This window comes from Lepidochelys kempii, chromosome 13 (genome assembly GCF_965140285.1).
Source record: "Lepidochelys kempii isolate rLepKem1 chromosome 13, rLepKem1.hap1, whole genome shotgun sequence".
In the NCBI taxonomy this organism is placed as follows: Eukaryota; Metazoa; Chordata; order Testudines; family Cheloniidae; genus Lepidochelys; species Lepidochelys kempii.
Genome location: NC_136392.1, coordinates 28,215,672 through 28,286,899, shown reverse-complemented (window position 1 = coordinate 28,286,899; position 71,228 = coordinate 28,215,672). Strand labels below are relative to the sequence as shown.

At 50.1% G+C, this 71,228-nt stretch overlaps 1 protein-coding gene and 1 non-coding gene across 2 annotated transcripts; one reads left to right on the top strand and one right to left on the bottom strand.

Annotated features, from left to right (window-relative positions):
* Positions 1-37,610: 37,610 nt before the first annotated feature.
* Positions 37,611-37,682, top strand: TRNAW-CCA (transfer RNA tryptophan (anticodon CCA)). Its single transcript has one exon. It is a non-coding gene; the product is annotated as a tRNA-Trp (tRNA).
* A 2,672-nt stretch (positions 37,683-40,354) lies between these two features.
* On the bottom strand, positions 40,355-60,546 carry E2F1 (E2F transcription factor 1). The gene is made up of 7 exons (XM_073309902.1): positions 59,739-60,546; positions 53,805-53,895; positions 52,401-52,620; positions 50,098-50,250; positions 48,114-48,228; positions 47,423-47,627; positions 40,355-44,554 (listed from the first exon to the last, which is right to left on the bottom strand). The coding sequence occupies exons 1-7, from the start codon at positions 59,967-59,969 to the stop codon at positions 44,304-44,306; spliced, it is 1,266 nt and encodes a 421-aa protein (XP_073166003.1). The 5' UTR covers positions 59,970-60,546; the 3' UTR covers positions 40,355-44,303.
* Between the last annotated feature and the right edge of the window lie 10,682 nt (positions 60,547-71,228).

The window sequence follows — 71,228 nt, the reverse complement described above, 5'->3', positions numbered from 1 at the left end:
AGTTTTCTTTCCTATTTCCTTTTGTACAGAAAATGCTTGCAGGTTGTTTAGCTCCAGCAGACTGAGCAGGACCAGGCTTTACAGAGCTGTCATGACAGAAAAAGGAAAGGCAAAAGAACAGTAGGTCTAAAACAAACAAACGAGTCTATAAGTTCTATGAACAAGTGGGGCTGTTTTAATGTGGTTTGACACACAGTACTCTAATTCAAGCATTAGAAAACACCCTGGGATCGATTTAGAACGAAACATTATCCACCGGAAAAGGAGACTTGATTCCTTTTATTATTGACATCAGCACTGCTGCATCACCTCTCAAGTACAGGGAACTCAGTTGTAAAACTTCTATTGGAGTTAAAGCAAAAATAGATCAGCAGTCAGCTAAATTCTCCCTGGCAGCTTGAGTGTTTAATTTATAGAAGGAGCTTGAGGGGAAAGCCATTCTCTCTTACAAGCTGTGTTTATAACAATACAAGTTACTTGTTCTCCCATAAAAGTCTTTACATGAATCATTGTATGACCTGTGTCCTGTTCCCCCTGCAGTGGGAGGGACACACATTTTTAAATAAAGCTCCCCCCTGTATGCTAGGAATAGTCAGTATTTGCATACACTGCGATGACACATATCGGTCAACCTCAAATGCAATGTCATGTACCTACAGCACCTAATTTTACCATAAATTGACAATGTTACCCACTTTTCCCATGAAACTATATATGCACCATTATTCTCAAAAATCAGCAAGAATATGTACATTACCAAAATATTCTACTGTCAGTTGATGTAAGTTTCACTTAAAAACATACTTAGATATCAAAATAACAAAAATATATTGTGCTAAAAATCTAGGGGCTAGAGTTAAGGTGGCTGTGTTGTGATGAAAGATGCATTTCTTTGTACTTCATAGATTGTGCTGAGAATTTATCTGGGCTGTGTAAACTTTCTGATGCTCTTAACTATTTGTTTCTTTTCTTTCAAGTGTTGGGCTTTTGTAAATGATGTGACAGGTATGCAGTCTTGTCATAAATTGTTTTACGAATTCATGAAGGGTGTTATTATAGGGTGTGGGGAGGCAATATGAAAATTGTAATATCAAATTCTTTGTCCTTAAATTTACATTGATGAGGGCTGCAGAGTCTAGCCAGTGGGGTGGTCCTTATTTAGGTTTCTAATTGTCATGAGTTCAAATCCCCTTCAAGCTGTCTGGGGGAGGGGTTTTTCCCCCCCTCCTGGTCCACGTAAAGTATTTGATCAAATTCTTTATTCATGAACCACATGTTATTGGCTCCTGGTTTTCTCTTCCAAAGAAGATCACACATCCTCATACACTATTTTATTTTTTTCAGATCAGATTTCCTGTTCCCACCGGAGAATTCAGAGAGACAGAGTGGGTGCTTGCAAAAGCTCAAAAAAATCCTGTTACCCAAGGGATACAGAAGGGTGCATTTGGAAGAATTCCAAGTCCTGTGAATGCTGTAACTGGGTTTGGACTGTAGTTCTCTCTCCTTCTAACGGGGCTATTTGGGTGATCCTTGTTAGCACCCAAATACATTCACCAGGAGATTTAATTTCTGCAAAGTGTGCATCCCCCATCTCTCTCTCTCACACAATTTTTTCTCTCAAGAAATCTGGTTTAAAAGGTGAATTTTACATTGTAAATTTCCATCTCGAAGGATCCCAAGGCACTTCACAGATGCTATCCAGAAAACATTGCTGAAATGCAGCTACAATAAAAGGTTTTCCAAGCCACAATGTGCCTGGTACAGGAAGTGCACCCTAAGCATGCAAAGAGAGGTCAGGGCATTCTCTAAGTGTGATCTGGGTTCACAAGCACAGCATGCACCAGTACCCTGCATTGCCTGTGAAATGCACCTAATACAGGGGTGGGCAAATGATGGCCCGTGGGCCGGATCCGGCCCCTCAGGGCTTTGGATCTGGCTTACGGGATTGCCACCCCCGTGGTGCCATGGGCCGCGCGCCGGGAAGCGGCCAGCACCACATCCCTGCGGCCCCTAGGGGAGGGGGGGCAGAGGGCTCTGCACACCGCCCTTGCTATCATGTTACATGGAAGAACAGTTTATGTAGGAGTGTGTACTTCTCCATAGGGGAGGATTATCACAGCTTCTCCAGGAGTGAAACACCATGTGGGGTGCTTACACCTGGGACTGCAAACACCTCCAGAGAGGCACCACCCCAGGGTGGTTCACCTATCCTAGTTCCAACTGGGTTTTCCAGAGACTAACAGTCCCTCCCCCCTCCAAAAAAAAAAAAAAAAAAAAAAGAGTGGTGGGGTGCAGCTCTGGATAGAAAAAGGCTGAGTTTAAACCAGGCCTTCTTTCAGCTCCAGCAAACAGATGAACTTTTGTCCAAGGGGCTCCAATCCTGCCAAAGGATTGAGAGGAGTTTGGCCTACTAGGGCTCCCTAGACGGATGTTGACTCCTGGTATGTTTAGTGGGTGTTTAAATGGGTTTATTGTTTTCGTATGTTTTCTCTGTGAGGCTTTTACCTTATGGATAAAGGTGCTTGCTTAGAAAGATCTGGTGGTTCCTTGTAACTGCGAGCGATACACTGTGCCTAGCCCTAGGAGAGAAAGCAACATGCAAGCACTGGCTGTTAGGGGTGCTGGCTTGCTGGGGATACCACAGTGTAAGGCAGGCAGCTGGGCAGCCTTAAATGCCCCCAGTCAAAAGGGAGTGGGACAAGGGTCCCTGCCCAGAGATAGGTGATGGCAGGAGTCCTGAGATCTGACCAGGCACCCCTGGACAGGGGGATTCAGGTGCAGCTACCCAGAAACTGTGCCAGCCCCCTTGTTAGTAACCCCAGCAGAAAGGCCAAGATGATGGAGGTGGTCTCTGCAGGTAGGGCTAAGGCAGATTGAGGAGACAGCTTAGTGAAGCTTGTGCACTGCTTGGATAGCTGCTGGATCTCATTACCCAGGGCTGCCAGGCTGGTATCTTCCACCAGCACTAAACTCATTAAAAGAGAGTAACCTCCATTTTATCCAGCACATCAACTGCACACAACAGAGCCCAGCCAGTTTGCTTGGGGCCCAGATGTAATTACAAAGAGCGTGATAAAAATGGGATTCAAGGAACTTACTCTGAAGAACCCTGTTATCATGCTGGGAGGTAAGAGGACTCCTTATAAGTAACTGAATAAGGAGAATGGAGCAGGCAGCAAAGGCAAGAGGAGAAGAAACAGGCTGAATTCTGCTCTGGGTTTCCCAAGCAAGGGTGGAACATCTCATGCTGTTTCTAATGAAAAGGGTTTTCTCTTTACCCCATGTCATGAACTGTGGGCTCACTGCTGTTTCCCTCCCTCCCCCTGTCTTTCCCCACCCTCCTCTTCTCAGGAAAGGAGTTACATTCTCCACTGTGTCACCAGGTACTGCATTGCTCTAACCCAGTGTTGAAGGGACAACTCCTCACCAAACAAGGCTTATAGGAAGGGGCAGGTCTTCAAAAAGCAGGACAGACCCAGGATGACTTGGAGGAAGTTTGAAATGAGGTGGGCTCCATTGCTTTAACACAAAGTGTTGCCTCTCCCTTCAGCTCCTAGAGTCAGCATTTCTATGGTCACCTCTGTAATAAGCAATGCAGGGCTTGCTTGGGCAGGAGAGGACTAGGGGTCTGAAATAAGCGCTGCACCTTGGAATGAAGAACAGCTGAGTGGCTGCGGCACAGAGGTCCCTTGGTGCCAACTGGCAAAATGTTCGCTGCTCTTTGCCGTCTCAGTTTCGCCTGGTTCCCCCTGGGATGGAGCTTGCTCAGTCGCTCTGTGGGGATGACGCAAGCACAATCTAGTCGGCACTAGGAGCTGCGAGGGGCACTGGTGGAGGAAGAGATGGTGCAGGTGCACAGGGGCCCATGCAACTTAGAAGGCCCAGGAGGCTCAAAAGTTTGTATCATTAAGGCAGCAGGTTTGTCATGGCGTGAAAACAAAGTCATGGATAGCATGATTTCCCACCCCCCCTCCCTTTGTCCGTGACTTTTTTTCTATGTCCGTGACTAGAGTGGCTCCTCCCTGTCAGGTTCAGAGGGAGGCCACCATAGCAGTCAAGTCTCTCACTCTGGCCCTCTAGGTCGGCAGAGTAACTCAGTCTACAGCCGTGGCCTTTTGGCTGGGCAGATGGCCATTAACAGTCCACAGCTGCTGGCCCTCTGGGCACAGCAGCTCAGTAAGCACTCTGTAGCTTCAGCCTAGGCGGGAGCAGACAGCAGTTACCATCTAGAGCCCTGGCCCTCTGGGCAGTGCAAGGAGCAGTCTTTAGCCCATGCCTCCTGGCTAGGACAGACTACAGTGACAGTCTAGGGTTTGACCCACTGGGCAGGGCGGGGCAGGGCTGCAGGCTACAGCCTTCAGGCTGGATCTGACAGCAAACACAGTCAGGACCCACAGCCTTCTGGTTCGGGCAGAGCAGGGAGCTGGCTTTAGCCTAAGCCTCCTGGCTAAGGCAGCCGGCAAACAGCCTGGGGTCTTAGCCTTCTGGCTGGGGCAAGTCAAAAACACGGCACAGGCCTCTGGCCAAGGGGAAGTAGGCCACCTCCCCGGGGTTGGGGTTGGCAGAAGGAGTAGGGGGACCCAGGCCCACACTACTTCACCAGGTCCCTGCCCGGGGCCTCAACAGTGGCAGATGATTCCACCACTGGATCAGCAGGGACCCCACCAAAACACACTGATCTGGTCTCCAACTAATGTCTAGTTTCCCTGGGCTACTTCCTTCCACAGTCTGGGTGTAGGGTTCCATGGTCCAAGGGTCCTGTCTCCTCAGGGTACATGGCTGATGGCAGTCCTGGCACCTCCTCTCCATGGCCTGTCTCCTCTGGGGGCAGGGTCCTGCACAGCAGTTTGGGCTGCAGACACCACCACCTTCCCTAGCTGCCACCTAAGTGAGCTAAACGCCCTGCCTTTTATACTGCCTGTCCCATCCCCATGCTTCTAGCGCAGGGGGCAGGGCTTGGCTCCGCCCACTAGGGGGGCATGTAGTGGTTCTTCCCCGTCAGGTTCAGAGGGAGGCCACTCTACCTCACTAAGGTGACTCACCTGGTAGTGACAGCTCCAGCAGCTCCTGTGTCCATGGGGCTGGGCACGGCGCCCTGCTCTGGGCATTGCCATTTGGCACATGGGGTTCCAGCACCTGTCAGGTGGCCTTGCTCTCCAACCTTCCCACGGGCCCTCCCCTCCACACTGGGCCAGGATTAGGCTTGCAGTGCCAGGTGGGGTAGAATGCTGCTGTGGGTGGTGCTGCATGGAGGCGCCCCATAATAAAAACCTGCACTGGGACCCCTCTTTCTGTTCCTCCAACCCCATGGAGCATGCTCAGTAAGGATGGAATCCTCAGTGAGTTTAGCTGTGAATCCCTAGCAAGTCTCTACTGAGCATGTGCAAACTGCAATCTTCCAAAGGCATACAACTTGGGCAGATTTTCACAGGGACAGCAAAAGGTACATCCCTGACACGAAGGCCACCTCCCTGCCAAATTTCAAGTCCCTTCTCCAAAGCCACCGAGCACTAAAGCGGCTCAAAGAAAAGGGCATCTGCATTTTTGCACCCGAGGTAAAGCAGCATATTTTTCCCTCACCTTGATCTGGGCAACAGCAGAACTATTTCTGCTGAAATTTTCCAAAAGAGTTCAGGCCGAGGCAGACACCCAGCATGGAAGAAGTATCTGCATGCAGTGAGCAGTGTAGAAATAAGATCTCTGCTGACTGGGTGTAGCAACACCGTGCCATAGGGATGCTGTAACAATGTGGGGGGGTTTGTCCCAGATTCAGATGATCTGTCCTTGTCTCCAGCTGCATCCTGTGCTACCCCCAGAAGTGCTCTCTGCTGCTCTAACAGAACCTCCCGATCCTGCACCCGGCATAATCAACACAAAAAATTGTCCATCTCTCCCCCACCACTTAGCAAAGGTTTAATAGCAGAGGCTGAAGTGAGATCTCTTGTGCCCCGAGCTTTACAAACTACAGTACATTTATTAGCAGACTAAGATAGGGCCATAAATAATTAAACCAAAGTAACAGGGGAGATGATAAATAAGCAAAGCACCTCTTTGTGATGTACTCTCCTTGCTTTCCCATTCATTCATGAAGAGACTGCGCTCCACAGCAGAGTTCTGCTTACCTAGGTGCTTACACTGCCCATATCACCAGAAGATCTAATGCAGTGGTTCTCAAGCTTGTGTACTGATGACCCCTTTCACACAGCAAGCCTCTGAATGCGTCCCCCCTAATAAATTAAAATCACTTGTTTATATATTTAACACCATTATCAATGCTGGAGGCAAAGTGGGGTTTGGGGTGGAGGCTGACATTTTGTGACCCCCCCCATGTAATAACCTGACAACCCCCTGAGGGGTCCCTACTCCCAGTTTGAGAGCCCCAATCTAGCGCCTCACAGAACTGAGCCTCACAGCATACCGATGAGGCTCAGAAGTGTTACTGTGCCCACTTTACAAGTGGGGAAACAGACTCATGGGGGGCTAGTGACTCACCTATGAGTCTGGCAGAGCCAGGGAAAGAAGATAGCCATCCTGGATGCAGTACTTGTGCCTTAACCTTCAGGTCACCCTTGCTCTTTACTGCATCTGACTCCTGGTGCCCAGTAAGTCTCAGTGGTTTTCAGTGCAATCATTCACTGTGTTCTTTCTCCTGCAGCCTTTGTTTATGCAGAGCACAGGTGTTTTGAGCAATAAATGATAGAAAATTGCTCTTCACCTTCAGTGCCTGAAGCCCCGTGAACAAAGCAGGAGCATTTCCCAAGCTGACTTTTTTTCAGTTTCCATTTTTACCACAATTGCTGAGCCCCAGAAGGATTCTTGTAAAGTACTGTTTAGTCCTGACCTCCGGAAACAGCACAGGTCATCTTAACAAATGTAATGCCATATTTGGCAGATTCAGCAGGTTCTCTGATCTCTCCTCACTCAGGCTCCAATGGAGCTATTCAATTTATACATGGGTGCAAAGATTTAGATGAAAGAAGAGCCATTATCACATCACTCCAGTGGCTGAGAGCTGTTGGGGTGGGGGGTTTTGGTCTTTGCCAAACAAGCATCCTGCAGACTTGCATGGAGAATAAAGGCTTAACCCTCCCCTTGCCTATGGCTCCAGCATGCAGCCCAGCTTACCTTTGTTGGGGAAAACCAGCCCTGCATCTGCCTTGAGCCTGTCACAGAAACAAAGGTGTGGCCAGGGAGGGGGAAGTAACTTAGGACTCCACTCTTCTGGAGGCAATGTGCCCCCCCTTGCAGGTTAGAGAAGCCATGAGGCTGCCCTGACTTGTGCCCTGTCTGCAACAGGCCCCCTTTGGGCCTATAATGGGGTGGCACCCACCTCTCGCAAGCACCCCCTGGTTGAGTGCATATGCCTGCACTCCCTCAGTTCCAGGTGACCTGTCAGTGGAGTCTCAGGCCGGTTCTCAGCGACTCAACCCTCTAGCCAAGTCACACATACAGTCTAGATGTGAAACAGACCACACCCCTTCCAGGATTTATGGTACACCAGCAGCCTATCCTAGTACCCCTCTTGGTATCTCTGTGGTCATCCCCAGGCTCAGTCTTTAAATAGCCCCAGCTCTGGTATGGGGCCATACTCCCAGAGCTTCTGCCCTGGAGACACTGTCTTCCTGCAGCCCACCATGGACTCAGTCCTTACTCAGTCCCAACTGCCAGCCAGGAGTTCCTTCTTACTTCCCCAGTTCATGCCAGCAACTGATTGGCCCATGGTCCATCCAGCCAGGAACACAATCCTCACTCCCCCAGCTGCAGGCAGGTAGCAACTAGGTGACTTTAGCCCTGCTGCGTCTTTTATGTGAGTCTGCTGGGCCCTGATTGGCTGCTCTTTGCAGCCTCTCTGATTGCCTGCATCCCCACAACCACTCTAGGCCACTTGGAGGTCTTCTCTTCTGCTCCTCTCTGGGATGGGATGTGGTAGGACCCTGAGGCCTCCAGCGGGAGCCTCTGGGCCTAGTCCACCCTACCACAGAGCCACTATGTTTTGGGGAACAGCCAAGGCATACGAGCCCCCCAGCCTCCACAGGCCTGACTGTGCTGGGGGCTGCTACTGGGGGCTGCGTCTGTGCCAGCTGGGGAGTCTTCCTGCACTGGGGGCACCCTGGGATGGGGTGGGGGGGTCTAAGTTCCCTCTAAGCTGCGAGGCTGTGTGGCCATACAGCAGGCTATAAAGGGCCACGCAGGCGTGCAGCCACGGGGGCCTGGAGAGGAGAGAGGGAGGGGGTGGGCAGGGAGGGGAGCAAGTTGGGGTGTGCAGGGCTGCCACAGGGAGAGGCGCCTCAGCCCTGGAGCTGCTGCCAGCAGGGAACGGCACCTCTCCCCTGGAGCTGCTGCCAGTATAGTGGCAGAAACTGCAACTGGCAGGTTTTCCCACTAGTAGCAGTTACCGCCATGTAAGGATGGCCTTCTTTGCTTACCCAGCAGAATTTGGTACCCTAGTGGTCCAGCGGTAGCAAATTCTGAGGGATGGGGGCTCTGGTGCTGCTAATGGCAGGGAGAGGTGCCTCTCCCCCGACCCCAGCCCTGGGGCTGCTGCGGTGAGAGAAGGCTGGGGGAGTCCTCTCTCCCGGCCGCAGCCCCGAGGCAGCCTGCACCTCAAACCCCTCATCCACGGACCCGCACCCCCAGCCAGAGCCACCCCCCCCGCACCCCAAGCTCAACCCTCTGCCCTAGCCCTGAACCCCCTCTCGCACTCCAAACCTCTCATCCCCAGCCCCACCCCAGAGCCCGCACCCCCAGCCAGAGCCCTCATCCCCCTGCATCCCAACCCTCTGCCCCAGCCCTGAGTCCCCTCCCACACTCCGAACCCCTCAGCCCCCCCCCCCCCGCCACACACCACCTCCATATTGATGCATATAACAAAATTCATTTGGCACATGGATGTAAAAAATGAGAGGGAACATTGGTGGGGATGGCCCCCCTGGCTGCTTTGGGACGATTTAGTGCCCACCCTGCTAGCTGAAGAGATCTGAATGTACCAACAGCGTTCCCAGCACTGCACATACGGCACGACAGCCACTGTAAGCTCGGGGGGCAGACGAATACGACCGGAATATGCTGGGAAACAGGTTTCGAAGGGAACGTTGCTTCTGCCAGTAATGAGTCTGAGGCCAGAGTCACCAGCTGAATCAGAGCATGGGAACTATAGCTCACAGCCCTCAACTCCCAGGGCGTTGGCTCGAGGCTCCTAGCACCAGGCGGAACCAGAGAAAACTTCCATAACAGCCCCAAACCCTGGCCTGAGTTTGGGGCCTTTCCAGGGCATCTGGGCCTGGCTTCCAGTGAAACAAAGACTGAATGCTCCTTGCCCAGCGATTCATCAGGAGCAGGATGCTAGCTGCCTCCTGCCTCTGGGATCTTCAAGGGGTGCCTGGCTGGCCCACTTTCCTCACCCACCCCACATCTTTGGGGTGAAGGATGCAACGTATGAACAGCCATACTGGGTTGGACCAAAGGTCCATCTGGCCCGCATCCTGTCTTCCAACAGTGGCCAGTACCAGGTGCCCCAGAGGGAATGAGCAGAGCAGGTAATCATCAAGTGATCCATCCCCTGTCGCCCATTAGCTTCTGGCAAACAGAGACTAGGGACACCATCCCTGCCCAGACTGGTTAATAGCCATTGATGGACCTATCCTCCATTAACTTATCTAGTTCTTTTTTGAAACCTCTTATAGTTTTGGCCTTCACAACATCCTCTGGCAAAGAGTTCCACAGGTTGACTGTGCGTTGTGTGAAAAAATACTTCCTTTTGTTTGTTTTAAACCTGCTGCCTATTAATTTCATTGGGTGACCCCTAGTTCTTGCGTTATGAGAAGGAGTAAATAATACTTTCAAGTAGGCTCATTGCTTCAAATGCCCAAGGCATTTTTCGGGGAGCAGCCAGCCTGCCCACCACTGATGCAGGAGCAGCTGGGAAGGAAATGCGACTGCTGGTGGCTGTTCTCCTTTGCTTCAGCCTCAGGGCTGGTGCACTCCAGTCTGCCCAGTGCAGCGAGGGAGACCGGCTCTGGGGATCGCCACTTGAGGAAAACCAGTCATGCCCCATGGCCGACTTGCAGAGCCAGGGCAGCCCCATGCACCTGGGACATATGGTTAGGTGCTTGCCTGGGGCAGGGGGTGGGTTCAGCAGCTGGAAAGGTGTAGAAAGTCACTTGCTGTGGGTGGGTGTAGGAGGGGAGGGAAGGGCAGGGCAGGGTATGCACTGCTAGGGAAGCTGGATTTTTCTTATAAACTGGAGACGCATCACTTGGAAGTAACAGAGGAGAAGGACCTCAGAGTATTGGTTGATCACAGGATGACTATGAGCCACCAATGTGATATGGCTGTGAAAAAAGCTAATGCGGTCTTGGGATGCATCAGGCGAGGTATTTCCAGTAGGGATAAGGAGGTGTTAGTACCATTATACAAGGCACTGGTGAGACCTCACCTGGAATACTGTGTGCAGTTCTGGTCTCCCATGTTTAAGAAGGATGAATTCAAACTGGAATAGGTACAGAGAAGGGCTACCAGGATGATCTGAGGAATGGAAAACCTGTCTTATGAAAGGAGACTCCAGGAGCTTGGCTTGTTTAGCCTAACCAAAAGAAGGCTGAGGGGAGATATGATTGCTCTCTGTAAATATATCAGAGGGATAAATACCAGAGAGGGAGAGGAATTATTTACGCTCAGTACCAATGTAGGCACAAGAACAAATGGATATAAACTGGCCACCAGGAAGTTTAGACTTGAAATTAGATGAAGGTTTCTAACTATCAGAGGAGTGAAGTTCTGGAACAACCTTCCAAGGGGAGAAGTGGAGGCAAAAGACATATCTGGCTTCAAGACTAAGCTTGATAAGTTTATGGAGGGGATGGTATGATGGGATAGCCTAATTTTGGCAATTAATTGATCTTTGACTATTAGTGGTAAATATGCCCAATGGCCTGTGATGGGATGTTAAATGGGGAGGGATCTGAGTTACTACAGAGAATTCTTTCCTGGGTGTCTGGTTGGTGAGTCTTGCCCACGTGCTCAGGGTTCAGCTGATCGCCATATTTGGGGTCGGGAAGGAATTTTCCTCCAGGGCAGATTGGCAGAGGCCCTGGGGTTTTTTCACCTTCCACTGCAGTGTGGGGCACGGGTCACTTGCTGGAGGATTCTCTGCACCTTGAACTCTTTAAACCATGAGTTGAGGACTTCAATAGTTCAGACATAGGTTAGGGGTTTGTTACAGGAGTGGGTGGGTGAGATTCTGTGGCCTGTGTTGTGCAGGAGGTCAGACTAGACGATCATAATGGTCCCTTCTGACCTTAGGGTCTGTGAGTCTATGAGACTCGGCAGCTAGGCAGGGGTGCAGGAGGGTTTGTCAGCCAGGAGGGGTGCTGAGGCAAGGAGGTCTGTGAGAGGTTCTTGGCTGGGAGGTGGGACAGGCCAGGTTGCTGCTGGGAGGGGCAGGTTAGGGGCATTGCAGAGCTGGGGTGGGGTTCTTGGAGCTATGGAAAGAACATTAAGCAGGTTGGGGGTGCTGCTTCCAGGGACGGGGTCAAGGATAGTCCTCTCCAGCTTTGGAAGGGTTACGCTTTGCTGAGGCTCAGCCAGCTGAAGAGCTTGGAAAGTATTTTCTTTTTAAAAACTTCACGTGACGCAAGCGTTTGCCCCTTCTGCTAAGTGTGTGGAGCGGAGCAGGCTCTGACTGCCGGCGGGAAGCAGGATCTCAGCGCTACCCTGGCTGCCGGCTAGCGGAGGCTGGCCCTGTGGGAGCCTCGGCGGCTTTGTTGGAGCAGTGGCACAGAGCTAATCAAAAAAGCGGAGATCATTTCACCTCCTTGTTCCCACAAAGCCCTTGATTTGCTCTTTCCCTGCCTGCGGAAGCCCACAAGGCTGAGCAGCATCAAGAACTTGGGCTCAGCCATTGAACCTGCTGTTCGCAAGGCGGGGGAACACCCAGGCCAGCATGGAGCCACTTCTCCACCTCCACCCCCGAGGACGAAAGGGGTCCCTGCAGCTCCCTGGCCACGGCTGCTGGTCTGACCCTCCGCAGATAGAATCATAGAATCATAGATAGAATCATAGAATATCAGGGTTGGAAGGGACCTCAGGAGATCATCTAGTCCAACCCCCTACTCAAAGCAGGACCCAATTAAATCATAGCTCTCTGATTGATCCAAATGTAGCTTCTATTGCTGGACAAAGATCTACTACTGTTGTAGCAGATGCCTGGATGGCATTGTTTAATGACCAAAGTGGTTTCAACAGTAGATTTACAAGAGAGAGAATGGCAATAGTCTTCTCTGAACGTAGTAGCAAAAGTAATCCACCAGCCTCACTACTTAGATCCATCCCATCTTGGTAGATACTTTCCAAAGCCAGTAATAATGGCTGGAGTAATTTTAAGACAACAGCCTGCCTGCTAGCACTGCAGGGAGGGCTGGTGAGCCATGGCACACCCCGTTGCATGCGACTGGTGCTGCTGGCTGCGGCCGCACCTGCCACCTGCTGACACGCGCTGGGCAAAGGGAGGCCAGAGGCACCAAAGGTTGTCCCGATCGTGGAAGGGGGCAGGTGGGCCTTGGTGTCAGGGACCTGCCCTCGTTCTGGCTGCAACGAGCTACCTCCTGCAATGCCAGTGCTGGGGCAACTGCTCGGACACGACTCCTTTGCCCTAGGAAAAATAAATGAATTCCCTGGGCACCACTCCCCCTCCCGGCTGCAATTCGTTCTCTCCTTTTGGGGAATGTACAGCTCCTGAACTACAGCCCTGCAGGCAGAGGTGCCCTGTCTGTGCCTAGAGCAGGGCCTGCACAACCAGCACGGCCTTGCCAATGTGAACCTGCCCCAGGGTGGGCAGGCAGAGAGGGCAGTGCAGTCATCACACTCCATTCTGCCCTTGGCCGTTCTGCTCAGCTGCCAACAGGGGGTCAATTAGCTCCAGCTGTCGGGGGCGTTAATGATGCACCCACTAGGAACTGGACGGAGGCTGACATATCAACCCACCTAGGCAACCCAACAGCCATCCTAGGATCATAGATCTGGAGGGCTGGAAGGGACCTCGAGACGAGAAGTCAAGAGGCGTCTAAGCCATGGAGCTGTTATAGCACAATGCTCGGGGATCTTGCTCAGCTAGAGGATCTAGCTTTATACTTGAAAACACAGTTCAGCCTTACCAGTAGCAAGGCATTCAGCTGAGCTGCACGGAACATGTGGTGGGCAGGGAGCTGGGCTACCATCTAGAGGATGATCCTGTGTCTAAGAATCTAAACTAGGACATAGAGACATGGGCTCCATTTCCTGCTTGGCCGCAGATTTCTGGTGTGACATGGCCTGAGTCACTCCCTGGCCCTGTTGCCAATCTTTGAGATGAGGGAAATAGAACAGCAACAATGCCGTGTGCGACCCTCTAGCGCGCAATAATATCTGGCTCTGCAGGGTGGTGCCAGGGCGGGAAGTGCAGAAGCAACATGCACAGTCCGGTGGGGCAGGGAGCTGTCTGTGTGTTGCATTCGGGTGACCCTCTGTAGCTGACCCAGGAGTGGCACTGAACTTGAACAGCCTCTGGGAGAAGTCACCCGCAGGCTCCTGTAACCAGAAGGAGGTTTGCTGTGATCTGGAGCCTTTGAGCAGAAGGAAAGGTGGGCAGGGGAGGGAAATGATGCTTAGCACAGTCTGCGGGGGCTCAGAAGGCAGAGCTCCAATGTATTACTATTCTCTCCTCGGGGTTTTCTAGCCCTTTGTCCTCTCCAGTTTCCCCAGAAGAATAGTGCAGAGTAAACATGCACCTCTGAACTATTCGGGACTGCATTGCCCCCTAGGCGCCAGCGGAGATATGCTCAGACCAGAGTTCCTTGGAGTCAGCAATGATGTGACTAATCGAGCTTGCCACAGCACATACAGGGGACCTTGTCACTTAGACTCGTTTAGGAGATAGCGCTCCCTCGGTGACATTCAGACAGTGGCTTGAACAGATTGTTTTCTTTGCTGGTTGAAAAGAGGACAGAGCTGGGACTACACTTCAGCCTGGTTCCTCTGCTTCCTTGGCCTCCCAAGCGCTAAGCAAAGCTTAGATTGGTGAGCAGTTCCGGCAGCAGCCATGCAGAGAGCATCAATCTCTAGCTCTGACCAGTACTGGAGTAAAGGGAAAGGTCCTTCCTTTCGAGCACTTGCGACCTTGGCATCAGTGCACACAGCTTGGAGCAGAGCTGGCATGCACCCTGCCTTTCTGTTGCCCCCTTAGGACCCTGGCACATCTTACAAGCTAGGTGAGTGTCCGCCCTGGTCCGTGCTCTTCCCTCAGAGTCCGCGCAGCGTTACAGGGAGCTGTGCTGCTGGAGCTGCTCTCGCTCATGTGAGGTGTAAAACTGAGACCCTGACCATTGAAGAGCCCACTGCACTTTTAGCAAGAGAAAGGATCTGAGCCCTGGGGTGCAGGCAGACTTCCAGTTCACTGGTTGCTGTTACAGTCAGCATTTGCCTATAGATGCCCCTACCTTGTTTCCTACCCTCAGTCCAGAGAAACACTGTGCTATCTTAAACACCTCTGCATGGTAATTGTTAGTAAAAGCTGGTGATTTTATGATGACCCTACTCCTAATTATCTCCTCTAGTGTCAATGAGATTTGCTATTCTTCTTCACTTCCTGTGCTAAACGATTGCACAGTTTTGCTGCGTGCTCTTAAACAGCCACTTGGGTTTCCTCCCCAGAAGTGGCTGCATTCCAGAGTGGCAGGGAAGCATCTTCCATGTCTACAGAACCAGCTCTTTAGCCAGTGTAAATAGGCCTAGGTCTGTGGACTTCAGCGGAGCTGTGCTGATTGGCATGAAGGGAGGGTCTGGCCCAAGCCTGGGAAGTGCTTTGGGTTCCTTTGGGATATGCAGCACCCGTCCCTGTAGTGGAGTTTAGATCCGAACTCTCTGAGTGTCCTGGTGAGACCCAGAACCTCCCTTTGTTCAGCCTGTAAGCTTTGTCTGCCCCTATCAACACTGCAGCATCTTGGAGCTCTGTTGCCTGGTTCGCTGGGAGTCCAGATGGACTGGGGTTTTTAGCTGTTTGTCAACTTCCAGTGGAACCTGCTCCAGCCAGATGAATCAGAAGTGACAATGTGTCCTGCAGCTCCCCAGCCCGAATTTTGGCAAGGATCCTGCTGTCTGAGTTAATTAACAGAACAGGTCTGCAACTACAGCAGTGCTTTGCTTGATTGCCTTGTTTAAGCAGAACGGAAATAATTGCTCCATGCACTTGTAATCAGAGACTCCCAAGCTCATCCTCTATGTGCTGAAGGATGCATAAAAGGTGTCACTCGGAGCCTGGGTAGAGCTCAAGTTGTACAGACGTGGGGACTGGATGGCTCAGGGGATTGGCAGGCGGGGACACAGCCTATTAACCTGTAGCTCCTGATCAGACTTAGCACTTGAACTGTTCAGCAGTGCACAGACTTAATTAATTTCCCCAACACCTGCATTGCTCATCTCTTGAAGTCCCGGAGAGCTTATGCTTAACAAGTCCCTTATTTTTATTTCAACATTACTGAGCACAGCAACCAGAGCCTGCAGCCAACCCAGCCTGCTCTGCCCCCTGCAGTCCAGCACCTGCCTTCCGAAAATGGAGCATGACCTTTGATGTCTGCAGCCACATCCCATCTGCTCACACATCAACAGCAGCTGCTCCACACAAGGCCCTCAGATGGTCTCAGCATAAGTTTCATCATCATCGTGATGGTTTTAGAAATGGAGAACCAGATAAGGGCACCTGCATGAGATGTATCAGTCCCAGGCATGTTCGATTCCTGCTTCCCTGGTCACCATCCTGGGCTGTGGTGCTCCTCAGACCTGTCTGTCTGAATGCAGTGCAACAGTGCTGCCATCTAAATGCTGCTCATTAGCCCACCTGGAACGAACTGATGGGCCTCAGTCCAGTTCCCAGCGACAAGTGTCCACACCACAAAGGCCACCATCACAACTGGCACTAACTTGAACCCCAGTTTGCAGCGGAGAAGCCAAGAACAGGTTAAGTCCTAGGCAAGGCACCTAAATATGGTCCTTTGGGAGCAGTACTGATGCACCTTGGCATGCATGACAGGGCAGAGGGGCAGCATCTCCCATTGTTCTCACCTAGGCTGTCCCTGTAGCTAGATCAAGGACATTGTTTTCCAGGGCTGTCAATCTGGCTCCTTTCATCAGGCTGCTGTTCTCTTTCAATGAGAATGAATAAATGATGATGCCCGGTAGCCCGCCAAAGCTCAGTGCTAGGTGAGCAGACAATGAGCGGGCGCTGTCTACAGAGGAGCATCGGAGGTGGAATTCAAATGAATTTCTAACTACGACAGTTTGGAGCGTAAACCTTTCTACCAAAGGTGAAATTCAGACTCTGACCCTTTTAAAAGCATGAGACCCAAGTCTTTTAATGCAAAGATGAACTAACTAGTCCATGTGGCTCTCTTCCTGGTGGGTCGGAGACCCTGCCTTTGCATGGTCCCTGTCGGACCAGACCAAGAGGCAGCAAAGCAAGCCCAGGGGTAGTTCAGCCCTTGCTAAAATGTGGTGGTTTAAGTCCTCAGTAATACTTTCCTGTGCCTTTTACTTGTAGGTCGTGGGTTCAAATCTGGCCCAGATGAGTAGTAACCACCATCTGGGGACTTGGTGGTGTCTTCTATGAACTGAGTTGGTGGATTCAGTTCTGGTGTCAACAGTTTAAGAAGGATGTTGATAAATTGGAGCGGGTTCAGAGAAGAGCCATGAGAATGATAATCTAAAGGATTAGAAAACATGCCTCATAGTGAGAGATCCAGGGAGCTCAATCTATTTCGTTTAACAAAGAGAAGGTTAGGGGGTGACCTGAACAGTCTTTAAATACCCACACGAGGAATAGAAATTTGATAATAGAGAGCTCTTCAGCCTAGCAGAGAAATGCGTAACAAGCTCCAATGGCTGGAAGTTGAAACTAGACACATTCAGGATAAAAATAAGGTGCAAATATTTAACAGTGAGGGTAATTAATCATTGGAACCACTTACCAAGGATCGTGGTGGATTGTCCATCATAGTAAACATTTAATCAGGATCTGATGTTTTTCTAGCTGAAATGGGAATTAATTCAGGGATGCCATATAGCCTGCACTATACAGAAGGTCCAACCAGATGATCACAGTGGTCCCTTCTGGCCTTAGACTCTAAGAGTCCCCCCAGATAGCAGCCACATCACGGTGACCTTGCTGGTAATCTTAGCTGAGAGGCCAAGGGCTGGGTGGGCCATGGAGACTCAGTTTCCCGCTGCTCCTCGGGGCAGACCCTCCCCATCAGGACCGAGGAGTGTGGGCGGGGTTCCTGTTTTATATGTTAAACAGGGACTCCAGTCGCCAGGACTGCCCCTCCCCCAGCTCTCCTGGACAGGCAGTAACCTTCCCTTTCTTTTTCCTCCTGTCTCTGCATGGCTTCCTGCTTGTTATTCTTTAAATAGGCTGATGAATATTTCACGCCTAACTCTGTTATATAAGCCTCCTGGTAATGCTCTGGGATTTATGTCTAATTGGAGCCCTAATTTTTAGCCTGCTGTATAAGGCCATTACACAGCCCAGCAGCCTCACGAGGGCTCTGCTAGGGGGCAGAGACACAAGCGCTCTCCAAAGGCCCACGTGAGCGAGTCAGGGCAGCAGGGTGAGTACCTGCCCTGTCAGCTGGGGTGGGACTGTGGTGCTGCAGGGAGAAAAATGGCTGGAAGTAATTCAGTGATTCTGGATCCACCTGGGGGGGGGTGAGGGGGGCGGAATCAGGTTCTTCAGCACACCTCTGGACATCCCATCAGCAACACATGCAGGAGCCACAGAAGGGGAATTCCACGGAGGTGCCCCAGGTTTCATGATGGCCTCCCTGCTTCTTGCGGCAAGGGAGAGAGGTGGGGACCAGGGGCAGAGACAGGCTGTCTTAGTGATTAGAAGACATGAAAGGTGACTGAAGAGTGGTTTCAGAACTCCTGTCTCCTTCCACCCTGCAGGACCCTGAAGCGTGTGCAGACTCTATGAATAGGATCACTTCTGTTACTGAAATGCAGCCACCTCAGGGGTGGAAATGCCATAGCTATTCTATACACACAACAAAAAGGACCAGAATCTCAGCTGATGTAAATCACTGTTGCTCCGTTGACCTCAATGGTGCTCTGCTGATTCTCCCTTGCTATGGATCTGGCTTAAGATTTTTAGGTGAGGAAAAGGAGAGAAGCTTTTCCAATCAGTTCAGGGTGATAAAGAGCCACTTTGTGAATAGTCAGGTTAGAACTTGGCCAGGCCACTGGGACCAAGTCCCCTGTCCCAGCAAAAGATTCCATGGGGTTAGGTACAACCCCAAGTTGTTAGCGTTGCATTGTTCATACGCAAGGAGCTGTGCTGTATTTTTCAGTCTGAACGACTTCAGTGTTAGAGTAAGAGAAAATGTAGTCTCCACGAGGGAGAGAGCAAAGTGTCTGTGTCTCCTCTATAACATTCTGCATCTACTCTGCCTCTCAAATGGCAGCTATCCCTGCAGAGAGCAGTACACAGAGCACAAATTAATGACAATCACATACACCATCATCAGGGCCACAGTTTTGTCTTCCATCTCTGAAAGGGTGATGGCTCCTCCATAAGTTTCCCCAGGCGCCCCTCTGGTATAATTGAGTGGCCCTGTGCGTGCGATGCTGCTTTCTAGAAAGGACAAGTTTGACTTGCAGGGAAGATAAAAGATATACTATTGCTTCTAGCAAAAGGCAGCTCCCAGTCAAAGAAGCCTCTTGTTTGGAGCAAAAGGGCCTGCCTTTGAATGCACAGGTGTGTAAGTCTGGTGTTTACTCACTACAGTCATTGAGTTTGCAGCACAGGAAACTACACTAGAAACCTAGCTCAGCATTGAATCTGTGGGCTGAGACTTGGCAATGCCTTACTGCAGTGCCTCAGCTTTGCATTTAGAGGACTCCCTCTGAAACACAGACCAAGCCCAAACTTGCTTAGCTTACGAGAGCTTCTAAGATCACAGCCAACGTGGAACGGCTGCAGGTGCTGGCAGCACCCTCCATTCCGCTTCTTAACACCGCCAGCCTTCCAAGCTCTCTTCCCTGTGCTACACCAGCCCTGTCTTAGCCTTGCAGCTTAACAGCAGGAGCTCCCCAGTCCTCGAGTCCCTTTGAATTGTTCCCTTGTGATATCCGGCCCCGATACGGCCTGCTCACAGAAATCCCAGAGCCTCTGTCCCCAAAGGAGCTGTATGCCCCAGTTTTAACTTAAACCACAGCTCCTGTAAACCACACAGCACTTGTGAGCAAGTATAATAAAACAAAAGAAGGTTTATTTGAGAAAGAATGGAGATCCAGCTAGAAACAAGAGAGAGTGGTGGGAACAGATGGGTACAATACAAACCAAAATCATAAAACACCAACTAGGGCCTGCACTTACTAATAGTTCCCTTTCCTAGCTAATGAAGTAGGTTTTGTCTCCAAAGTTCAGTCTGTTGCAGAGCTGGCTGTCTGCCTGGGAACCAAGATCCAAACATTCATGAAACACCTCTGCTTAATAAGATGTCTCCTCAGTGAATGGATGCAGAGGGTCTTTCCCCACCCTGCCATATACTGAATCAGTCTTTTGGCTTTATTCCAAGCCATGGCAGTCCCCTTGCTGTTATAATGGTCCTTGGTACCTCCAAGTGGTTGTTTGTCTTTGATGGTTTTCCATCGACTTTGTTGGTGTTGCAGAAATGGACAATGGAGCAATGCATTATATAATGGGCTAGCCAGGGAGGGGTGTCAACTCCCTCCAGCTTGAATGGGCCATCACCACAACATACGATTCCCTGGTGACTCAGTTTCCCTCCAGTTCCAGTTAAATTATTCCTTAAATATCACCTGTACACCCATTTCACAACGGTTATGGGTATTGTTAAGTTACAGCCTTTCAGCAATGACCCTTATGGATACATACCACAAAAGTGATGTATTGGGTGCAGTGAGTGTGTCAAGTTTGAAACAGGAGTTAGCTCCTGTGCCCTCGATGACTCCCCTGCTGGACCCAGGCAACGCAGAGGAGGAAGCTGCCTGATTGAAATGCAAAGGGGACAAGAGACAGACCCCGGGAGAAGCAGGGGGAGAAGGGTGTCAATGCATGGATGAGACAATGGTGTAGGGGGAGGTTTTATTAGGAACCGGGGAGCCTTTTGGGACAGGAGGAGCCTGTACAAGGGATGGGCTCCACCCAAACCAAAATGGAACCAGACTGTTAGCATGTAAAATTAAAAAGGTTGAAGAGGATTTTTTTAAACTAAGGGCTGGGGGAAAGCTGACAGGTGTGGAGGAGCACACGGTTCAGGCGGAGACATTTCTTAGGGATGAATTTATTAAAGGAGGAACTCCAGATCCTAGTAAAGAAGTCAGTAAAGTACAGGTAGGAGCTTGTGAGGAACAGCCAAACATAAATGTTAAATATAGCACATGAAGGCAAGCCACTGAATATTGACAAAATGTACAAGTGCTTATATACAACTGCTAGAAGTCTAAAAATTAAGATGGGTGAATTTGAGTGCCTGGTATTAAATGAGGCTATTGATATAATAGGCATCATGGAAACATGGTGGAATGAGGATAATCAAAGGGACACCATAATACCAGGGTACAAAATATACAGGAATGACAGAGGAGTGGGAGTGGCACTATATAGAATCATAGAACTGGAAGGGATCTCGCTTGACCAATAAGTGTATAGCAGTAAGGACATACTACCAACCACCTGACCAGGATGGTAACAGTGAATGTGAAATACTCAGAGAGATAAGAGAAGCTACAAAGGCAGAAAACACAACAGTAATGGGGGATTTCAAATACCCTCATATTAACTAGGAACATGTCGTCTCACGAAGGGATGCAGAGATAAAATTTCGAGATACTATAAATGACTGCTTCTTTGAGAAGCTAGTCCCGGAACCTACAAGGGGGGAGGCAATTCTTGATTTAGTCCTAAGTGAAACACAGAATCTGGTCCAAGAGGTGAATATAGCCAAACCAGTTGATAATAGCAGCCATAATATAATTAAATGTAATATTCCTTGTAGGGGAAAAATGGCAAAGAAACCCACCACAGTAGCATTTAACTTCAAAAAGAGGAACTATCCAAAAATGAGAAAGCCAGTTAAACAGAAATTAAAAGGAATGGTCAAAAGGATGAAATGCCTGCAAACTGCATGGAGACTATTTAAAAACACCGTAATAGAGACTCAAATCAAATATATATCCCAAATTTAAAAAAAATTAAACAGTCAGAGGGAAAAAAACGCCACCATAGCTAAACAGGAGACTAAAAGAGGCAGCTCCTAATGAGGAAAATAGAAAGAAGCATAAACTCTGGCAAGTCAAGTGTAAAAGTATAATTAGGCAGGCCAAGCAAGAAATTGAGCAATTAGCTAAAGACACAAAAGCTAACATTTTTTTAAGTACATCAGAAGCAGGAAACCTGCCAAACAATCAATGGGGCCACTGGATGATCGAGGTGCTAAAGGAGCACTCAAGGAAGACAATGCCATTGTGGAGAAGTTAAATGAATTCTCTGCATTGGTCTTCACTACAGAAGATGTGGGGGAGATCCTCACACTCAAGTCATTCTTTTTAGGTGACAAATCTGAGGAACTTGTCCCAGATTGAGATGTCAGTAGAGGAGGTTTTGGATCTAACAGACAAACAGTAATAAGTCAGCAGGACTAGATAGGATTAACCCAGGAATTCTGACAGAACTCAAATATGAAATTGCAGAACTACTAACTGTACTATGTAACTTATCACTTAAATCAGCCTCTGTACCAGATGACTGAAGGATAGCTAGTGTAACTTTGATTTTTTTATATAGGAACCAGAGAGGATCCCGGCAATTACAGGCCGGTAAGCCTAACTTCAGTACCAGGCAAACTGGTTGAAGCTATAGTAAACAGAATTATCAGACACGTAGATAAACATAATACATTTGGGAAGAGTTAACATGACTTTTGTAAAGGAAAATCGTGCCTCACCAATCTATTAAATTATCTGAGGGTGTCAACAAGCGTGTGGACAAGGGTGATCCAGTGGACATATTGTACTTGGACTTTCAGAAAGCCTTCAACCAGATCTCTCACCAAAGCTCTTAAGCAAACTAAACAGTCATGGGTAAGAGCAAATGTCCTTTCATGGATTAGTAACTGGTTAAAAGATAAGAAACAAAGGATAGGAATAAATGGTCAGTTTTCACAATGGAGAGAGGTTAATCACCAGGTTCCTCAAGGATCTGTACTGGGACCAGAGCTGTTCAACATCTTCGTAAATGATCTGGAAAAGGAAGTATACAGTGAAGGGGTAAAATTTGCAAATGATACAAAATTACTCAAAATACTTAAGTGCAAAGCTGACTGTGAAGAGTTACAAAGGGATTTTTATAAAACGGGGTGACTGGGCAACAAAATGGTAGATGAAATTCAGCATTGATGAGTGCCCAGTAATGCACACTGAAAAAAATAGTCCCAACTACACATATATAACGATGGGTTCTAAGTTAGCTGTTACCACTCAAGAAAGAGATCTCGGAGACACTGTGGATAGTTCTCTGAAAACTTCAACTCAATACGCAGTAGTGGTCAAAAACGCTGACACAATGTTAGAAACTACTAGGAAAGGGCTAGAAAACAAAACTGAAAGTACATAGTGGAACTGGAAAAAGTTCAGAGAAGGGCAACAAAGATGATCAAGGGCATGGAATGGCTTCCGTACGAGGAGAGACTAGAAACACTAGGGCTTTTCAGCTTAGGAAAGAGATGACTAAGAGGGATGTGACAGAGGTCTATAAACTCATGAATGGTGTGGAAAAAGTGAATAGAGAAATGTTACTTACCTCTTTACACAACACAAGCACTAGGGGTCATCCAATTAAATTAATTAACACCAGGTTTAAAACAAACATAAGGAAGTACTTCTCCGCACAACCCACAGCCAACCTGTGGAACTCAATGACAGGGGATGTTGTGAAGGCCAAATGTATAACTGGGTTCAAAACATAATTAGATAATTTCATGGAGGATAGATCCATCAATGGCTATTAGTCAAGATGGTCAGGGTCACAACCTCATATTTCAGGTGACCCTAACCTTCCAACTGCCAGAAGCTGGGACTGGATGACAGGGGATGGATCACTCAAAATTGCTCTGGTCTATTCATTTTCTCTGAAGCACCTAGCACTGGCCACTGTCAGAGACAGGATACTGGGCTAGATGGACCATTGGTCTTCTCCCAGTTTTTATGTTCTTATGCTCCTACTGGGAGAAGTAGCCTGGTGGTGGGATACTGGATCTGGAATCTGGATGGGGGGTCAGGAAAAAGAAAAGAGGAGTTGGGGTAGGAGAAGACTGCGACTGGCTGAGTAAGGTGACTAGGACTGGGATCCAGTGGTGTAGGGATTGGGAGATAGATCTGATGAGGAGGTGGGGTGCAGGGGGAGAACGAGGACTGATTGGCTAAAGAGACTGTGCCAAGGATTCAAATGGATGAGGACCTTGGGGTGGGAGTCTGGGACTGGGAGCCAATGGGGATGGGGAATGTGGAGGGTGGCAGCAGATGAAGGCTGGGGTTGGGAGACAGGCAGATCAGATCAGGAACCAGGACAAAGGGAACTGGGACTGGGTGGGAAAGGGACTGGGACTTGGATGAGAAGCCTGAGGAGTGGAGACTGGGACAGGCTAGGTGAAGAGCATGGGCCGGGAACCTGCAGGGTGAGAATGGTGGATACACAGGGTACTGTAGCCCAGGAGGGTCCAGTCTAAGAGTCAGGGGATTGTGAAATTCCACCCCAGGATAGGTGAAAGCACGAGGCCTGACTGCAGAGGGGGAGCACTCAGAGAGACCAGAAATAGGACAGAGGTGCCGCTCGCCCTGTAGCCCATGCTGACATTTCCTACCTTTTGAGTCCTTGACTTCACAACCTTCGTAATGTTCTTTTAATGGACCTTTGTGTGTGCAAGTGTAATTATGATGTCACAGATCAACAGCAGCCACTTAAAGATCATTCCGACCCAGTAGAAAATCCCACGATTTCATCCCTTCTGTATGGCTGCAGCAGGACACACCTGGAGAGTCAAATCAAGAACAATCTCCTGATAGATGACAGACATATTAGCAACTACATCATGTGTGGGAGCCCCTGAGCTGGGCAACTCACTCTACTGATTGATCCTTAACAAGTGATTGATGATCTGCCCTTAGGTTAAAACCCTACAGGGTAAATCCTAACTCCAGCACCTGGCCTGAGCAGCTGGGCTGGGTGCTGACCAGATGCATGGGAGATGGAGAAAGAATTCTTTCTCAGGCTGTGGAGCAGCTCCATGAAGGTGACTGCATCCCAGTGGCTGGAGTAGCCTCCCCAGCTCAAGCTCAGGGGTGCAAGCTCCGAGTGGCACTTACCTCAAGCAGCTCCCGGAAGCAGCAGCATGTCCCTTCTCCGGATCCTGTGAACAGGCGCAGCCAGGTGGCTCTGCACGCTGCCTCATCCGCAGGCACCGCCCCTGCAGTTCCCATTGGAGCGCTGGAGGGAGCCATTGGAGCACGTAGGAACTGGAGCAGGGCCATGCCACAGCTTCTGGGAGCCACATGGTGCAGCTCCTGACCCTGCGCCCTGGCTGGAGCACCGGAGTGGGGCCATGCCACGGCTTTCAGGAGCCATGTCGTGCGGCCCTCAACCCTGTGCCCCGGCTGAAGCACCGGAGCAGGGCCATGCTGTGGCTTCCAGGAGCCGCGTAGTATGGCCCCCCGACCCTGCGCCTCAGCTGGAGAGCCGGAGCGGAGCAAGCCCCAGACCCCACTCCCCAGCAGGAGCTCGCGGGCCGGCTTAAAACGGCTTGCAGGCCGCATCCGGCTTGCAGGCCGTAGTTTGCCCACCCCTGGGATAACAGAAGAGTGGGCAGTACCAGCAACAGGAGACAGAGACAGTTGGGGAGCTGGCCTGGAGGGAGAGTCAGTTAACATGTGTGAGAAGAACAGGGTCCTTCCTGACTAATTTTCAGCATCGATAACATCCTGGCCCTCTCCTCCAGGAGCTGTTGCCCAGCGCCTTGTGTTTGTCCTAGTTCAGTAGTTCTCAACTAAGGGTCTGTGGTGAGCCAGTTTCAGGGGGTCCATGAGGCCCAGCACCCTACAAGGCAGAAGCCCCGAGCTCCAGAGCCCCACAGGGCTAAAGCCCCAAGCCTCCCGCAAGCACAGTGGCTGAAGCCCGGAGTGACACCTCCCACCGCACTTGGGCCCTGGAGTTTTTATAGCATGTGGGGGGGGGGGCTCAGAAAGAAAAAGCTTGAGAACCCCAACCTAGAGTATGAGCTCCCCAGGGCAGGGAAGATCTAAAGCACCTGGTAAACACATGGCAGCACCACAGAAGTGACTCTGAATGAGAAGAGCACCATCAGGGACGTGGAGCTGCCGAGGACAGGAACCAGGCTGGACCACAAGCTCCAGCAGAACCCAAGAGCAGCTGGGGGCACACACAGAAAGACAGACAGAGGGAGGCACCTGGGCAGATCTGTACCAGACCAGGGCCCGGCTACTTTCTCGCTGCACAGCGGGCGTGAAGGGCTGCAATCACCATGTGTTAAATAGAAGCATGAAGGAAGCTGCTGTCCCCGCTCCTCCCTCTCTGTCAGAGCTGCAGCTGCGTGGGAAGCAGGAAGGAACAGAGCCCTGTATATTCATCCACTGACTAGGTTGTTCTCCCCAGTGGTAACTAGTGAATTCTGAGGAGTTGTGAACAGATGCAGGGGGCAACACTCCTCCTTGGTGTGGGGATAAGCCATGAACACCACAGCAGGAGAGACCCAGGTACCCACCCTTGTTAGGGACATGACTCCGACTTGTCCACAGAGATCGGCTCTGCAAAATGCTGGTATTCCGGTAGCACCTAGGGACCGCCACTGCGCTCGGAGCCCCATTGTGCTCTGTGCTCCAGAAAGACGTGGAAACAATCCCTGCGCTAATGAGCTCACTATGGAAAGAGACAAGAAACAGAGGTGCAATCATCTCCATGGTCACACAGCATCTGCTTTAGACCCCAACCCCATCTCCTCTGCCCATGACCCTACCCACTAGACCACACAGCCACTCCTACATAGCAGTATAGTGGTTTGGGTCCTATGTAATCAGGACTATTTCCACCCTCTTTATTTTTCCTCTCTCATTATTAATGGAAAAAAGCTAATCTAAGAAAGCGTTCCAGGGATCTTTATCTCAAGCCTTGAATTAGCCATCTCTAGCTGTACATTGCCAAGGGACCTGATTAGCCGCTGCCAGCTTTCAGACAACACAGATCTCTAGCTCCCCAAAGCCAGGCTCTGGAAGGGGTTTTCACCCTCTGCAAATGGATAGGAAAACGGATGTAGATTAGATCACAGCATGAGCCCAAATGTAATTAAAAACGAGAGGGCTAATCTTAGTGTGGGGGTGACTCCACAGACTTCAGGGAGTTTACGCCAGGGATGCATTTGGCCCCAAAGGCATGCTAGAAATACATGTAAAAGCTGGGCAGAGCTGGGACCTTTTGGACTGGCACCAGCATAACTGAGCTGCGTTTCCTTTGAGGTCTAAGTGGTTTCTGCTCTCAAGCAGCTGAGTTCTAATCAGAGCATTTATCACCACCTCATACAGAAGGTTGCCAGTGCTAACCCCTGTGGCGTGCACGGCTATCACTGCAGGTCATTCCCATAGGCATCATTAAGGGCCTGATGCAAACCCATGGATGGCAGCAAGAGGACACCTGATCCCTACATCGGGAGCTTGAGCAGACCCTGTGTTATCATGATCAATAAGCAATTGCTACATGGGATGCCAGAACAGCCCCCTAGAGCCCACCTTGGGCAGCAGCTCAGGCCTGGCGCTTCAGCTGAAGGGAAGACTCCCCTAACACACCCAGCCAGTGGCCCGCTGCTGCAGATGGAGGAAGGGAAATATCTCCTTGGGACCCCTCTAGACATCAACTGTTGCCCCCAAGCATGAGATTGCTGACTGCCCTTATCTCTTAGCATTTGAAACTACAGGCAGGATCAGTCATCCAGTCATTTCTTCACTAGCAGGGTCAGTGCCGCCAATGCCTAGAGCTCCGCCTCACTCAGGGCTGGTAGCGGTGTGTCATGGTTACTGCTCACGATGGCGCCAGGTGGTGGGAAGTGCCTGCTGACTCGGATCCATGGCTCCAAGGCCAGAAGGGACCATGTGACCATCTAGTCTGACTCCCTGTAGAACAAAGGCCAGAGACCTGCCCCAGATAGTCCCTAAAGCTTTTAGAACAATATCCCATTTTGAGCAAAAAATGGTCAGCACTGGAGAATCCCCCAGGCCCTTTGGTGCCGTGTTCCAATCGAGGAGCGATAGCAGCTCGAATCTGCACCCCAGAGGATCAGTGCCCTAGCCCCAGGGGGGAGGCATGGTCCAGTAGTTAAGATGCTTTCTGGGAAGCCACAAGACCTGTGTTCAATTTCCTGCTTTGCTACTGGCTTCCTCTTGCCTTAGGCAGGTCTCTTGGGGCTAGGCTCACAAAGGGGACTTAAGCACAGCAATGCCTCACTTCTTGGCACCCTGCTGCCCAGTGGGATTCACAGCCAGAGCTAGGTATCCAGCTTCCCTGTATAAAGCCTGGAGAGCATTAGGTGCCTAAGAATGGGATTCACAAAGGCTGCCTATGGTAGCGGATAAGAAATGCCAAGGAGAGGGGAGGGGCTTTGTCTGATTCGGAGCAGCATCATAGGGTGGAGATGGGCTTGCAGCCCCACAGGTAACAAGATCTGCTCACCTCCCAGGTGGGAAAATATTTTAGTCACATGACCAGAAAGATACGTGTCTCCCTTAGGCCGGGCCTGGGGTATGCAAAAGAGTGAGGGTGCCAGGCTGGACAGATGCTGGGGAAGCCGCAGCGGGATGCAGAATGCAAAAGGCTCCTGCAGGGAAGACCTGATGCACCAGGAAGTTGCACCAGCTAGGAAGGGCTGGGAGCGGCCTTCTAAAGCAGGGAATTGATTTGAACTGTGCAGATTTTATTTTGGGACTTTAAGTTATGTTCTGAGCTTTCATGTTAATCAACCCGGATGCTACAGAGGGCATTTAAACAGGTGAGGGGAAACTGCGGACAGGCTACTGCGGTGCAGAGCCACACCAGGCCACGAGGGAGCGCTCAGGAGGCAGTGACCTGGTTACACTCAAGGACTTGAACCCAGGTTTCCATTCCCCCAGATAGCAGGCCATTGGTCTGATTTGAAGCCGGAGCGTCCTGTTTGTGTGTGGTTTGTCCCCTGCCTGGTACCGATATAAAACCAGACATGGTTTTGTCCTGTCTCATGCACGGAGGATTCTGGTTTGGAGACTGCACCACTCCAGCATGGGTGGGGTCACGCAGGAGGGGGCAGGGACAACTGAGGGGAGGTTGTCCTGCATTCTGGGGGTGTGTCCGTGGCCACCCTACTCCAGAAGAGTGCCCAAACCACTGGGCTACTGGCTAGATTAAGTGGGGTGGGGCAGGGTCTCTCAGTCTCTCCTCTGATGCTGTTTGACTTCTGTCTCAGTGCTCCAAGGTAGAGAGGCCAGAGCACACGGCTCAGGGTTGGCTTGCACATTCGTGGACAGGAATCCCTTGACATCCCTGGCTGCCTGTGAAAGGGGGGATACTGTAGCAGGCAGGGAAAGGCTTCAGCCCAGATGGCAGGTTAGGCCAAAGCCTTCACGTTGTAAGGCCCCAAATCTGTCACCTTCAAGAAGCAACGCTCCTGTTCTTACACACATGCTACTGATCAAGCACGAGCTGAAGGGACTGCAGCAGATAGACACCATTAACGCAGACCAGACAGAGCAGCACTGAGAAATCCCAGTGCAAGCTCTGCTGACACGCATGCTCTTATCAAGTACTGAGGCCCAGCCGTTGATTGCCTCATTGCACGTCCCTTGCCTACATCTGGGGCTGAGCATCAGGCCTGGGAGACAGGGATCCCGCCCGCTGCTCATTTAGCAAGGACACAGGCCGTGCAATGAGGCTGTGCCAAATATCAAAAGGCAACGATTCATGATGGCTGCTCATTAGCCACAGCTTGCGCAGGAGAGCTGAAGAAGTGCTGCCAACTCTCAGGATTTTAGCATGTCTCATGCTCTTTTCATTACAGTCTCAACTCCAGGAATCATGTGATTATGTGAGACTCTCAGCTCTCATCTAAAAAACAAAACATGTTTCTAGCCCTCGTGGCTGAAGGGAAAAGGCTGAACATGACTTCTAAGGGCTCACAAGACCCCCACATTTATTATTTTTTTAAGTCTCATGATTTGGGGAGTTGGCATTGGCGATAGTAAATTCCAGCCCACAGACTAGTGGGACCCCTGGAGCCAAGTAATAATCACTAGAGGTTTCTCAGGTCATTTCTCTCCTCTTCCTTCTCTCTTTGCTATAGTATTCTTTACTGACTAGACTTCAGACATTGTGCTATTACCCAGCACATTGCACTGCAGGGCTTCATAAAAGAGGCAGGCCCAAACTCCTCTTCTGAACTCCCACAAACTTTGGGGCAGTGGGGAACGGTCTAGACTCCGAACACACATCTAGATTATGTGGCTGGCTCCTTCCTTCCAGCATATCAAACCAAACCCCCGGATCTGAGCACTCCTGAAATATAGGGGAATTAAATTCCAGATCATGCTTCAGGCCGCTTGTACTTCATGAGCAACAAGCAAATCAGTCATAACTGCCTTCCACCCAGACCCCCTTATCCTCCTCAGTGCATGATGCAAACCGCCCAGATTCATGAGTCTCTAAGAGAAACAACCTTGCTGTTTGAATGAGTAGCAAAAGGAAGGCAGGCTTGGCCATTCCATTGCCTAGAAGCAGGGCTCACCTTGGTTTGGATGCCTCTCACAATGACTCCCTTTTTGTCTCCGTTACCTTGAGCCTTCTCTCTGGTCTGGCGCACCTTGTAACTAATAAATGGCTCGCAACCGGCGTTGGACATGCCTGATGTATCCTGCGGTTTCTAGGGACATTGACTCGTTCTCTGTCTCCCTTCATGCTATTGACCATTTTGTTTCTGTGACTTCTCCTACCAGGGGCTTCACAGATGCCAGTCCAGGTTTATCCCACAGCTGCCTTGTCCGCTTTGCCCAGGAGCAAATGGATCCCAAACACTCAGGGTGACATGACCATAGCAGTCAATGGGAGTCAATGGGGGCTGAGTCAGGCCAGTGTAGATGGCTATGGAACCACTCCCTTAATGACCAAGGCCAGGCAGACTAGACTGGCCACTTCTGCACAGCAATCACACAGCTTTCCCTTAGCAACGAGCAAAAAGAAAGGCTCTTTTGACTCCTTTCAATAGCTTATTGCAGGGAAGAACGAGTCAAGTGGACAGCACAAAGCTCATCCAGAGGGAGCAATCCTGAATAAGTGTCTGCCAGATGGACTGTCAGACCTAAGAGGACTTTTCTATCCTCACGAGTCTATGAGCTACTAGTTAGCAGCTCCCTCTGGTTTCCATGCAGCATGTGGCCAAGACTCCCTCAGAGCCACCTCAATATTCATTGCGCTAGGCGGGGCTGGTCCGTGCACTACCAGGCAAGACACTAGGGCCATCACCCCCATCCTTCCAAAAGTGCCATGGAGTCTTTAATGGCCATGAGTGCCCAGAACCTCCTGTTCCGGTCTCCTCAGAAATAGGGCACCTTCCACAGCACAGCACCCCCTAGTGTTAGGCTGGGGCATTGTGTCTGCATGGGGGTGAACGGGAGAGTGCCTGTAACTCACCATTGCCTGGGGATCTGTAGAAATGTAACAGGCTTCTATTGGAATTAGGGTGACCAGATGTCCTGATTTTATAGGGACAGTCCCGATTTTTAGGTCTTTTTCTTATATAGGATCCTATTACCCCCCCGCCCCCATCTAGATTTTTCACATTTGCTCTCTGGTCACCCTGATTGGAATCACTCTTCAGTCCTGTCTGGTGCAATAGAGAATTCCAGCCTTGCCACGGGATTTTTGAAGCATCCTACAGAATTGCCTGGCAAGGACAGAATTCGCTATCCAGTTCTAGTGGCCAGCTCAGACGTGGCACCGCTGAGTGACTAGGGCAGGGACTGGGAGTCAGGAGACCTTGCTTCTATTCCCAGCTGGGGATCCTGGGCAAGTCGCTTTTCCCTCCCTGCATCTTATGTCTGTCGTGTCTAGTTAGATGTGAAGGTCTTTGGGGCAGGACTGTCTCTTAGTATAGGTATGTGCTCCAGCACGCACCAGCCTAACACAGGAGCCAGTCTAGGGCAACAGGCGACAACTGAGCAGCTGCCATTTGAATTCATTCCACAATGATGAGGCTTAATAGAAGCGACCAAGTTAAAAGCCAGGGCCTGCTTCAGCAGGCAGAAAGCCTCTGGTTTTACCAACGCTACACCACCGTCCCTGCCAGGTCTTCGGCACTTTACAATTAATAGGCCATTGAGAGCAAAGGCTGGGGGCATTAAAAACGAAAGAGGTGATGCTGAGTAATGAACAGCTTTAGGATGTGGTTAAAATCAATGCTGCTGCCTTTAGCAGGAGGCACCTGAATCATTTAGAAAAGCCACAAGGATGGTCCTGAGTTCACAGGGAATTGCAAATGCCATTTAACTGTTGTGATTTACTTCTCCAGCAATCCCGACCCATATAGACCCTGACATGTTGGCCTGGCTTTGCACTGGGCTGCCCCCTGCTGGTACTGCATCCACTCTGCAGGGCTTATTTTCCCTCGCATTCCACAGATCTTGTCTGGCTCTTGCTTTTCCAGCATTAATCTGATCATTAGGGTCCGGGTGGGACTAGATCTTGTCCGGCACCAAAATTTCTGCTTTGCAGGAAATGTCAGGATTTCAAATTTTGTTTTCATCCTGAATCGGGACAAAACGTCAGCTTTCCAGATTTCCTGCCAAATGAAATGGTCGAAAAAAATTGTTGGGGGGGTGGGGGGTGTCAATCAAAAAGTTTCATTGAGACAAAACTGAAACATTTCATTTTGATGTAATCAACAAGTTTCATTTCTAAGTGGAGTGTTTAAAACAAAATTAAATAATATTTCGTAATAAAACGTGAAACTAAAAGTCACTGAGAAACAAAAAGTCACATTTCGATTTTTTTTCTTCAAAACAAAGTTTCGCTGAAATCAGTGCAGGCCCGTGGAACATTTTGATTTGGATGAACAGGGGTTTTCTGATGGAAACAACTTCCATCCGAACATTTTCAACCAGCGTTACACTAAGGTTCGGCCTCCAGCAGGCGGTTAGCGGTACTGCTGTAGGGCGAAGAGTTTCACTGCTTACAGCTCATCTCCCCCAGCTTCAGACGACACCCAGTCCCCGCCAGCACAGTGCCAGGACTTTGAGAACATTACCTGAGGCACCTAAATGTCCATGTTTGGGCCCAAATTTCTAACCTTTGCTCCTGTCGCCTCTCCATCCTTTCCACCCGTCTTCTAACAATGCTCCGAATGGTACCAACTTTTGCGGAAGTCACTGAGAGAGGGGGGATCTGAAGGTCGCTGGAAGCTAGATCATCAGTGCATCAATTCTTTCACAGAACCAATAGGGGAGCAATTAAGTGGCAACTGCCCAAAGCATCAACCTAATGTTCAGTTCTATAAACCAAGAGAGAACAAGAGAGAACAAAACAGCCCTGGAAATGACAGTTTGACATCGTCTGGCCAAGAAAAACAAACCAGTTGCCTCCAAACCACTTCCCCCAATGGCCCTGGAGCCTGATAAAGTGACAGATGTCACTAGTTGTGACAAGTGGACTTTTAGCAGAGGGCAACCTAATAATAGTCCCATTATCAAACAAGCTGACTCACTGTGCTGGCTGCTGAAGATTGGGAGGAAACCCAGGATTATTACCTGGAATTGATGCCACATTTACAGACCTAGAGACAATGGGTTCTGACTTTAATAGTTGCAGATGGAAAGCAGCTAAATCATCCCACTGCAAGAGCCACCTATAGTTCCCAACCCCCTATAACTCCAGACGTGCTGCATTTCATGACCCCGCGTGCAGGCCTGCTAACACCGGCCTTCTGAATTCAACCTTGGGGACCAGGTCTATGGAATGGAGACCCAGAATGTATATCTCCTTCATAACTCTGGCCAGCTCCTTGCTTTCTGCGTCAGCCTGGCTGTGCCTTCGCCTCCTCCAGGAGCTGAGTCCTTCACCAAAATCCTAGGACGCCAGGAAGCTGCTCGCTGGAATCTGGCAGCCCAGAGACCCCCCAAAAGCATGTATGCTGCCTAGGTGTGCGGGGTGAGGATCAGTCACTGACTGCCCCAGTAAGGGAGAATGCCCAGAGGTTTGTTGATGTAGTCGTTCTTGTTATCAAACCAGGAACTATGCCGGCAATTACATCCCACGGTGACGGACACCTTACAAACGCCTAGCCAGATAGGAGCTCCTCTGAGGCTGCCATGCCATGGTGCCACCTCCAGCACCGTGCCAAGCGGAGCTGATGGACTGGTTCAGTCTGTAACAAGGCATGTGTCAGTTGGGGCCAGGAATCCTCCAGCCACATGTTCCAAACACTGATGGCAAAGGGACTCTTTGGAATGCACCAAAGGGCTGTGTCTTATAGCCATTGTGCCACTTCTCTCTCCACACTCTCCATCAGATATGGTGGGGGAGAGGGGAAGTGGGCCTGACCTCTATCCACAAAGATCAGACGTCGGACCAGAAGGCTGTGTGCTCAGATCATGCTCGAGTCCTAGGCTGCTGCTTTGTTAATTTCCCTGCCTCCCACCCCAGGAGGTTTGTGCTCCCTTCTCACAATGTGTGTGTGTGCGGGAGGGATGCTGGGGGTGAAGGAACCAATTTTCACACAGCTGGTCCATGCCAGGGTGACGTCATCCTTTTTCGTTGCTCCATTGAGCCAAAAGCGAGAGGGTTTGCTCCACTGATGTCCCTTAGCGCTTGTATCAACTGGGTGGGAAACACACTGATGAATGAATAACTACATCTGTCAGTCAGTAGACAACAGGCTAACCCCAAAGGCAGGCTGAGAGGGCAGGAATGAGGGGAAAGAAAAATGGCCAGATAGGAATTGCACCTGCAGCATGGTCAGGTGCCTTACACACTGAGTCACTAGCCTACCACAAAACCAGCCTCTCCTCCACCAGATGGGCTCATAGGATAGGAAACCAGACTTTCCTTGCTCTCCCTGAATACAGTTCTTCAGTCAGCTAGGGCATTAGCTGCTTTGTGCAGGGGGTTGGACTAGATGACCTCCTGAGGTCCCTTCCAACCCTGATATTCTATGATTCTATGATTAGGTGCCGAAAGCCAAGGTCTTCGTCACTGTTCCCTGCCGACAAGGTGACCACGGCTATTTTCCCAATCAAGAGATGGGACAGTTTTGTGGGGACAGCTTTAGGGCCTGAACTAGTTGCTGACCAGTAGGGTTACCAGATAGCAACTGTGAAAAAAAGGGACGGGGGTGGTGGGTAATAGGTGCCTATATAAGTCCCCAAAAATGGGACTGTCCCTTTAAAAACAGAACATCCGGTCACGCTACTGACCAGATAACATTACACTCAATTGAAGTGTGTGTCACTAGCGGGAATTCCAACTGCACAGAGAGTGGAAGAGTGGAAGCTGGTTTCCAGGAAAAAGTTTCTCCTGTCGCCCTCACCAGCAGTGGTTAGCGTTACTGGGGGTCAACCAAGCACCTCTGCTAGCACGGTCTCAAGAGAATTTTTTAATTTTCTCCAAACACTGTTCAGCTGACTGAGCCCTCATTCCCCTGGACTGTTTGCTCCTGGTGAAGATGCAGCAAATGCAACTGGTTCCAGAATGTATGTGGGAGACCCATGTGAACAGCTGTGAAGGTTTGGATTACTGACACGACAACGCATCAGGCATCCCAAATTCAGCTGCTGTGTCAATGGGACATGATCTGACTAGCTGTGAGTTTCGGTGAAGAAGCAGGACTTATAGTGAGTTTGCCCTCATGAGGCATTGCAAACCCTTCCCAAAACACCCTGCACTAGACGGTGGCAAGTTGCACAGTGAGATAGCTACTCCTGGCGCGCTGCTCTCTGCATCGATGCAAGCGCTGCTAGTGAGGACGCACGCTGACGACACAAGGAGTGGAGGGTGGACAGGCAAAAGCAATTTAATTACCGTGGAGGCCGTACATCGACGTAACTTAGGTTGATTTAGTTTTGTAGTGTAGACTTGCCCCAAGTAGTCTGCCAAAAGGCTGTACTTTCCCGCCTGCATGTAGCTGGAGCTAAGAGTCTCCCTCAGGGTCTATTGATGGGGTGTTGTTGAACTGCAATGGTCTAGTTGTTTCTTCCTCCTCCCTTTGCCTGTGGGATGAAGGAGGCTGAGGCTGGGTAAAGGTTTAGTGCAGTTTGGATGCTGTATTAACTCCTTTCCCCACGGATCAGTGTGCAATGGGGGATTTGGTTGAAGGCGCCAGGAATCCTCTAGTCATGGGCACCAAGCATGACCCTCTTTGCAATGGAGAAGTGGGTACAAAGGGCTGCTTCTAATGCAGTCAGTGACTCTTCACACCCTCTCATTTTCCTGTGATTGGGAAAGTGCTTTGCCTGACTTCTAGCCACAAAGGCTAATGGGGTCAGAGAGGGAGAGTACTTGTTGGAGATTCTCTCCAAGAGGCCAGAGGCAAACTGGCAACATCAATGACCTTGTGACACAATGTAACATGTCTCACTCCAGATCAGAAAGTTGTGTGTCCAAATCACACCAAGGTAGTGTGTTTTCTTCTGCTGCTTTTTTCTTTCGTTTTTAAAATTTCCCTGCCTCCCATGCCACCTTGGTGGTTGATACGGTCTCATAAGAATATAAGAATGGCCATACTGGCTCAGACCAAAGGTCCATCTAGCCCAGTATCCTGTCTTCCAACAGTGGCTAATGCCAGGTGCCTCAGAGGAAATGAACAAAAAGGTGATCATCAAGTGATCCATCCCCTGCCCCCCATTCCCAGCTTCTGGTAAATAGAGGCGAGGGACACCATCCCTGCTCACAGTGTTCATGAGGTGGGCAGGGGCACAAGGGGTGGGGTGAAGGTACCAGTCTTCCAGGCTGTGAGCTGGGAAGCGATGTCATCCTATCCATCACCCCACTGAGCCGAAAGCAAGCACTTGCTAACTAGGAAATAATTCAAAATGAATAACTGCATATGTCCATCAGTAAATCCTAGGCTAACTCAAAAGGTGGACTGCTAGGGCAGGAGTGAAAGGGAAGGAAAGCCCTCACAGGCATTTGGGATTCCAACCAACACTCTTCAGAGCTAAGGAAGATCTCTGTGAAGCTCAAAACCTTCTCCCACGCACCAGTCGATGATGGCCCAATGAAAGAGACGTTGCCTCTCTCCACATTTACAGTCAGACAGCTTCCCAGGCAGGCTGTTCGCTCAGTTGCATTAGCACAAACAAAGAAACATATTGCAGATGTAAAAAGCCCTGAGAGCTTTAACTGCTGAAATGAAAGCACCTGAGCGTTCAGGGATCTTGACAGCAGTTCCTGGGTCACCAGAATGTGATCTGAGAGGCTGCGACTTTCCATTAAGAAGCAGCAAATGGTGCATTTAGCTTAAGACAGAAGCAGGAGAGCTTTTCCCTGGTCTCAAACCAGGAACCTTTGGCATGCAAGGTAAAAGTGATAGTCACAGCAGTACAACCACAGGGCAGCTGCTGTGGGCTCAGAGATGCACTCTGCTGGAGGGGAACACATGCTGTTGTTTTGGTCTATTCCACCCTCTCCTACCCCTAGATCCCCTTATGATTCCACTAACCCACCAGCCTCCCCTGCCAAACAGAGCTGGCAGTGTTAAGACCCAGCATTAACAGAAGCGCCTCATTATGTGCCCAGCCTGCACTGACAAGCGGCAGGAGTCGGGAATGAAGTTGGTGTGAGGAGCTGAAATTGTGTGAGGGAGGGACACTCACTCCTTGGCCTCCTTCAGGTGATGGCTGAAGGGTCCTGTGTAGAGCATTGGTGGCTCAGGGGTAGAAATCTCGCCCACCCAGCATCAGGCCAGCTCTGGTTCCTGGCCAGCACACTGGGCACTCCCAGCTCAGTGTTGATGCCTCCAGTTGTCTCCAAGCTGTGGTGGTCTGGAGAAGCGTTTGTGTTCTCCTCTTTGCTTCTCCAGCTCTTCTCTCTCTGGACTGTGGCTTAGGCTTTGAGCAAAAAAAAAGCTGTACTTCCCTGGCAGGCAGCCGGGGCAAATATGGTCATGCAGGGGCTGGTAGCTGTGGTGTCTGGCTGCTTCTTCCTCCCTTTGTCTGTGGAGTTCAGAATAGCCAGGGAGGCTTCAGGTGGAGAAAAGTTTGTTGCAGTGTTAAGCTCCAGCCCACCCTGTTGTTCAGTGCGTAATATGGCATTTGCCAGCAGGGCCAGGAATCCTCTGGCCATGGGCACTCAGCGTCCATGGCAAAGACCAGCTTTGGAATGAAGAGGGCACAAAGGGCTGCCTCCCATGGCTCTTGGGGCTGTGTCCCTCTTTGTATGCGCCATTGTATATGGTGATGAGGGAACAGGCTGTGCCTGATTCCAGTTACAAAAGCAAAGCGGGGAGGGAGAATAAGTTGCAGTAGTTTGCTCCAAGAAAGGCATGTTAATCAGTGACCTTGTGGCGCAATGGTAGCGCGTCTGACTCCAGATCAGAAGGTTGTGTGTTCAAATCACATCAGGGTCAGGTGTTTCCCTCTTTGATTTTTTTTTTTTTTTTAAATGTCTCCCCGCCCAATCTCTGGAGGTTTGCGATGCCTTCTTGCAGCCTGGGGGGGTGTAGTAGGAGCAGAAAACTTGTGGTGAAGGAACAGCTTTAGTATCTCTCTCCACTAATTAAAGCTGCAATATTTGTATGTTTGACTTTCCTGAAGAACTTTTGGGGGAGGAATTCCCAAAATCCGTCTCCCTATTTTTGCATTTTAAGAGTAACTTTAACCTCCCCTTCATGTCTCTAAAGCATTGCCTATTTTAAATAAACATTCTTCACCCGTGTCATCTCCCACACGGACACCATGTCCTATTATTTAAACATTTTATTAAAACCAGTGTCTAAAAAATTATATAATACATGGGTTGGGAAAAGTGTTTCTGTACATCTGGGTATAGTGCTTAGATTATCCAAAGTTTGTTTTTAAAGTCATAGGATACATAGAGTACATAATCAGCAATAACCCAAATTTCGGTGAATAGATTTAACAATACAGTTTAGATATTAGAATCCGAATACTCGGGGTACATCACTCATGAAAAGTTGTATAGAGATTTGATTGTGGAAAGCAAAATATATCAATGAGTGGAGATTGTCCCTCAGTACTTGAGCATTAGGTTGGTTGTCCATTTAGAAAATACCATCCATGAGGAAAGTATGTGTTACTTTTCTGATCGCACTTCTCACTGGCACTCCAGCTCATCCCTCCTGGTACTGCCGATGTCAAGTGATGTGTTCTATATAGATGTCCCTCGACCACCTGATGGCATCCGACATCATGAGTTTCTGCATCACCTGAGCGTAGCTTTGACTGATTCCACATTCTCTCAGCACTTGCTCGTTACTAGGGTCCCATACGCCTAAAGCTCCAACGATCAGTATGTGTGTCTGGACCTGGTAACCACCCTTAGCTCTCAAGGTTTCGGCCAGAAGGGCATATTTCTCTACCTTTTGAGCTTGGGCATTGTGAAAGGCTGGGATCCTGTTCTCGAATGGCACTGTGACGTCCACCATGATTATCTTCTTCTGGTCCTCATTGGTGATGATGATGTCCGGTCGCAGTTGGTTGTAGGTTCCAGGGATGGTAGAGTTTATGGCAACCTTCCCCACGGGTGTCGGGGATGGCTCCGGCCAGGCAACCTTGGATGGCAGTGTGTTGCAGCTGCCAACCTCTTGAATGGGGCTTATAGCTACCCAGGACGTGGGGTAGCATCCTGTTTTTACACGGCATGGGCCTCTGATTGGGAAGACTTTTAGCTGGAAAAATAAAGAGGGTCTTGTTAGGGCAAGTATGCTTCCTCACTGTTCCCAAAACTCCCAGATTCCTACTTTTTTTTTTTGGGGGGGGGGGGGGATTCACATTTATTTCTTCAGGCTTTTTCTGTTCTTTTGCCTGCTAAGTTACAGCTTATCAAAGATCAGGAAAAAAACAAAAACAAAAAAACAAAAAACCCTACCTTATCTTGGGCTTTGATGATGCTCGGGAATCTTTAACTTCTTTGATGCCTCTCAGGGGAGTGTAGAGTTGAGCTACAGAGCAAAACACCCTAATTCCTTGTGAGCAGCATTTCAGGTGAGGCCTCATGTTGAATTATTTGGTTTGCTAACTAAAACTAAGTGAATGTTTGTAACTCCATGACTGTGTGTGCCTGAGTGCAAACACAAAAACTTTTTTCTTTTACAATTCCCATGACACTTGGATTTTTGTTTATTTTGTTAAGGCTTAGCCCTAACGGTTAGAATTGTTTGCCTATAGTGAGTTCTGCATTTCAGGTCTCTGTATAAGCCATTCACTGATGAATGCCTTTGAAAATAATCAGTAAGAGGAAAATCTTTTCAGCAATAGGCATTTGCCCAGAGTTAATGCAAAGAGCAGATCAGGGTGCCTGCCTGCAATGGACATAGTAGTGCTTAGGTTTCCTCATCATTGTACAGAACCTAGCATGAGGGGGTCCGGAGCAAGCACAGAACGAAGACTGTTCATCTCCAAAGCATCTATTTACTCATCCTTGCTACCCGACAGCACGTGTGCTGCAGAAGATCGGGTACAGGACAGGGCTTTAGGAGACCTGGTTCTGCTCCCGTGTGACTATGGGCTGGTCACCTTATCGGTGTACCTATAGTGTACGCAGCTATATGATGGAGATAATGAATCTGAATCTCCTTTGTAAAGCACTGGGAGGTCTACAGCTGAGAAGCACCAGGGTTACTGCAGAGGGGGCACGGCAGCGTTCTAGAACAGTAGCCCAAGATCAAGTGCATGACTGCAGGCAAGGCATAGCCTAGCTGTGCTGAAGTCCCTGGGACTGAACGGAGCTGCCTGCATCCCCATATGTACAATAGTTTTTCAGCAGGAGACAGGATGCCTCAGGCTGGTAAGTGCAGAGAGCTTGAGGCTCTCACAAGACACAGCAAGAGTGCCAAAGGGCCATCCACCACTCCATGTGGACTGCTGCTCCCCCGGCTCAGACCCACAGGGGCTGGGCACTAGAAGTGTAGAAGCTGGGAAGTGCTCAGAGAAATGCTACAGCACTTTGGTGAGCCAGCCCAGCCAGGGCCCTCTCCAGCCCTCTGGCTTCTCAGCAGATGAGGATTTAGTCCAGTGACCTGCCATGCCCCCCAACAGACGAACAGACACTGGCCAGGAATTGAGACTCAGTAGAAATGTTTATTAAAACACAAAGCACAACAGTACACAAAGCTCGTTAAAAGGCAGTAGATGAAAATGCATTTCCACCTGTGGATTCAATTGTTCAAAGACCAGGAACTGCAACACAGGAGTCCAGGGATGCAACAGGAAAATCAACTGCCCAAGCAGGAGAGGCAGTGCTGCCCAGGCACTTGAGACAGGAGGGGGGGAGAACCCACTTCTGTCCTTTCTTCTCCCCACAAACATACATTTGGGTGTTTTCCCTCACCCTGGACCTCTTCTTCCCTGGTACCCCAACCTGCAACACTGAGATCTGTTCCAGCCCAATAATCCCCTTCAGCAGAGAGGCCTGTGCCACCTCCCTCTGTGGCTGGGCACTGGAGCTGGAGGAACCCTTGTTCTGTTGTGCTTTCAGTTTTATTTAACACCACAACAAACTGTTCCCTGGCTAAGCCTGGATAACTCCCTGATAAGGGGGGAGCCAGGGCACCAGCACAAGTCTCCAGACATTTAGGTCAAAACACCACCATGGATTCTATCCTCTTCCCCCCACCCACCCACACCCCAAAAAATCATCCTCTACAAGGTTTGGTCAGTTTCTGTTCCCGTGCATGTCAGGAATGTCAAAGCTAATTGCATTAGGTTTGCACTGGGATGGGGACCTGGCTGGTCCTCCAGCCCTCCACAACATCCAGGAAGGGGATAGGCTACTGGTGACAGTTCTGGCAGGATGAGATTTACCCAAGACCCACATGGAAGCAGCCTGGAGACGCCAGCGCACCCATTTTTCTGAGCCTCTGTTCGTGCTTTGGCCTTGATCCCCAGCTGGAATCCTGCGGGCAGCTCTGCTCACAGCACTCGAGGGAGCAGAAAGCACCTGGGAATCTCATGAGAACCCCAAACCGTGCATGCTCATCTGACCCGCCAAGGATCACCCATCCCTACACTAAATAGCCAGCGAGTCAGCGTTACCCTTCTGCCAACCCCATGAAAGCTTTGGTTCATGGCCTGTCCAACTATGTCAGCAAAGGAGCTGCCCCAGAACAGCCTTTGCATTGGCCCTACCTGCTCTCAGAATCCACTCCATACACAGGATCCCACTTTTGAAGCAAGGGGGGGGAAACCCCACCACAACAGTTACTTCAGCCAACAGAACGTGCTGCTCACTCGAGCTACTGGCAGGGTCAGCTGCAGCTCCCTGTGCTGGGAAGTAGATTATCTATCTTCCCGAGTCTGGAATGGCTCCGGGACTCATGCAGCCAGCAAGGGTCATACCCGATGGTTAGTTGCTTAAGCTTTGGTGCAGCAGCCTCAAAGCCCTACTAGAGTTTGTACCAGGAGAACCTATCTCCTCTGCTCTACTCAGCTGCAGCTGATAGCAGCGTAGTTAAGGTACAGGAGAGAACGGGTAGAATGCTCTACATGGTAGAACCAGGTACAGTTACAGCACTTCCAGCCCGCCTTCCTCATGCAGCTAGGCCTAGTGAGAGTTTTGGGTGCTCATGACCAGCCAACAAATCAGCCACTCCCTCCAACTCTGCCAGGAGAGCAGGTGTGGGCCCTCCAATGGAAAGGGCCAGGTCTGTGCAGCTTCTCATCTGTATGAGATGTTAGGAGAACGAGCCCATGGCCTGGGTACGTTGACATCAGCACACAGTGTGAGGAAACTGAGGCAGATCAGAGCTCCCCCTACCCAAAGGATCCCTATTTCTTCATAAGTGAGAAAACCCCTGCCAGGCCAGGGCCTCATCTGCCAGATTTCTCTGGCAAGAGAAGCACAGAGCCACACAGGAGCTGCACTGGCTGCCATCCCGTCTATGCCCAATGGATGGCTGGGCATGGAAGGGTCCGATTTGGTCACCACCACTCGACATGGAACACAAAACCCTCTAAGGTTTCCCTGGAGCCTGCTTCACTTTTCCTTTTTATTACTTCTTCGCCCACTTCCCTTCCGTGAGTAAGCTGCTTCCGCTGCACATCCCTGGCATCTCCAGGCAGAGAGTCCCTCCTGCCTCAGATTCGCCTCCCCACCCTTCCCCTCTATCAGACACGTCTGCTACTCATTTCCTGTCTACAATAAATAGCCCGTTCAGCCCACCAGCTTTCCTTCCCACCAGTTGCATATTCTACCTCACAGAGACGCTACAGTGCCCCGTTCCAGTCCAGTACCCCAGCTAGTGAGCTCCCACACTGTCCCTTCACCTACCAGCCAGCTTTGCAAGTGGTTTGTATGAAAGGAGCTCTGCGACTCTGTATTTAACAGCTGGCACTCTCTAGCCTAACAGAACACAAAATGGCCTCCTTCCCTCCCACAGTTCCTACTTCTGGCAGTCGCCGCTTGGGGGGGACACACGCACACACACACGCAAGCACACAGAGACCCCTTCCAGAAGCCTCACATGGACCTTCTAGACCATATAAATAATAAATAACAAACTGCACTTGCCATCTGGACATCCTGCAGCACTTTGCCACAGGCAGGGCAGTCTCCCGGGCTCTGTTTGGCAGGGGAGACAGAGGCACCGGGAGGTTAAGTGACATGCCCCAGCACATCTGTGGCAGAGCTGGGAATTGACTCCTAGCTTTGTGTCAGGATCTCTAGACCACAGCTGCCTCCCACTCCGAAACAAAATCCCCTCAGTATTAACAGCTCCGCCCTGGGAAAGCATCACCCTATTTAACTCCTAGCAGAGCACTAATTCCTATAGAACACAGCTCAGCCGCACACATTCCACCTGGGAAATCAGAGCTGTCCCCATGGGAACAAAACCACACAAAATAAATAAAGTCAATCTACACAGGACTCTCCTTAAAGCTCTAACAAGGAACCTTTTAGAACCAAGAACCAGTGTCATGCTGTATCTGGCCTTCACACGCCCCTCCCCACTTGGATCCAGGAGCCCCCAAGGCCGATCTGGGAATTTCAGTTCTGCACATTTCCCTTTTACATGGGGACCAGAAAGTGGGGCTCTGCCACAGCCAGCTGGCTGTTAAACAGACCCCACCCTTTTTTTCAAAGCATAAGCCAGAACCTGGTCACAGGCACTACCCAATGGGCAGACATACACACAGAGGTTCCCGTGTACTCCACACCAGACTGGCACTCCTCAGCAGGCCACCCTGTCACTACTATTTACATTCCTGAATGAGGGCACGCCTTGCCAGGAGAGGCCAAGAGACAGCTTACCACCATGGAGGCAGCTCTGGCCTACAGGGAATTGGCGCTATGTTGCAGCTAAGCCTGGAGACACGTCTCCTGCTGCCGATTCCACAGCCAAGTTAGGAGACTAGCAGAGCAAAGCCTCATTTACGCTGGTGCTCTAGAGGGGCTGCACCCGCAGGGCCAGGTAGTCGCTTCTCAGCGGAAAGATCAACGTCACTCACAATCGTTAAGGCAAGAGGGGGAAAAATGGCTCCTGCAGCAGGAGAGACGTATCTGGCTCTGCAGCTCGAGAGAGGGGCCTGCCCACAACAACAGAAGCTCCAAGGCAAGAGTCCGAGGTGGTTAGGGGAGAATAAGTTAAGCGGCCTTTGTTACTATGGCAGCGGCCGCCCAGACTATCCCCGCGGGGGCATGGACCACAAAGCAGAGCTCCCCGCAGGGGAACGGGCTTGTGGAGGAAAGGCACATGCGTGAGGTGTGAGGAGACGGTGACAGCACCTCACGTTCCCAGGAGGGCTTGGAGCACAGCAGGGAGAGGTGGTGAGGTTTCCCACACCTTCCCCCCTTCCAGCAAACCTCACCCATGCAGCCATTTACCATAACGTTCACTACCTACAAACCCCACTTGCTTCAGCCCATCTCCAGCGTGTCTGCTTCCGAGTCCCAAGCCTCCTCCAGCCACAGAGCCGGAGTCAGCTGCAGCATCACATTCAGGCATCAGCACCCAGGAGGAGTGGCCCCGCCCGGCTGTGCGCTCATGGCACAGCGGCTCCACGGGAGGCAGTCAGAAGTCCAAGGGCGCAAAGTCCACGAAGTCACAGTCGAAGAGCTCGCTGATGCCCTCGCCCTCCTCCAGGCCAAAGTGGTAATCCTGGGGCTGGGGCGGAGATAGGTTGATGAACTCGTCCGGGAGGAAGCTGGAGAAGTCGTCCTTGCTCTGCTCCAGCAGAGCATCCACGGAGGCCAGCGGCGAGAGACTCACCTCATCGGCCGCGCACTTCAGCGGCAGCACGCTCTCCCCAGGCAGGAGGGGCTCTGCAGAGACAGGCAATGGGTCACTGAGACGGAGTGTGCAGAGCTGAAGGACAGCACTTTAGGGTAGCCCACCAGGCTACCAACCCCTCTGCAGAGGGCTGCTGCATTGTCCCAACCCATGGGGGCTACAGCATCTTCCTACTGGACCATCAACCTCCCCATCATCCCACCAGCTCTGCCCAGAAAGGTCTGATCACTAGTTAGAGCCCCAGTGTGCTCAGTGCTGTATGGACACACAGACAGCTCTGCCTCCAAGAGCTCACTACCTACAAGCAGGTCCAGAAGAGACACGATGGCAAGCAGCAGCCAGACCACCGGAGACTTGTGAGTTTGTTGGCTCCTTGCACATGAGACTGCAGCTTGTTCCTGGGGGAATAAGCTGGCCCAGGGGCCATGTTTGTGGGGTCTTCCAGGAACACAGGTTTGGTTTAAAATATATCAGGGAAGAACTAGTCTTCCACTGGCTGGAGTGAAAGGCTACGGTAGAAGTTTGATGATTTAACTGGGAATTGGTCCTGCTTTGAGCAGGGGGTTGGACTAGATGACCTTCTGGGGTCCCTTCCAACCCTGATATTCTATGATTCTAAGTCTGGGGATCTTGACAGGTCCTATTCACCAGAAGGGTTAAAGAGTTGCATTCCTCAATTAATATGCAGACCTAACCCCAGCCAGGCGCCTGCTATGTAATTAATAGCAAGTGTCTAATATCAGCACCTGTCAATGCTCCAGCAGAGTCAGCAGTTCATTTGCACCAAGGTGATGGCTTTAATTAGAGAGGGGCCGGATGGGGCTTTGGGAGCTCAGCCATGAGTTATCATTCCACAGATAAGGCCCACTCCTAGTTTGAATTCTAGCAGCTGTGAAGCAGGACAGGTTACTGCTCTTCACATTGGATGTGCCAGTCCTCGCGAGGTAGCTTCCCTCTGCTGGGGGAAGGTTACAGAGAAACCTTTTGCACATGCTGCTTTGCCATTACCTGGAGCAGTAAGGTGGAACTGCTTAAGCAGAGGTGCTGCCTCAGAGCTGGGCAGCTGCTCTTCTGCCCCTCAGCCGCCCTGGTGTGGGGTGTCACAAGGATCCTCCCCTGCTCCATGTGTGTGCAAAGCCCCAGGGGGTGGTCTGGGCTGTGGGTGGGGCAGTTCCTTGGCTCTCCTAATAACCAGCTGAGACTGGGGCCCGGGCAAAGCTCCATTGAGGTAAGATGGAGGAGCTGCCAGTGGCCTTGGGTGGCATCCGGAACAGACATCAGCTCTGGCATTTGCCCCACCGACGTAGGAGGTTTCCACACCTTTGGATGGGAAGGAGTTAAGTGACTACTTTGAGAATACTGGTTGAAAATGCCCTTTCCCGAAGCTGGCTGGGCAATCAGCAGCCTTTCTTTCTGCGTGCCAACCCCTGGCAGTGACCCGGCACAGCCATCTCCATGCTGGGCCATGGCCACCCGCCCAGCAGAGAGCGGGCCGATGCTGCAGGGCCCTGCCTTTGGAACATGTTACAGCACTGACTCCAGATCTGCACTGCCTGCTCCTGTTTGCGGGGACAGCTCAAGGTGTTCCTTCAGATCTCACGTCCTGAATGGTCCCCCTCCCCCCATCCCAAGCCACTGGGGATAATCAGAGCCCCCGTCATTGGAATGGGGAGTAAACATCCTCCCGCTGCACATGGTTAAACAGCTTCACTAACAGGGAGGAAGCACACCTACCACTCCGCAGAGGAGCGGCACAAGCGCTCAGCCAGGGTGGGGTGACAGCTGGACTAAGGAACCAAGCCTTCCCAGAGAGCAGTCTGGGGCCTTGCTCCCAGGGAGAAGCACACACGCTGCCTGCACCTTGAAACCCAGGGCGGAGGACAAAGTTAGGCTGGGGAGAGGGATGCTGAGGCAGGGAGAGGGAATCTCCCCACCCCTAAAATACCATCAGTGTTCTTAGCTAGTCTGGCTATGCTCCTCACTGCAGCCTGGCTCAGAGCACGGGGAGGCATGTACTCAGCGAGGCACGCCTCAGCCACGAGCACAGTTCTGGGGCCCAGCCCTCCACCAGTCTGTACCTGCGATAAGCATAGCTGTGATTTAGAGGGCAAGGCAGGTGAACCCCACCCAGGAGTGACTGTGGCCGAGGGGTTGCTCAGGCAGAGCCAAGCTGGGGAGCAGCTCCATCGCTACATACACAGGCCTTGGGAAAGAGCAGCATCCTCAAGAGGGCTGGGTTTCCCCGCTGGGATCCTAATGTGTGAGCCGTGCTACGGCTAAGGCGTCACTTCCATTCCCAGCCCCTAGCTTCCAGCCCAACGGGGAGTTTTCAGAGCGGACTTAGAAACCAGTCTCTTCCCAAGTCTCAGCTGAGCAGCCATGATTTATAGTCCTGACTAAACTTGTTTGTCCATTTGAGTCATCCAAGTGGGTGGCTGGGGGTCGGGCCACTTGCCAGGTCCTCTCCCTGAGCCGTCATCAGCTATGCTTTGGCCCGCCAGACACAGCCTACCAGTCATCAGAGTCAGTCAGACCCTCCCTGCCCCTGCAGCGTCACTACAGATACAGTACGCAATACCCATCTGCAGCTGTCACCCACACTGTGCAAGGGAGACAGTATTTCCCCCCCATCCCCATTAATTCCTTACATATTTACTATGCTGCGTTGCTGGTCTGAGACACACTCTGTGAAGCTGAGCATTGTTTTGCCTGGCTGGCAGAAGCGCAATTGGATTGTTCCAACCCTGCAGCTCCATCAGCACCCAGAACCCACTAACCACGGGTCCCTTTGAGCCGTGTCTACAGCTGAACCTGCCAGACCTCTCCACGCTCACAATGCACTTCCCCAACTGCGAAGCAGGCTCCGAAAACCGGGGAAGATGCCCTGTGCCCATACACACCTTGCTCACCAGGCAGCAATGGCAAGTTCACATCCTGGGTGGGATGCAGGAGCGGGGATGCTGCTGCCTCAGAAGAGCCAGGGGATGATTCCTCAGCAGTCGCTTTGAAAGGACTCTTGACTGGGCTACAGACCCCAGAGCTGTCTTCTGGGCACAGGAACACGTCGATGGGGCCCTGGGTGCTTTTCAAGGAAACCTGGAAAGCCTGGAAGAGAAGAGCAAAAAGAACCACTAATAGCAAGGGCTTGCCAAGGGCAGAATGCTTATGTGGCCTGCATGCCCCACAGTCATGCCAGCTCACCGTAGATCCAGAGAGCAGGGCAAGGCATGCCAGAAAGCATAGACCTGCCAGCTGCCACCAGCCCCCCAAAGGGGGAGTGAGCCACCAAGCAACACCCATGGATAATGGCCTGCTAAGCTCAGGAGACCAGGCCCTTGTAGGGGATTCGGGCCCCTGACGGGAGTAGCAGCACAAACGCAAGCAGCGTGAAGTGACCCAGGCTGCCAAGGTTGAGGGGTTAGCGTCAGATGAGCAGTTCATGGGGCAGGAGGCTTTACTGCCCCCACTGATCCAGGCATCTACAAACAGGGAGCCCTGCCCATAGCAATGCGACAAGGTAGGATAGCCAGTTGCAGAAGGACGGCCCCGGGCACCGCTGCAATGGGAAGGGATGTGGGGGGGAGGGGTTACCTCCGCTGGGTCTGAAACTTGCAGCTGGGTCTCTGGAGGGGCTTTTATCACCATCACCATTTGCTCAGAGGGGTCCGCGATGCTGCGGAGATCTTGGCAGGTCACGTAAGCAGAGGTGCACTCAGTCAAGGAGTATTCACTGGAAGGCTGTTTGGTGGCTGTTCCCTTCCATCCGGACCAGAGACAGCTTTACAAGTTGGATACAATAGCTAGTGGGACTCAGGAGCTGGGGAACTGTCAGACCCTATCCACAAGCAGCTGCCTAAGCATTCAACTCACCAACACGCAGGCAGCGACTTACTCCATGGTGTGCAGTGATTGGGACAGAGATGCACTTCTGATGCTCAAAGCACTTTGCGTTTGACAGTGCACTCAAGGCAGGAACATACTAACCTCTCCAGTGTTAGAGATGTTCATACATGTCTGTCCCACGGTCTACCGGATACATTGTAAGCAGTGATGACTACCAGGGTAACTTAAGCATCTCCACACACACACACGCTCACCAAGTATCTGAGCTATAAGGGAACCTAGCCCCATCCGCGTGACCACGTCCAAAGCCTACAACCCCTTTCCACAGCCCTAAAAGAGACAGAAGTTGTCTGAATTATTTGTGCTGCGTGACAGTGGCAGATGCCTGATGTACGTGGTTGAGAAGCCACTCAAATCCTGAGCCCCCAGCCCCAACTTGGGGCAGGAGATTAGTGATTTAAGAATACTGGCATCCGCAAAGGCCTAGATGCAGCATTCGTGCATTGCAATTCCCAGCTGCAGTCATGAACTTCTGCAAGCAGCAGCAGCAGCACTTGGGCGGCACAGTAGAGGAGAAATCAGGTAGCATAAGGGGATGGGGAATTAATGCAGGTCTGCATGCTCACTGCTGGTTGCCTACAAAGGTTGAACTGAAGTGATCTTCCATGCGATACTGAATAGCTGCTGCCTGCCAAGGACCTGGAGCAATGGCTTCTCCCTTCCTCCCACCCTTCACTAACAAGCATGACTCCACTGCGTAGAAAAGGCAGCCCACAGACCGCTTACAACAAAAAAGTCCTGTAGGGACACATAACAGTTGTGAGCCGTTAAAGAGAAGAGCAGAAGTGATATGTGGTTTGCAAAGGAGCATGCAAACACACCAGCGGAGCCACAAGCTTAAAGGAACGGCACCCTGGCGGCAGACTGGCCAGCACAGGGCAGGAATCCAGCCCCAGATGTTTTGGTTTACTACAAGTTTTACAAAACCTTAACATGAACAGAAACGTTTCCACGACACTAGAGATTCAGATATAATCAGTTCTGGCTTGAGCCAAACAACCTGCCTCCCCCACCAGCGTTCACAGCCCAGACCTTGCTGAACCAGAAAGCAAAGCTGAAAGGATTTGCCCATGCTAAGCAAAATGCCCAAGAACGAATCAATGGAATGAACCATGAGGAGTCCAAATTCTAAAGCCCTTCTCCACGTTAGGCACCGGGGTGGGGTGTCACAGTTAACAGATGCAGACACTGAGACTTTTTAGCTTGCTCCCTTTAAGGATAGATAAAGTTACCCAATCCCCCCATTAGGTTGGGAACCGGCTGGTATCACCTGAATTGTGACAATGGGCAGCTCTCTATGGTTTGAACAAGATGGTCAGAGGAGACTATGCTACAGCCAAAGCAACCACCTCACTCGCACTAGGGTGCATGCTCCCAGCCACATGGAGCAAGGAACTCAACACTGCTGCTCCTTAAGGCGATGGGCCCTGAGCCCAGCCTGAGATCAACTGTCAAAACTATCTTCCAGGCACAGGGCTTTCCATCAGCTCAGAGGGGAGGAAGCACAGACAAGACACCACCCCTTGGCCAGGCATGTTTAGCTCCTTGAGGCTACCCTGTAGATTGGTCGCTGGGAAGCTATTAGAACAGAGCCACACGGAACAGGCATTGCAGCTCCCAGATCTCACTACACAGTAAAGCGGCTCCCGTAGCCCCACACAGACAAGGATATTGCTGATTCTCAGGGTCCTCAGTGAGGAGCTTGAGCTGGACAGTGCACATCTGGAGGAGGTCATCCAGCTGCTGCTCAGCCACCTGAAGGTCATGGATTTCCTTCTCCAGCACCTGGTACTTACTGGTGTTCCCCATAGCTGACTGGCTGCCCCTAGGAAACAGAACACTCGGGTCAGTCGTGTTCTGGTCCAGGTTGCCATTGTTCTGCAGAGTGACCGAAGGTGTGGGGATTACATTCATCCATAGCCCCCTTACCACACCCATGATGTGTCTGCTCTCACACATAGACACATGAGGCTGTGCTCTCTGGCAACAACCCCTTTGTCAGCTGGCAAGCCAGGAAATGAAGTCATGCAACAGGGAAAGGTGAGGCAGGGAATTCCACCTCCACCATGGCCATCTGGTGCCAGTCAGATGGCCACAGCAGAGGACTGGGGAAGGGGCTCTAGCTAGTTTGACCCTAAGGGCCACGGCCACTATTTGTTTTCGGTAGCAACCAAGGTGCTAAACACCACTCAACACAAAGGGAAGTGCAGCCCTGCCCTAAAGCACAGGTCCACACCCCCTCCTGTATCAGTGCCCCCCCTCCATGCACCCAAGCGCAGGGTCTCCCACGCCCACCATTGCGAGCGCCTGCCTTCCCAATGGGCAGCGGCTTTGCATACTGAGGGGCTGCACCACAGTCTCTTGGGTGATTTGCTCCTTTCCTGCCCAGCCCCATGGTGGGGCACTAGAGGCTATCCTCAATACAGCATTCACTCCTGGGGAGGGGGGAGAGAGAGCACAGGCGCAGCCTCCTCTCCTGCATGGCCAGCCACTAGGGGACGTTCACCATGAACACTACGCTGCCAGTCTTGTAGGACTGACACCCCCCGACCACATTAGCCCGAGAGGGGACGGGCTGGAGCTATCCTTGAAACTCAGATGCTGCAGGTGCAAATGCAACAGCCACACATGACGTAGGCCAGTCGGTGCTCAGAACTGGGAACGGCTCACAGAGCTTCACCCAGGGCGATGCTTGGACACAGGTTCAAAAGAGCCAATCTCCAGTGTTCTGGGCCGAGGGCTCAAGCCCCTGCACCCACTATTGTAAGCAACAGACTTGCCATTACTTTAAAATACAGACCAATGGGCTTCCCTGCAACATTTTTAGCAAGGTGGGGTAAGTTTATTTTGATTTTAGTCAAAGTCACCCTGAGCCATTGGCTCATTGAGCTGATGCGGTTGAAGCGTGTCAGAGCCAATGGTACACCAGGGAGTAATGCGATGCGGCCAGCTTCATGTCTGACCCCCTTTGACTGCCCTAACCCGATGGATCAGGCTCCTGTTCAGCAGTTGGGTAAACCTCAGTGTGGGACTGAGCGAGCCTCGAACACAGGACCTTCACAATCATAATCAAGTGCCTTAACCACTCTGCCATTGCACTTGAATTTCTGATTTCATGCAAATTAGGATTCTTTTTTAAAGAGCATTTTATGTAGTAAACATTAGGGTTAAGGCACTGGACTAAAACTCAGAACTGGGTTTAATTCCAGGTCTGGTCACAGACTCCCTGTGTGACCCTAGACAACTCACTTCCCCATGCCTCGATTTCCCCATCTGTAACATGGGAATGATGCTGGCTCAGCTCCCAAGGAAGTTGCAAGGCTTGTTTGTGAAGCTCTTTGAGACTTCAGGCAGAAGGCACCTGAGGACAGTAAAGGGTTGTTCATGGATCAACAAACTGTAGAGTTATGTACAAAACTGGCCCCTTCTGAAGTCCAAATCCCCAGGGGGGAGTTCCCAGAGAACTCACTGAAGGAAAGGGGAAAAACAGACACTTTAGTATCTTAGTGGAAGCACTTTAACCCAGTAAGGGCAATACACTTGGGGCATTTAAATGTACAGCCAAAAAATGCAGCTCTCTAGCCTCTGACTCAGCTCTGGAGGACTGCACCAGTTGAGCTCACATACTGACCAGTGCCTGGGAATATGGAGCATGAAGGGGAATCTAAGGATACGTCTACATGGCAAGCAGAATCCTGTGGCAACGAGCGTCAGAGCCCAGGACTATAGCGTGAGTCCAAGTCTGCAGTGCTAAAAATAGCTGTGTAGACGTTCGGGCTGGAGCTTGGGCTCTGAAGCCAAGCCCACCCTGCTCCGTAGGCTACAGAGTCTGAGCTCCAGCCCGAGCCCAAATATCTACACATTTTAGTGCCATAGCTGCCATTGGTTCTGCTTGCCATGTAGACATGCTCAGAAAGTCCCAACCAGTTATACCCACGCTGGCCATACAACAAAGAGCTTGGTGCTCATACATACAGCCACTGGATGTTGTTCTTGGATTTCTTGGTGATTAGCTGAATGCCCTCCAGGACATTGGTGATGTCGTAGATCCGCCTCTTCTGCACTTTCAGGACCTCCGCTGCCCAGTTGAGATCCACCACCCCATCTGGTGACTGGCTGAGCAGCTCTAGGAAACGCTTGGTGGTCAGGTTCAGAGAGGTTTCATAGCGGGACTTCTCCCCAGGAGATTTCACACCTGCGAGCAATTGAAGTTGCTTGTTACAGATTTATACAGAAGCGACAACACAAAAACCTCAGTGAGTGGAGTCTTCCTTCAGCACACCTGCCTGGCCCCCACTGGAAAGGAGCTCAGCACCCAGCCTTCCCATGTTTACTCTAACATCAGGATCCACTGTGATCCATTTACACAGCGTTTTGTTTTTTAGTTTTTTTTGCCAGCATCTGCAGGTTTAACCCCTTTACTCCCTTTCATCTAGATTAATGAGGATCATTTCCACTTGATATCTGGGCACTGACCCCACTTTACTGTAATCTCATTGCCATTGTAATCCTTCGCTTACAGTCCTTCAACTAGTTTTCAATCCTTGTGACAACGCCCACAGGCAAATCAGTTACTGCTTTAACAACCAAAGCCCAGACCTGTTCCATTTGCAACGTTCCCTTCACACCACTTAAGATGGAGCGTTGCATCTCTCCATGTGCTGCACATCCACTGCTGAAGTCCAGCCCCTCTGTAGGACAGCCTGGCACAGACCTGGGTAGTTTGTCTGTCCAGGCGAGACTTGGGATCCCAAGCTCTGCATACAGCGTGTTAATTCTGGTGCCAGTGGGATAACATGATGGCATGAAACAAATGCTCCCATGAGGTTCCCAAGTGCTCTAGCCTCAAGGGGCAGGCCAGAATGCATGAAACAGTCTGTCATCACCACCAGACAACTCAAGAGCCCAAGCCCAATTCCAGAGATACGTGAAGTGCCACTAAAAACCTGCAGCTTGATTCCCAGATGGGTTACTGGAAAGCACAAGCCAGAACAGACTGCACAGGGACTCAGCTGCTGGGGGCATGCCTACTTATGCCCAAACCAGTGAGAACAGGGCAGGCAGAGCAGGACTTAACACCCAAGAGACTTGAGTTTACACCCACCACCCTTTAGTAGAGTTGGGCTAGCTGAGGCAGTCCCAGAGCTGGCTCTGCACAGAGTGACGGGGCAGGTGAGAGGCTGCAGTGGGTGACGGGGTAGGTGCTGCAACACTGAAGGACCTGATCTCCTCCAGAGGGCAATGGACTCCATGACCCCCAGTCCCAACCACCATAGCTCAGCTTGGCTGGGGTTCAGCCCCGTTAGGCCATTTGGAAAGAGATGCAGTGGCTGGTAAGGACTCTGAGCAAGTAGGGGCAGCAGAAAGTGGTACCTGTACCTTTGACAGGGTTTTTCGCTTTGCCCCGGGATGTCTGGATGCTCTCTGCTGTGTACTGGTGATCGGTTTCCAGATCTAACTTCCTCTTCACCTGCAAGAGAAGGAGGCTTGTGAAGGAACAGCATGCCACAGATCACCTCCCCTGCAGGTTACCCCTGGAGCAGAGATCCAACAGCTCCAGCCACATTACTTCCAACTGAAAGTCATGGCCACCGGTCAGCTATTGGGCCTATGCAATATGAGTTTGGTCTCAGCCTAGTTCCCAGCAAGCATCTCCTGCAGAAGCCACCGTCATGATCAGCAGCCGGACTGGTGGGCTCAGCATAGACCAACATGGCTTTGCTGGTATTTAATGGTAAATGTTAACTGCAGAGTGTCACCAGACTTTGCATTATGGAGCCAAACCACCAACCCAGTAGCAGTTAAAACATAAGAAACATAAGAACGGCCATACTGAGTCAGACCAAAGGTCCATCCAGCCCAGTAAACTGTCTTCCGACAGTGGGCAATGCCAGGTGCCCCAGAGGGATAAACAGAACAGGTAATCATCAAGTGATCCATCCCCTGGAGCAGGACCAAAAGTTTTTAGATAAAGAACCTTGAACCGCAGGCATTTAACCTTTGAGACAGGCAAAGCCAATGGAAGGGAAATCCCACCAACTGGGCAAAAGAGTGGGGCAGATGCAACACCTATGGGGGTAGGGAGAGTACTTGAATCAATGTGGCCTAGGGGCGTTAAGAGATTCTGCCCCCCCATGTAATGGTTTGTTAATACTGTATAGGTTTGTGCTGGAACAGTGTTCTAGCACTTCCGTTAGGAGCCAGAACAGCATTCCTGTACATCTACTGGTGCCGGGCTAGGCAGCTCCTTTCCCTCCCTGGCTGCAGAACGTCCTCCAAGCTAGCAGGTGCTAGGTCAGCACAGAGGGAGACGCTGCAGGTGGGACTGGGGGGAGAAGCGGGGGAGCACGGGGCCAGAGACTCAGAGTCCAGAGCAGAGATGAAGCTGAGCAATACTGGGAGTCGGTCAGTGGGGCCAACTGAACAGCTGGGCCACCCCATGGGGAACCGAAGCCAAGCAAGTAAGGATGGGACGGATCCTGAGGGGATCATTCCCTGCTCCCTCACGCCTCCCCTACTGCCCTCCCATCTGCCTCCCAGATCCTCCCTTTCCCTCTCAGGGCCTCCCCCTGCCCAGGTTCCGGCACTCCTTTGGCAGGGAGCCAGCACTGTTTAACTGTGTGGTGCAGGCCTCCTTGCTGTAAGCTTCCACAACTCACTCCACGCTCAAAAACTTAAGGCATCACGTACACACAGGGGCCACCTGACTCAGCAGCCTGCCTCTCTGGTGCTCAGTGATGAGACGTGAAAGCCCCACAGAGGGGCTGCAAGGATGTTTTTCTGACTCCATGTGATCACCGTACGACTACTGATATCAGCCCTTAGAACTGCATGCTGGTTACGCACCCGGTAACAGGTATTTCTACAGCACCCATCACCACAGCATCCATATGCGAACTGGGCATTCAGCAAACCCTCACACCATCATCTCGACCATTCCTGGACTCTTTCCCCTTCGTCTGACACTTTGGTGATGGGCACTATTCAGTGCTTAATTTGTGCCAGGGCTTGCCAAGGCTGAGCCCTGGCACCTCTAGGCTTGGCAATTCATAGCCCCAGCATCTCTGGGCTCCCAGCCAGCAGCCTCCCAGCTTTGAAGGCGGCACCACTGTCAGCAGCAGGGCAGAAGTAAGTTGGCAATACCACACCATGCCACCCTTACTTCTGCACTGCTGGCAGCACTGCCTTCAGAGCCGGGTGCCTGGCCAGCAGCTGCTGCTGCTCTCCGGCTGCCCAGCTTGAGCCCCAGCAACTCTTTAATTACAAATTAAGCACTGGCACTATTAAAATGCTTCATCATAAATCCGTCCTTCAGGTCAGTCTCAGGTTGCCTCTGATGAAAGTTTGATGTGGAACTGGCAGGGGGTTTGGGGTGAGGAGCTGCCCTTCTCCCTTGCCCTGGTTTTACATTTTCAGTGATGTGGGGGCAACACCAAGCTAGAGACCAAAAGCATTTTCCATGTGCTAGAGTTCAGCGGGATCCAATTAGAGAAGACATGACGCTGTCTTCTAAGTGCATCTGAAGGTTGCACTATTCCTCCAATGCCTCAGGAAGCTGCTGAAGGATTCCTGCCATCAGCCATTTGGGAACACTTCAAAGCCAAGGAGTCCTTGCTAAGCAGATGTGCCCCAGAAGAGGAGAAACCAAAATAGGACTGGGAGACATTCACCCACTTGCTTCATGTGAACAGCATTTATAAGAGCAAGCTATCACGAGTGCTCGATGTTTTATAACTCATCATGCTGCAAACGCCCAGTCTGAGTCACCCACCTTGCAGCCGACACTTTCTGCTGTTCTCTCATAACACAATCCCTTTCCTTTCACACAATTCACAAAGGTACAGACGCAAGACAGCATTATCTATGGGCCCCATCTACAAGTATTTCATTGGGTGTCTTATTGGGACCCTGCACCCAGTTACTAATGGGATGGGATTTGTTAGCGTGAGTAGGGAGCTTGGTTCTTTAACTGGTACCCAGCTCATGTGCCACACACAAGGATATAAGCTATAAACCAACTAGAGAAAAGGACCTGGGGATTACAGTGGTGAGAAGCTGGATATGAGACAATAGTGTGCCCTTGTTGCCAAGAAGGCTAACAGCATACTGGGCTGCATTAGTAATAGCATTGCCAGCAGATTGAGGGATGTGATTATTCCCCTCTATTCAGCACAGGTGAGGCCACATATGGAGCACTGCATCAAGTTTTGCGCCCCCCACTACAGAAAGGATGTGGACAAATTGGAAAGAGTCCAGCGGAGGGCAACAAAAATGATTAGGGGGCTGGGGCACACGATTTACGAGAAGAGGCTGAGGGAACTGGGTTTATTTAGTCTGCAGAAGAGAAGAGTGAGGGAGGATTTGATAGCAGCTTTCAACTATCTGAAGAGGAGGTCCAAAGAGGATAGAGCTCAGCTGTTCTTAGTGGTGGCAGATAACAGAACAAGGAGCAGCGGTCTCAAGTTGCAGTGGGGAAGGTCTAGGTTGAATATTAGGAAAAACTATTTCACTAGGAGTGTGATGAAGCACTGGAATAGGTTACCTAGGGAGGTGGTGGAATATTTATCCTTAGAGGTTTTTAAGGCCCAGCTTGACAAAGCCCGGGCTGGGATGATTTAGTTGGGGTTGGTCCTGCTTTGAGCAGGGGGTTGGACTAGATGACCTCCTGAGGTCTCTTCCATCCCTAATCTTCTATGATTCTATGAGATCAAAGCTTTCCAGGGTAGCAAGAGGAGCACCTGACTTGATCATCCAATGGTGCCAACAGGCAAAGCTCCAGCTCAGACCAGTGCTCCAGCTAACTGCCTGGGACCACATGGGCAGTCAGGAGAAGTTGAAGGTTCAAGAGAACTTTAAGACTTTGTACATTGTGACTGTACCCCCCTCTAGTCTCATTTAGCGCAATATGATCTAGTTCACGAAGGACACATTTGGGAAGGAGGAGACTCGGTAATTGGGGCCTATTTTATTACTAGAGGGGACAGCCTGACAATACAGAGATAGATAGATTAGACAACTCCCTCCTACTCAAAGCATCTCAACTTAAGCGATCAGGGAGTGAGTGAGCGGATACTCTCACTACCTTAGACATCTGATGGTCAGTTTAAAATACCTAGATCCCAGTGCACTACCGGGAAGCACCCATGGGAGCAGAAAACAAGAGTTCTGCCCCCTTTGCTCATGCACACTAGGGTGTTTAGAGTTTCACCGCCCGCAGTCAGCAGCCCCGCCAGAGCTGTTGGTGCAGAACAGCCTATGGGCACTGGGCTGCTGATTGCTTATTAAAGAATCAGAGACAGATTGTTTCAGAGGAAGCTCCCATGCACTTTGCAAAGAGCTAGGAGAAAAGCAGCTCACTTTTGTGGCTTCACAAACAAGGATCTTCCTTGAAACGTCAGTCCAACTACACAAACCAGCAGCGCTTCCAGCACAACAGCACCGAGGACAAATCACGCCTTTCCATCCCAACCACCCACCCACTCCCCACCACAAGCAGGGACACACCAGACAGGGAAAACTCATTATGGATTCCTGACCCAAACAGTTAAAAAAAACAAATGATCAGCTGTAAGGTCCCTCAAACTACAGTGAGAGGCCCCTGGAAGATAGCATGTTTAACTAGCAAAGCATATTGTGGTCTTTTCCTCTTCCATTCCTCTGTGCCCTGCCCCCATCTCTACTGAACTAAAAGCGTGGGGATTTTATTCCGGGACAGATCCACTCACTGACCATCGCCAATGCCAGATGATGGCTTAAAACCCCATCTTAAAAGTGCACAAGTAAAGAAGGATCCCACACAATGATCTGCTTATGCCCTGATGGAGGAGAACTGCAAGCCCTTGTTGCTTTAGCCTCAGTCTAATTGCAGGTGCTAGTCTGAACCATTTAAGCGTCTAAATCAACCTTATGAAAACAATTCAGGAAACCAAAAGAAAGGAAAGGCTCTGCTGGTTCAGCCTTGCAGTTCTTGGTGCAAAATCAGGGTCTAACAAGGCAAGGGCAGACTTCTGCTTGGAGCCCATTGAAGACAATGGGTGTCTGCATGGGTGCAAGGGTCAGCCCTGCATATTTCACAGCACAGTCTGAATTTGTTACATTACAGTAGCATCCAGTGGCTCCAACAACAATGAAGACCCTCTTGTGCTGATACTGGAGAAGACAATGCCTGCTCACCATAGCTTATCCTAATGATTATTTAGAAGTTACATGCCTGACTGTGTATGCCTACACTCCCACACTAGACAAGCAGAATTTTTCAAGACTCTGGCTTTCATATCCTGAAGCATTTATAACACTGCAGACAGCGGTCATGGACATTAAAGGGTCATCACAACAAACAGAGCTCCGAGAACAATCTGAGAAGTGTGTAGAGATAGAATCCACTCAATGGATTTAGTTCTGAAGTGGAGCTTTAAGACATTTTGATGACTGGTGTATGTCCACTCTCAGAACACCCCCTCCCCGCCATTAATAATTTACATATTTTCAAAAGCAATCATTATTCCTCTCCACTGTACCACAGTATGTCACTCCTATATGTTGCCTAACAGCTATTTCAGAACCAGAATTTACATGTCCCATTTGAACCTGTTCCACCTCACTACTTAGCCCTGTAAACGATTAACAGCAGAAATGCTGAATCAGGAACAGACTCAGAAAACTGTACAAGCAACCAATCTCATGTCAGGCCTCACTCACATAGTACGGCCTGTTCCTCCCTTACTCGGGAGCTTTATCACATGAAGCCGGAAGACCAAGAGCAGCAGCCACACCAAGGCCAGCTACTTGCCTTATCTAGCACCAGAGAGAACTGTATCTAGGACAGCTAAATGCAAGAAGCGCCCTCTCTTTCCATGATCTGTAAAAGTGAGGCCCTGGCCACAGGTGGCCCTTTAAAGATTCCAGAGCACTTTATTTTCATGAGGGTTGAGCCAATGACCACAGTATGGGGAAAATTGGGCTATTACATCTCCCTCCTTGGATTACCCTGCACTGACGCAAAGTTTCTCTCAATTTCCTTTCTTTGTTTTATTTCCGGGGCCCTGTAGAGCACCATCAGGGGATCCTCTGGCCATACAGCATTACCCCGTGCTGTGACAAAGCTGCCACGTTTCGCCCCACACAGTTTTAGCAGTGACAAGGGGGGAAAGGGGCGGGGGCAATACACGCGCAGAAAGAACCCGCGTGCTCTCCAGGTAGCAAAGGGCCTGATTTTCAGCCGGCCAAGCCCGCCCAGCTCCGGGCGCCTGGAGATCCCCTGGGGGAAGCCGTGCTGCTCCCGAGCTGCAAACCAGAGAGCTAACGTGGCGTTACCGGTGGGCGTCCCAGCGCCGGTCTCTGCGCCGCCGGGCCCGGCCGGGGGGCCTGCGGGGTGGCGAAGAGCAGCAGCTCGGCCTCGCTCTCCGCTTCAGGCGTGGGGAGCGCGTCCGGCGTGGAGATGATCACAATCTGCTGCTCCATCACGTGGAGGCCCCCGGCGCCCCCCAGCAGAGCCTCCAAGTCGGCCACGCAGGCGCTGCCGTCCGGGGCCACCCCCAGAGACATGGTCCGGGCGGCGGGCGCTCACATCCCCGGCGCTCGGGGGAGAGTGGGGGGGACGCGCCCGGCCCTGCTCCCCTCCCCGCGCCGGCTCAGAGGGCCATGGCCCTGGGCCGCGGGGCGGCGGCCCGCGGCAGGAGACGGGGCTGGCCCCGGGACACGCGTCCCATGCTCAGGGAGGGCCGAGGCCCGAGGACGCGCCGCCACCACCCGGGGCGGCGGCGGCGGCGGGGCCCGGAGCGAAGGGCGCCGAGGCAGCACCCCGGAGCCTCAGCGCTGGGCTGGGGCCGCCGCAGGGCACAGAGCGGGGCTGGCCGCCGGGCCCGCTGCTCGCCCTGCTGGGGGTCCCTCGGCTGCCCGCGCGCCCCGGCCCGGCCCCGGGTATTGTCCCCAGCTGGTCCAGCCCCGCACGCCTTTGCGCGCCAAATCCTTTTTGCCGCGAAAGCGACCGGAGCGGCGCATCCGCGCTCCCATTGGTTACGCTGGCGGGGAGCCGCCTCTCCATTGGCCACAGCTCCCGGATTGAGGCGCAGCGCCGCCTTCCCATTGGCTACGACCCGGAGGGCCGTGAGGCGGTGCGGTGACGAGCGAAACGTTCTGACAGCCGCCCAATCGCAGCGGCTGCGCGGACGGGAGGGGGCGGAGCGCGGCCAATCAGCGCGGAGCTGGGGGACGCCGCGCTGGGCGAGGAGCGCTGGCGGGGCCCGGCCGGGCCCGGCTTGGAGCGGCGCCGCTGCGGGCTGGTGTCTCAACCCCGCTCCCCGTCGCCTGATCTCCCCGCCCGGGCTCGTTCCCCTGCCCGGGGGCTCCCCCGCGCCCGCTCCCAGCTCCTCGGGCCTGCTCCGCCCCGCCTCCCCCTCTGTTCCCGTGGCGCGGGCGGGGCAGGAGAGCGGGATCCAGCGGGGAGAGGCAGCCGCAGACGCGAAGTGCAGGCGTCCGCTGGGTACATTGGTCCGCACGTATTGACAGGGAGCTTTTCCCTTGCAAGGAGCTGAACAGTCTGGGCGGCCAAAGAACTTTTGTGAACCATAGTAAAAACTGAAAAATGGCATGGCCATTGTATTAGATTTAACTCATGTTTTAAAATCCTCACCCAAATTAAAGTTGGCTAGTCAAGCCTGCTATGAAGCACTACATCTACATCCTTCTTGGTTTCTTGTTATAATTTTGCACAACTGTGTTAATGAACTCCTTGAATGCAGTGCGTTCATGGTTGGTGGCTTCTCGTGTGTCTGGTGCTTCCATTTCTTCAACTGATATACTCATTAGTTCACATGATCAGGCAGATTTTCAGAACACAAAATTCTATTCAATGATGAAAAAGAACGCTCAACTGTAGCTGTTGTGACTGGGAGCAGCAAGAGATGAATTCCTACTTCTTTCATCCCAGGAAACAGAACACAAAGATCAGGTCGAGCCACTAGTGATGATAAAAAAGAAGTTGAAGTCAAATCTTCATTCATTCATCGTGTGATATTCCACTCTGTGTTCAAATTCTCTATTCTGTCCTGATCAAATGGCAGCCCCATTGCTGATAGTGCCTCACTCCACTCAATTGTTGGTGTTTTAAAGGACAGGGATCTGTAAAAGCTACGTAGAGGTTGAGTAGAACCTAGAAGTCACAGTTGAAGATTTTTAAGAATCAAGTCTGGGTACTTTTTCAGTTGCCTTAACAAACACTTCTTGTCCTCTTCACTTAAGGATTCAATATAAATGCCTTCATTAGGCAACTTCTGGACTGAAGTCTTTGCTTCTTCCTGTACTTTTTCAATGGATAGCTCTCTGATTGATCCAAATGTAGCTTCTATTGCTGGACAAAGATCTACTATTGTTGTAGCAGATGCCTGGATGGCATTGTTTAATGACCCAAGTGGTTTCAACAGTAGACTTACAAGAGAGAGAATGGCAATAATCTTCTCTGAACATAGTAGCAAAAAGTAGTCCACCAGCCTCACTGCTTGGATCCATCCCATCTTGGTAAATACTTTCCAAAGTCAGTAATAATGGCTGGAGTAATTTTAAGAGAACAGCCAAGGATCTCTCATGAGAAAGCCAGAGGGTTTCCCCAGGTTGGACTAATTGGAACTTCAGTTCCAGTGTTTCTTCTATATTTTTCAAGATATGCAGTCTTTTTGGACTCTAGCTGAAAAATAATATCATGAAGACATTACATGTATAGCTTTTTTAAATGTCTTTTGAAGATTCTGCAGCTCGTTCTAATGCTAGTTGGAGTAGATGGCCTCTGTAGTGTGTATAGGAGAGATTAGGGTTACGCTTTTCTGTGAGCAGAGCTTGTACTCCACCATGTCTTCCAGAGAAGTTTGCAGCTCCATCAAATGCACAAGCAGCCATCTGTTTGGGGTCCAGCTGACAAGCATTTATCTCTTCTAAGATGTGGGTTGTCACAGATGCAGCCAATGTGTCTTCTATAACTTGAACATCTAGAATTGCATCTACTGGCCTACCCCTGACATCAAGATAACGTATACAATGACTTACTACTTGATGCCTATTTGCAGTGGTGCATTCATCAGCCATGTATACAAATTTTTTGATTGTGGTGAGAGAGTTCTTCACTTTTTGAACTGTTGAGTCTTTCACTGTTGCACCGCATGCTTCTAGCCAGTTGAGTTTCTTGCAGAAAGATAGTGAACATTTGCTGGTCTTGTTCGGAACCAGTGTTCAACTTCAAGATGAACAAGTGACAATGCACTTAACAGTGGCCTCCAGTTTGTAGTGTGTGGTATCTCTTGCTTAAATAGCAAGTATGATGCCACAGCCATGTGTGTTTGCATGAACTGTGTTGTGTCCCCAGCATTCCTAACAGCCTCATTAAGTGCTTCTAAAATTGGCTTTGAAAGTGGGTTTATAAAGGTTTTCTGCATGTTGATGCACTCTAGAGGCCTGGTGTTTTGCAGCCTTTTCACGTAGTTTGTCAGCATTGGCTTTGCTGATCACAGTTTGACAAAACAAGCTCCTTCACTTTTACCAATTAGAGCATTGGGAAGCTTTCCTTCTTCGTAAGCTTTTTTGCAAGAGGTGCACCAGTAGCCATCTTTTGTAACTTCAATAAATGGGACACTTTGACTGACAAACATCAGGAAATGCCTTTAGGTTTTGGAGACACTCTTTCTTCACTAGGTGGCTGTATTTGCATTTCGGGCTGGTCGGATGTAGATACACCACTTGAATCTTCAGATGACATGTTGATATATTCTTGGTTCTTGATGTGTTTTTCACCTTGGTTAGTTTTTGAGGCCTTTGAGTGGAAAAATTGTTGTATTGGTTTTTGTCTTTTTCATTTTCACTTTGACCTGCAACATATAAAAGAGATATGAATAAAGTAAATGTTTTGTTAGGATAATGCAAATTTAACATAAGGATAATGCAAATTACACCAAAACACATAACAGGTCTAGATTTCTAAAAAAATATATAATTTAAATTGACTTTTGAAAAGTAAGCCATCATGGGATAAGAGGGAAGTCCTCTCATGGATCAGTAACTGGTTAAAAGATGGGAAACAAAGGATAGGAATAAATTATCAGTTTTCAGAATGGAGAGAGATAAATAGTGGTATCCCTGAAGGTTCGGTACTGGGACCATTACTGTTCAACATTGTCAAGGTTCCTCCCCCACTCTGAACTCTAGGGTACAGATGTGGGGACCTGCATGAAAAAACCTCCTAAGCTTATCTTTACCAGCTTAGGTCAAAACTTCCCCAAGGTACAAAATATTCCCCCCCGTTGTCCTTGGACTGGCCGCTACCACCACCAAACTAATACTGGTTACTGGGGAAGAGCTGTTTGGACGCGTCTTTCCCCCCAAAATACTTCCCAAAACCCTGCACCCCACTTCCTGGACAAGGTTTGGTAAAAAGCCTCACCAATTTGCCTAGGTGACTACAGACCCAGACCCTTGGATCTTAAGAACAATGAACAATCCTCCCAACACTTGCACCCCCCCTTTCCTGGGAAATGTTGGATAAAAAGCCTCACCAATTTGCATAGGTGACCACAGACCGAAACCCTTGGATCTGAGAACAATGAAAAAGCATTCAGGTTTTTACAAGAAGACTTTTAATAAAAAATAGAAGTAAATAGAAATAAAGAAATCCCCCCTGTAAAATCAGGATGGTAGATATCTTACAGGGTAATTAGATTCAAAAACATAGAGAACCCCTCTAGGCAAAACCTTAAGTTACAAAAAAGATACACAGACAGAAATAGTTATTCTATTCAGCACAATTCTTTTCTCAGCCATTTAAAGAAATCATAATCTAACACATACCTAGCTAGATTACTTACTAAAAGTTCCAAGACTCCATTCCTGGTCTATCCCCGGCCAAGACGACTACAGACAGACACACAGACCCTTTGTTTCTCTCCCTCCTCCCAGCTTTTGAAAGTATCTTGTCTCCTCATTGGTCATTTTGGTCAGGTGCCAGTGAGGTTACCTTTAGCTTCTTAACCCTTTACAGGTGAGAGGAGCTTTCCCCTGGCCAGGAGGGATTTCAAAGGGGTTTACCCTTCCCTTTATTTTTATGACAAACATATTCAGAAAGTGATCTGGAAAAGTGGGTAAACAGTGAGGTGGCAAAAGTTGCCGATGATACAAAACTATTCAAGATAGTTAAGTCCCAGGCAGACTGCGAAGAGTTACAAAGGGATCTCACAAAACTGGGTGACTGGGCAACAAAATGGCAGATGAAATTCAATGTTGATAAATGCAAAGTAATGCACCTTGGAAAACAATCTCAACTATACATACAAAATGATGAAGCTTTTAACACTCAAGAAAGAGATCTTGGAGTGATTGTGGATAGTTCTCTGAAAACATCTGGTCTATCTGCAGTGGTAGTCAAAAAAGCAAACAGAATGTTGGAAATCATTAAGACAGGGATAGATAATAAGACAGAAAATATCATATTGCCTCTATATAAATCCATGGTACATGCACACCTTGAATACTTGGTGCAGATCTGGTCACCCCATCCCAAAAAAAAGATATATTGGAATTGGAAAAGGTACAGAGATGGGCAACTAAAAGGATTAGGGATATGAAACAGGAGGAGAGATTAAAATGATGGGGAATTTTCAGCTTAGAAAAGAGGCGACTAAGGCAGGATATGATAAAGGTCTATAAAATGTTGACTGCTGTGAAGAAAGTGAATAAGGAAACATTATTTAATCCTTCACATAACACAAGAACTAGCAGTTACCCAATGAAATTAATAGGCAGCAGGTTTTAAAAAAACAAAAGGAAGTACTTCTTCACACAACATAAAGTCAACCCATGGAACTCTTTGCCAGGAAATGCTGTGAAGACCAAAACTATAACAGGATTAAAAAAAAGAACTAGATAAATTCCTGGAGAATAGGTCCATCAGTGGCTATTAGCCAGAATGGGGAGGGATGCAACACCATGTTCTGAGTGTCCTTAGCCTGTTTGCCAGAAGCTGGGAATGGGCAACAGGGGATGGATCACTTGATGATTACCTGTTCTGTTCATTTCCTTTGAAGCACCTGGCCTTGACCACTGTTGGAAGACAGGATACTGGGCTATATGGACCATTGGTCTGACCCAGTAAGACTATTATTATAATTAATTTTTACATAAGAATGAAAATGTTTAGTACAGAAACTCCCCAACATAATGACTTCTCAAGATAGCAATAATGTGAGATAACAACCGTGGCAAATAATGCATTTTAAAAATCTTGGCCTACTAGGAAACATATTTATATAAGTTTCCATTCCCAGTCACAAATCTAGCATTCTGGAGCAAATATAACTAAAATATAGTCCAACAAACAAATGTTTATTTAACGTGCCCCTCACTTTTCCCTCCACCGCACCCCACTCACTGGTATTGTCCTTGGTCAGTGGAGACTCAGAGTTCAGAGGTGCTTTCACATGAGTTCACCTCCTAGGTGGGGGGCAAGAAGGCACCTTGCTTGTTCCTCCAGCTGCTCATTGTTCGCTCTGGCCACTGTTGTTTGTTGTGCCGCCCTTCATTCCACCACTCTGTTGCCAATGGCCCTGCGCTGTCACCTTCTGCTGCCACCTGCTGCTGTGACCTCTGCGAGTTGGTCTCTTGAGGTTCCACCCAGCTCTCAGTGATTTCAGCTGTGCTCTCAGTGGGGGAACCTCGCTGCTAGTGCAGACTGGGCCGTCTCTTCCACAGAAACACTGTCCCCACAGCAGGACTAAACACTTAGACCTGATTATCAGTGATTTCAGCTGCAGTGGTCACTTAACAGAACAAAAGACTATCTATGGAGCCTAATCAGCTCTGTCTTTAAAAAGTGGAGAGGGACAGGTCCCCACCCTCTTGATGCCCTCAACCAGCACAGGCTAAGTACAGTTCTACTGCCCTTTACTCATACAATAAGAACAACATTTCATTCCCCCCCCCCCGCCCGCATTCAAGTGATTTGTAACCCAATCCCAGCCAAAATCTATCAAATCTGTCACTTGGGCAACACGGCTCTGTTTGCTGGATACCTTGGTAGATTAGGTGTGAATGTAAATACAATCTGGTCATGAAGCCTTTCCCTGCAGCCCCAGCTCATCACTAGCTGTCAGGGAGAGCTCATTTAGACTTTGCTTACAAATCATCATTTGAAATTATTAGGTTGGCCCACATCACCGAAATAAATGCACTGACATTGTCATAAAAAACAACAGCTGTATAAGGAAGCTAATCTATTTTCATAATTTTCAAATCTATTATACTTTTTCAGATACACATATTTTATCATACACTATATATGCTTGTAAAGTGTGTATTAATGTTTCAATTTCAGTTCAAATGTCCAAACAGTCACTAAATTGGCATGTAACTAGTTCACAAAACTGGGGGGTGAGGGTGTAGGGAACATTGTGTCTCCACTCTGTGCCCAACTCAGAGAGAACATGGGTCTTAGATAGCATTCAACTTCAGAGCGTGGCTCTTCAGCTCAAGCTTTCAGCACTGGCAGTCCCTGGCTTAATCCATGGTGTTGGCCGAGACAGAGCCTAGCACATAATCACGAGGCCACACTCTGGAAACTCCTTTCCCAAGGATTAAGTGGTAAGAAAATCAGAGATATGTTTACTATTCTGTGCTTGTGCCTCTATGAAATATGTATTATACAGCAGGTGACGTGTGCCAGAGTTGAAAAGGCAGAGTAGGAGAAAGATAACAGCAGACTCCTTTAATATCTGTAAATATGCACTGGGCTCTGGTAATACACCCACAAAACATGGCATAGATAGTAACTTTCCCTCCATGTGCATCCCAATGTGTAGGAAGCTGATAAGCTGTTTAGCGAGAAGGCTAAATTAGAAAAGAAATTAACTGGAAAGCATATTTATGAATTGTGGCTTCCCTGGAATTGTAATAACTTACAGAGATGTAAAGGCTTATACATGAAAGAATCCCAAAGTGTTTTATAAAATCCAGGCCAGACTCACTTTAACCACTACTGGAACACAGTTGCCTCTGGTATGGAACGTGGCAGCTGTTTGATAGTGCACTACATGAGAATTTAGGAGGAAAAGTGAAAAAATATTGTCTCTAACAGACTGCAAATGTGATTTTTAAGGAGACAAAACGTAATAATCAGGATTGGAGTATGACTAAGATAGGAGGGTTCACCCCCACGCCTGAAAAAAGTGCCATGGGATCTTTACTAACCATCAGTGGTCAAAATCCCCATCTTCTCTCTCATCTGAAAGAGGGACCCACCCACCACCAGCGTAATGAGCCTCTATCATCAGCTATCACTGGTTCAGGAGGAGGAGGACAAAGGAAGCCATAAAACTAGCTTGCCTAGTAGACAGGGATCTTAACTACAGGCTGAGCAAGATTGTACTGGAAACCTTAGGAGTGCACTGAAGTGGGCTCTTGGCAGAGAGGCCTGTCCATTGCTGGAGGTCCGAGTGCATTACAGAGCCCTGACAGCACTTTGGGAGGGCAGTGCCCTAGTTAATACAGGTTTCAGAGTAGCAGCCGTGTTAGTCTGTATTCACAAAAAGAAAAGGAGGACTTGTGGCACCTTAGAGACTAAGTGACACCTGCACTAAAGACCACTCAGGACCAAGAACATGGGGTTGAAAAATGCAGAGGTAAGCAGGTTTCTAAACTGCAGAACTCACAGGCTTGTAAGGGCTGTGCTGTCACACACAGCAAACAGTCAAGAGCACCTGCTGCCTGATTGCAAACAAGGAAGGGTTTTGATGCAAACACAGGAAAAGCCAGTTGGGTTAAAACAAAACCAGCCTTACTGCTGTGTGCTGGAACCGTGCCCCATCTGCACAGAGAAGGGAGCTGTGTTTGAAATCTGACTCCTAACAAATCAGCTGGCCAGGGTGGAGTCCAATCTAGGCTCAGACAGGCATGACAGCACATAAGCCATGTCACAATGTGCTTCAGGACTAGGAGCTGTATTTTAACGCTGCAGGCAGAGCGGCTTGCCACTTGCCCACTCACTGACTACCAAGAAGGGCTTTGGTCTTGGCCCTTCGCTCCTGCCTGAGCTCTTAGGCTGGAGCCCTGCCTCTTTAACTCCAACCTTTTCCATGGCTGGGATGTGGGAGGCAGGAGACTTCACCGGGAGATGAGTTAATTCCTGGACTGCTGGGTCTAGAATAGAGTCTGGTATGCAGTTTCACTGTACTTGCGTAACAGGCTTCATGCTTTAGGACTCTGTGTTCAGCACTTCTGTGGTGGGAATAATGCAACAGAAGGAGAGCTGGTGTGGTCTAGTGGACTGAGCACAGAGCTGGGTACTAGAGGGATTCTTAACTTCTTAATCCAAGCCATATCAGTGACTTACTCTGTGGCCTTTGACAAGTCGCTTAACCTCCCTTTGTCTCAATTTCCTCAGCAATAAAGGGGGCATAGCAACCCTTCCCTACCTCAAGGGGTGTGAGGGTTGAATTACAGTTTGCAATGAGCTATGTAAATGCTACAGGACAAATTCTCTGCAGATCTCAGCACAGGATTTGGCTACGGCAAAGAACAAGCAACGGTTAGACCAGATGTATGCACGTTAATTAATGTTTTTTTTCATATGGGAAAAACTAGGGCAAAGTGGAATGGCAAGAGTGCATCTCTTTTCCTGCAGGAGGCTCTGTAACTTTCTTACAGTGATCTGAACATGCAGTTTTGGGGAACAGCTGGTGCACCAGCTGTTCCTGCTAGTGCCCCAAAAGATGTCATTTTCCCAGCCAGGCAGATCCAGCAGCAGGAAGCTCAGAAACGCCAAGTGGAATTAAAAAGTTTATTTTCAAATCCATGTGGCAGTTTATTCAGGGTGAGCAGAGCCTCTTAACCTCTGAGACAGACAGAATGGCAGACCCAGGAAAATGGGGGCAGTGTCTTTTTAACTACGCACTGCCTTGTCGTTTCACAAGGAGACTATAATTGTACATGAGAGGCGGCTGGGCAAGTTATCTGGGATTTTTATGAATTATAACATTGCAAAGAAAATCCACACTAACGAGTGAATAGAAAAGGAGTATTGGTTAGTCTCTAAGGTGCCACAAGTATTCCTTTTCTTTTTGCGAATACAGACTAACCCAGCTGTTACTCTGTAACAAGTGAATGAATCCCAAACTGCAACTGCAGAAAACTCAGGCATGAAAACAGGGAGGGAGGAAGGAATAATTGTATATTCCTGTCCTCAGTCTTTAAGATCACAGAGGGAAGATGAACCTGCCCCTTTCCTGTCTTCCTTGCACCATTTTGATGGATGGAAATTAATCCCATCTCTGCACCTCCTTTGTGTCTGTATCAAGGCAAAATGAACCTCCCTTTCCACACCATGGGGAGAAGATGAACTTGCCCCTTGATTCTGCAACATTCATAACATTTGTTGCTTTGCAGTGTAAAATAAAATGATTAAATCTCAGCAGATCAGGGCCAGGGCCAAGAAGGAATGTTCCCACCCCCTTTTGCACCACAATTAGCTTTATGCACTATCAGTTGTTGAGCTTTGTTTTGTTTGTCTGTGGGTTTTTTGTTTGCCTTTCCTTTGACGCATCTGGCATTGGCCACTACTGGAAGCAGACACTGGGCTAGATGCATGATCTGAAATGATACAGCTACTCTTGTGTTCCTAGATACTTAGCTGGAGGGATGCAAACCTACACACTCCAAATAGCTCTGCTCACCGAAGCAATCCATGGTACTAACCTGGCCCCGTTACCCAGTACTGGAGCGTCTCTCAATCTTTAATGCATTCATTTCCCCAGCACCCCTGCAAGATAGGGCGCAGCTATTATGCCCATTTTATACGTGTGCAATTTGAGGCCCAGATCCACAAAGGGACTTCGGTGTCATTGGGGCAGAGAGGGAGAATGACTCTGTAGCCTGGGGATTAGGGTGCCCCCAGGAGGAAGGTGGGAGACCCAGGGCCCAGTCACTCTGCTCCTACCATTAGTTAATTCTTTTTTCGAAGTGGGATAGCTTCAACAGGAGAGACTGAGGAAGCCCGAGCCCAGAGTCTCCCACAGCCCACTTGTCCAAGCACTCTCCTGAGAGGTGGGAAACCCCTGTTCAAATCCTTTCTCCCCATCAGACAGAGGGGGGATCGGACCAGCCTCCCCGTCCCAGCTCAGCACTCTAACCACTAGACTGAAAGCTATAAGGGAAACCCCATGACCACCTCCTCCTCTATCCACATTTTGAGCTGGGCTTGATTCAGTTGGTGGGTATGGATCAGGCCCTGCAGACAAGATAGGCAGGGGAATGCCTGTCTTCCTCTGGCTTGTGGATCACACTGGGGCTTAGATGGGAGATGGACCTCTGGTTTCCTACAGTAAGGCAATGCGCATGCTCAGAGGCCAGAACATAAGCGCCAAGGGCTCTTATAGACCACAAATGTAGGCACCGGGTGAGTTTAGCTGCCTGCAGGGTTAGACGGCAGCCGAGTGGGGATTTTGTGGATTGTTGTGGCACATCAATCTGGGGTTTAGGTGCCTCAGGACCTTTGCTGATATTGACCAGAGACACTAAGTGACTTGATTTGCCAAAGGTCCTAGAGTCTAAGTGGGATGGGAAAATGCCCAGTACTGTTACCAACATTTCAGACATCTCCAATAAGAGCAGATTTCTAAACTACGCTGCCCTGGCTACCTGCCAGGAAATGCATCATCTTACAGGACCTCCCGTTAACACTCAAAACTCCTAATGGGCTGGGTCCCACAGCTGTTTCCAGGAGCTTTGAACCTTGCATATCATCAGCCAGCCCAGGGCTGTTAGGTTTGTAGATTTTAA

Bases quoted from the DNA above. Each gene is read 5' to 3' on its own strand.
- E2F1 (XM_073309902.1), bottom strand. From the start codon at position 59,969: ATGTCTCTGGGGGTGGCCCCGGACGGCAGCGCCTGCGTGGCCGACTTG. The intron at 53,896-59,738 runs GTAACGCCACGT...CTTCTCTTGCAG, and splicing joins CGGCGCTGGGACGCCCACCG to GTGAAGAGGAAGTTAGATCT. The intron at 47,628-48,113 runs GTAACCCCTCCC...CTTCTCTTCCAG, and splicing joins AAGTTTCAGACCCAGCGGAG to GCTTTCCAGGTTTCCTTGAA.